Source organism: Teleopsis dalmanni, chromosome X (genome assembly GCF_002237135.1).
Source record: "Teleopsis dalmanni isolate 2A chromosome X, ASM223713v2, whole genome shotgun sequence".
In the NCBI taxonomy this organism is placed as follows: domain Eukaryota; kingdom Metazoa; phylum Arthropoda; class Insecta; order Diptera; family Diopsidae; genus Teleopsis; species Teleopsis dalmanni.
In genome coordinates, this window is record NC_051848.1 from 47,924,930 (window position 1) to 47,986,857 (window position 61,928).

The 61,928-nt window shown below is 29.7% G+C and overlaps 6 protein-coding genes across 8 annotated transcripts in view; 3 read left to right on the top strand and 3 right to left on the bottom strand.

The window, feature by feature from the left end:
* Positions 1-1,392, bottom strand: part of LOC119687585 (mucin-5AC) — a 19,075-nt gene extending 17,683 nt beyond the window's left edge. Inside the window, exon 1 of the mRNA XM_038101955.1 lies at positions 325-1,392. Within this exon, the coding sequence (XP_037957883.1) occupies positions 325-1,360 (1,036 nt within the window). The 5' untranslated portion in view covers positions 1,361-1,392. The remainder of the gene's footprint in view (positions 1-324) is intronic.
* A 4,011-nt stretch (positions 1,393-5,403) lies between these two features.
* On the top strand, positions 5,404-26,566 carry LOC119687586 (ubiquitin conjugation factor E4 A). 2 transcript variants are annotated; one of them, XM_038101957.1, is made up of 6 exons: positions 5,404-5,527; positions 22,294-23,176; positions 23,238-23,626; positions 23,688-24,753; positions 24,951-25,070; positions 25,126-26,566. In XM_038101957.1, exons 1-6 carry the CDS (start codon positions 5,513-5,515, stop codon positions 25,809-25,811), a joined length of 3,159 nt encoding a protein of 1,052 aa, XP_037957885.1. In that variant the 5' UTR covers positions 5,404-5,512; the 3' UTR covers positions 25,812-26,566. The 2 variants fall into 2 exon arrangements, with proteins under 2 accessions (XP_037957885.1, XP_037957884.1); XM_038101956.1 differs by lacking the exon at positions 5,404-5,527 and adding an exon at positions 22,079-22,146 and having other exon boundaries at positions 25,126-26,565.
* Positions 26,567-31,377: 4,811 nt separating this feature from the next.
* On the top strand, positions 31,378-32,791 carry LOC119687588 (hydroxymethylglutaryl-CoA lyase, mitochondrial). 2 transcript variants are annotated; one of them, XM_038101959.1, is made up of 3 exons: positions 31,378-31,635; positions 31,713-32,391; positions 32,451-32,791. In XM_038101959.1, the coding sequence occupies exons 1-3, from the start codon at positions 31,573-31,575 to the stop codon at positions 32,705-32,707; spliced, it is 999 nt and encodes a 332-aa protein (XP_037957887.1). In that variant the 5' UTR covers positions 31,378-31,572; the 3' UTR covers positions 32,708-32,791. The 2 variants fall into 2 exon arrangements, with proteins under 2 accessions (XP_037957887.1, XP_037957886.1); XM_038101958.1 differs by having other exon boundaries at positions 31,383-31,635; positions 31,701-32,391.
* Positions 32,792-33,638: 847 nt separating this feature from the next.
* On the bottom strand, positions 33,639-36,306 carry LOC119687589. The gene is made up of 5 exons (XM_038101960.1): positions 36,076-36,306; positions 35,515-35,954; positions 34,753-35,418; positions 34,231-34,586; positions 33,639-34,165 (listed from the first exon to the last, which is right to left on the bottom strand). The coding sequence occupies exons 1-5, from the start codon at positions 36,138-36,140 to the stop codon at positions 33,884-33,886; spliced, it is 1,809 nt and encodes a 602-aa protein (XP_037957888.1). The 5' UTR covers positions 36,141-36,306; the 3' UTR covers positions 33,639-33,883.
* Positions 36,307-41,710: 5,404 nt separating this feature from the next.
* LOC119687590 (U1 small nuclear ribonucleoprotein 70 kDa) lies at positions 41,711-46,976 on the top strand. Its single transcript, XM_038101962.1, has 2 exons — positions 41,711-41,868; positions 41,927-46,976. The coding sequence occupies exon 2, from the start codon at positions 41,980-41,982 to the stop codon at positions 43,267-43,269; it is 1,290 nt and encodes a 429-aa protein (XP_037957890.1). The 5' UTR covers positions 41,711-41,868; positions 41,927-41,979; the 3' UTR covers positions 43,270-46,976.
* Positions 46,977-53,590: 6,614 nt separating this feature from the next.
* LOC119690200 (oxygen-dependent coproporphyrinogen-III oxidase) lies at positions 53,591-55,066 on the bottom strand. Its single transcript, XM_038105210.1, has one exon. The coding sequence runs from the start codon at positions 54,772-54,774 to the stop codon at positions 53,614-53,616; it is 1,161 nt and encodes a 386-aa protein (XP_037961138.1). The 5' UTR covers positions 54,775-55,066; the 3' UTR covers positions 53,591-53,613.
* Positions 55,067-61,928: the final 6,862 nt, after the last annotated feature.

The window sequence follows — 61,928 nt, forward strand, 5'->3', positions numbered from 1 at the left end:
ATGTCAAAAACATTAATAGAACATCCTACTGCAAGTTACTCTGGCGTCTTTTATTGACTTGCCCTCATATAAGTACATTTTCTCTTTGCTCATCTATAAGAATTTTATTATTATAACAAAGTGCTTGAAAAATTGACTCCTAATTACCCAACTATGTGTATGTTTGGGATAATAAATCTGTGCTATTTTGCACAGAGTATAAGAAATTTTCAGTTTCTTACACTTTCTGGTGCACAAAAATCTATTTGAATTAAAAATTTTAGAAATATAACTCTTTTAATATTACAATGGGAAAAATTAGATTTTTTATTTAAAGTTACTTACTATGTTCCCAAGGTTTCGCCGGCTCCAAATAACCGGTTACCAATTCATTATCACTTTTTGGGAATGAAACTCGGCGAGGCATATTAGGTGATGAAGAGGCACTTAGGATTCCAGATTTTAAGATATTTGCTATATTACTTAAAGATCCAACTGCGAAAGCACTCGCAGTTCCTGCTGTAGGCGAAATAGAACTGGATACATCATAATTATTATTTGTTGTATTAAATTGTTGTGTTAGTTCGGCCTGTTGTTGTTGTTGCTGTTGACTGCGTCTTAATATTACACCAAATGTTGGCTCGCTAGAAGTATGGGCTAAATGGGGACTTTTGGAAACTGTTTCCGCTGGATTTGTTAATGTGTCTATTGGTTTTTCAGAATTTTTAATTTTTTCTTCTTCAACAACTATTATAGTTTTACTGGTGGGATTATTATCAATAATATTAACATTATCTGAATTTACATTATTAATATTATTTGAAACGGTACTAGTATCTGTTACTGATGTTGTTATTATTGTCGTTGGAATTGGTATTGGTGTTGGTGTTGGTGTTGGTGTTGCTGTTGGTGTTGGTGTTATTATTGATGTTGTTAGTTTTGGTGATCGTTCAGTTTCTATATCAGCAACATTTCCTAGAGTTGGTAACATTTTATCAGTAGCTACTGAAAAAGTTACCAACGTTGCACCGCCGCCAAGTGGTTCATCAGTTTCTGTACTAACATTGGTTTCTTTAGTTTTCAGCTCAATTTCTGAATCATTATGTTTAGATATATTTATTGTTTTATCAACAAAACTATACACATTCTGATTATCAATATCCGAAATATTTGTTGTCAATATTGTTGATGTCGTTGATATTGTTGTTGTTGTTGTTGCTGCTGTTGTTGCTGCTGTTGTTGCTGCTGTAGTTGTTGTTGTTGTTGATATTATTGAAATACTTGTTGTTGGAGCTGTTGTAAGTGAATTTGTTGCACTTTCCTCAATAGCACTTGTTAAATCAGAATTATTTTTAAATTGTTCAGTACTGTTCATATTCATCTTATATTATAATATTAAAATTGTTTTGTTTTGTACTTAAAATATATAATAAAAAAATTTTTTAATTAATATAGTTTTTGAAAATAAAGTAAACACTGTGAGAACACAACAAATATTTACACAGCCGAAATAAATGCATGAATAAAGCAATGAATAGATATGCATATGTAAAAGATATATAGAAAAAAATAAATGATATGTAAGCTATATGATATTAACAACATCCCTAGGGCATCAGTAGGTAATTAAAAAAAATTAAATAGATCGTATATAAAATAAGTAACGAAATTGGAATTTCATAAATATTAAACACACGTTGAACCCTAGAGCGAAAGCTGCATCTTAACAGTCCCGGATAATAATCAAATATGATTATTATAATTTTTAATTCGTTATTTTGTTGTTTTTTAAGTTATACAACAATAATACTACTATTTATACCTCTTTTGAGTTGAGTTCCAATATTTTAACAGAGATAATCATGTGATGTACATTCTCTTACACGACATTTCTATAGTTCTAAAAGATCTACAATGCTAAAGATATCAGTAATATTCTTTATAAAAAAAACAAAAATAAAAAAATAAACATTGGATTTTCCTTTAATAGAATCCACGACTTGGAGCTTTCTCTCTATTTATTATCATTATTAAATATCGCATTTCAATCATTATAATTCGATATTTTTACTATTTGTTTAACTTTTTTATGGATGGAAACGTTTATTATTGTTTTTGTTTATGTTATGCCATATTTGTATGGAAAGGTTATACATGCATAGGTGCATTTTGGTATAGGTTTTATTAAGTCTGCAATTGATCTGCTCATAAGTCTATATTACTATTGTTTATAAATTATAGATAGATGCTCAAATATCATAAACAAACAACATAGGTATGTGTCTGATGAAATATTTTATAGCTATATTTTATAAGCTCTATAAAATTAAACTCTATTAAATCAAATATTTTTAATAGTATTGTTACTATTACTTGGTTTGAAAAATATTTAGTATTAAATTTAATAAGCTCTACTATTATTAAACTGACTAAATTCAATTTTTTAATGGTATTGTTACTATTACTTATTTTATTTTATAAGCTCTACTATATTAAACTATTTAAATTAAATTTTGTTTTAATAGAATTGTTACTATTTCTTAGTTTATTTTATAAGCTCTACTATATTAAACTATTCAAATTAAATTTTTTTTAATAGAATTGTTACTATTACTTAATTTATTTTATAAGCTCTACTATATTAAACTGTTCAAATTAAATTTTTTTTAATAGAATTGTTACTATTTCTTAGTTTATTTTATAAGCTCTACTATATTAAACTATTCAAATTAAATTTTTTTTAATAGAATTGTTACTATTACTTAATTTATTTTATAAGCTCTACTATATTAAACTGTTCAAATTAAATTTTTTTTAATAGAATTGTTACTATTACTTAGTTTATTTTATAAGATCTATTACAGAGTTGCCCAGACCAGATAAGATCACGGGCTAATACAAATCACTGAATATATTGGAGAACCGCAGAAATAAACACATACGTTTATAATTTTTCCGAAGAAAAGTGAGAAAACATAAATAATGTTAACTTTAGTTATATTAAATCATTATTAATTTATCTTTTATAATTCTATCAATATCAGCATTATTAATATTAGTACTTTATTTTTTAAGGAATATTAAAATAATCTACAAAGAAATACATTTTTACTAAAGTCTTTGTCCATTAAGTAAATTAATTATATTATTTATTTGGGATAAAAATAAAAATAAAATAATGTGATGTTACTAAAATATAACAAAGAAAAACTTGGCTTATTGTGGTGGACTTGAAATTTGTCGCGGGCCGCACATATATTAATCGCGAGCCTCACATATATTAATCGCGAGCCGCATTAGGCTCGTAGGCCGTGCTTTGGACAGCCCTGATCTACTATATTAAACTAACTAAATTAAATCTTTTCAATTTCTGGTACTTGAAGTCTCAAAACTAGTTATTTACGAATAATTAAAAACAAGAATTATTTCCAAGATCACTGATGATTAGTATTTGGTAATACTCGAAACAACTGCATGGTCAGCCAAAAATTCAATTAATTAAAATAATATAAAATTAATTTTTGTTGTTGTAAGTCACTACTGTTCGAAGAAACCTCTTTATTAAATTTTTTTTAATGGTATTATTACAAATCGTGCCCTTTGCTTCTCATAGGATCTACAGGAACTAATGTATAATATTGTTACTATTACTTAGTTTTTATATAATGCCTTAAGATTAAAATGATTTTTAGAGATGTAACATTAGGTCACATCTTGACTATCAATAAAATGTAAAGGTTAAGTTAATTATTTAATGGTTTAATTTACTAGATCTATCTTTAGACATGGGACAATGCATAAGGTACAGCACCGAATAACAATTAGCTATGAAGAAGAGATAGCAGATATAACCGCCTCATCACATAGGTATAAATATGAATATGAATATGAGAACCCATAAAACAACTGTCTACCATTCTTCACGATTTTTTAATTATATCCTTGAGAAGCAAGAATTTGCTGAATTACGTGTTGCAAACATTTTCCATAAATTATAAATAAAAAATAAATAATAAAAAATTGGAATTGAAATTATTTAAATATTTTATTTTTCAGTAAATGAGTAAATGAATGAATATATTCGGTGTATATAAGCATAAATTGCAGTAGGAATATTCCAATGAAAATATTACAACCACCAGCAGAATGGAGTTAAATTTGCTAAGGAAAAAGATGATTTCATTTATTTTTGGCTGTTTTTTTTTCAAATTATTTTTTTACTTTTTGTTTGGCTTGTTAATGTCTTGCGTTTTAAACTAAATATTTAGTTTTTGTTGCTGCTGTTCGTTGAGTTTGGGACTCCAAATGTTTTTGATTATATTTGTGCTTTATTTTTTGTTTTTGTTTTTGTTTTTGTTTTTCTTTTTCTTTTTGTAATAAGTTTTTTGTGTATATTTTATTGTATGAAATTATACGTCTGTTCTTAAAAAAAATACTTTTTAGTTGCACGATTATATCACTTTTTACTTTTCGCCTTTACAAGACGTTTATTAACTTTATACCAATTATTCTTGTTTTGGTTGGAAATATGTGAAACGTGTGAACTTGCATTGGACTACACTTTTCTCGGATTGTAATTATTTTGATTGCATACGAATTTTTTGACGCTTTAATGTTTTTGTTTTTTTGTTTTTTGTTTTTTGATTTTTTTGTTTTTGTTTTTGTTAATAAGAAATTGTTAACTTAGTTTTTATTGTGGCAGAATAGTTTTTATAATCGCTGTTACGGGGTAAATTACATTTTGTTATTGCTTTGTGGTATATTTATTAATTTATCGTTGGGTCTAACAATGCTGCCGTTAGATATAAACTTCTTCGCCATCCGTCCACGCACATGTGAAGTAAATTTATTTATCTTTTTATTTTCCAAAAATGTGTATGTTTCTTTGCTCACTTCATATTACTGCACTTATTTAAAGTTATCTTCAAAAACAATTTTGTATAACCTTACAGTATGAAAAATAAGCGTAATGCTCTCTTAAATTTTTTACATTAATATATAGTTGTCTTATTTTGAATAATTTTTTTTTTTTTTAATTTTCGTTTTTAGATAATTTCATTCTTTACAGTTTTCTCCTTTGTTACACAATTTTGAACTTGTTCCACTTCAAAAAACTAGTACCGCATGCATTTGATTTATCTTTCCAAATTAAAAACATCTAACAATTTTATATTATAATAAACTTTTTTAGTTTCCACTTGTACATTTATTTCATGCTGAAAATATAAGGACACATGTATTTTTGGTATAATTTCCTCTTAGCCGTGTAGCAAAATCATGAGCAATAAAATGTGTAGCAGATAAGAAAAGAAACGGGAGGAACTGACAAACCGCAGAGAAAAACAAAACTGGTAAACAACAAATGAGAATATACTGGGTGCTAGGTTGGTATTTGGTATAATTCCACAGAAAAATAAAGTAGAGAGCGAACTACCTCTGCATAGAAGAGCGCAAAACAAAATCAAAACCAGCTGATTATTGTTATACTGTGTTTACACCAAAGTATGATCAAACCTATTTGGCACATTTTTGTATGGATTTGTATGAGGTGAGATACTTTTTAAGTGTAATTGTCAGTTTAAGTTTACATTGATTTATTACAATCAATAGAGTTATTGTAGTTATTAGTTATTTAAAATAAGAGTTTGAGAAATATATATTTATTAAGTGCAATAAACGAATCGTATTTGTTTTACTTAAATTTATTTTATGTACAAACCGTATTTGACACAAAACAATTAAAAATAATTAAAGTTTTGAATTATTTCGTAGTATACTTTTAGCCTAAAAAGAAATATGTATTTTAATAGCAATAAATTTAGTATTGCAAGAAATCTGCAACAATTTATTGAAATATGAGTTATTAATTGCAATTAATACAGCAGTTTGAATTGGGTTATAAGCCTATTGTTATACTATGTATTGAGCGCAAAATACAATAATTGTGGACTTATATAAAACATAATGTTGTGTTTCTCAGTTTAAAAATAAATATGTATATATAAATAAAAACAGTAATGTCTTTTTCTAAAATAATCTCTTAATCATTATCAAAAACAAAAAAAATTAAAAGCGCGTAATTTTATTTTAGTCCACAATAATCTCCGAATCAAAATTAAAAATTTTAATGAAAAAAAATTTTTAGTGAAGAATTCGTCATATATGTCACAATTTAATGTACATAAAGCTTTTTCTTTTGTAAGTATATCACAAAAGAATAACCGCTTATTTTAAAAATCACATATGAAACAACAATACTGCTAACTTATTTAGTTCAACCTTTAAGAAATCGGATAACTAATAAGCAATTCAAATCGCATAGTTGCCAAGACTAAAAATTCGTCTATTGTGAACGACTTTTGGAAGTACCTACGACAAAGAATATCTTTACAAGAACGGAAACTCCGCCCACTTCGTGAGAGTGCATTTGAAATTGTTTTTGAAAACTTATTTTTTATAACATTTCGGCACACGTATTAAATACATGTGATCTTACCACGATAACATCAAATTGCTCTCTTTTTGGGGTTGCAGTATAATAATTTGCTGCTACTTGCTAATCATATGTTAACTTTTTATGCTTCCTTATTTGGTTAATAATATTACATTACGTAAACAAAATATATATTGTAACAAGTAATATATGATAAATAAATTTATAAATTAATATATAATAATTTGAATCAATTAATTTAAATCAGTTTAGTTTGTTTAATAATGTAATATATATTCAGTAAATTAATTTTTGTTGCTATTTTCATATGAATTTTATAATATTTTAATTTATTACGTTCGGCAACAAACTTTTGTAGAAGCAAATTTTTTAATTAAATAAAAACAAACAGTTTTGAATATTTCTTATTTAGTGAGTTATATTTTCTTATATATTTTTTGAGCGTGTAAAACATTATTTCAAAAACAATTTTGATATAATAGCATTAAATACCGTTTTGATGTGAAATTAATAACAAAGATTGAAGCTACTACCAATTCACTTTTTTATACGGCAGCACTTAAGTGATCCATGATAAATTGTGTTTCTCTGCGAAGACTTAATTTTTAAATTTAGTGCCAAAAAATATGTTGATGGGGAAGGGTGTACGCGCATTCCCTTTAAATGTGTGGTACGTATTATTGCCTTGCATGCATTTCTAATTGATTAGTAACAATAAATCTGTTGATAAGGGAGGATGTGCGCGCATCCGCTCTAAATGTATGTGGTGAATAATACTTATTATTAATTTACGTACATTAGTGTGTGATCAGTAGCGAAAAATCTATTGATAAGAGTGGGTGCATGCGCATTCATTGTCGGATTTATGAGTTTTTCTTATGAAGATATATTTTTATATAAAATTTAACAATTTTTAAATTTTAATATTGAAAAATTTTAATTTTATATTATGATTATAAAATATATTTATATATAAATACTAAAGTATTTAAAAATATTAGCTAAGTTTAATTAAAAGAAGTACAAGTTGTTTACATAATTTATTATTGTTATGAAATGAAATAAACTTGATTATTTACCAGAATTAATGCAAGATTTAAACGAGATATATGCTATACATTTTTAGTTCATCTGTTTAATGAATATTATAAATATTTACATAATATAAAAATTAAAAACATATTTATTTTTTTTTGTGTTGTTTATGTATAGAATATATGAATATTTTCTTCAGAATTTAAATGATCTTAAAAACATAAATTTATTAGGGTTCATGATATGATCATTAACATGTAGCGCCTTATGTTTATGTTTTAAATATTTTAATCTCAATGTGAACATAAAATGCACACTTACTAATATTTTAAAATAAATAGTAAAATACTTTCGTTAAACTGTTTTATTAGAAATATGCATAGAAATTAAATGAAAATTAATTTTCTTTCATCATTATTGTGTGAAAATTTAAAAAAAGAACTATAACAAATTTTTTACATCCCTTGTATTTTCCTATTTCTACATTTAGTTTATTTAGCTATGTAGTTTATTCGACCAAAGTTCAAGATTTGGTATGCATTTTCCACACCACCCAAGAGGTATGCATAAAGGTGCGTTACCGAGTTTATATGTCGGTTCCCCAAGAGGCATATCCACTATTATATATTGGTTATAATTTTTTACAGATTTTTACAAATACAAAATTAACAGAATAATAATTACAATACTTTTAAAAATTAATTGCAAATTTAAATATACATAAACTAAAAGCAAAAAATTATTAAAGTAAAAACTTAATTTATATGTAAAAGTCAACTGAATATCATGTGAAAAACTAAGCTTATGAATGCGTTACACGCAAGAGCTTTTGCTTATAGTCAGGTGTATTTAGAACCCTATTAAAAAATTTTAACAGGAAATACATGCGTACCCTTATAAAAAGAGTTAAAATACTGTCTGTTTAGCAGTTTTGACAGCAAACATATGGACGTATATTTTTTAATTTTTGGTATAAAAATTGTGCTATACCTACTTTTTGGTAACTGCTATTAAAGTGTTTGCAAAATTTTAACTACTTTTTGTTAAATATTTGCGCAGTAAATTTTGTATGATTTGGCGCAACGAAATTTTATATTACTCTCAAAAAATCAAAACCAAAAAACAAAACCACACTCTTTCTTACACTCTTCATGGTAAACTTTTTGAAATATTTCGTTCTCAAAAGTACTCGAAGCATCGGAAAAAGGTGAAAAGGTGAAAAATTTCAGGGATTTCAGCTGGTGTTAGTGCACTTTTCACTAACACTTTCAAGAGCTCTACGGCAAATTGTTGTTGTGCGAAAAAACAAATTTTAGTTCACAATGGAGTTGCCGTTCTTGTAAGGTATTCTTTGACCTACGACATATCCAGTTAACCGTCAACGCATGATTTCGTTAATTATTTATATTTTGTGTCTTCATTGTTCATAACAAATACGTTACTTTTTCTATTTATTATTTTGCTGTTAAAAGGCATGCAAATTCATATTTTATTCACAATCATGTAAAAAAAACATTCTTACCAATAATTATAAAAAATTTTTATTCAACTTTAACTGTAAGTTTAATTGTAAGTTTTATAACTTGTTTTGCATATAAGCCTAACAAAATTTCCATTTTGTCCAGAGTTGCCATCGAAAGAAGTGGTTATTTTAATTGTTCTTTTACGACATGCTTACAAAAGAAAAGAGCTGTAGTCAAGGAATTATTAATCTAATGGCCCGTATAAAAAGGCATTGTCTTATTGCAGTATATGAAAGTATTAAAAAAAAATTTTAAACTGACCAGTTTAATTTGTTGCACTATATATAAAACGTATAGTTTTGTTTTTGTCAATTTAATATCATGTGCATTACAAACACGTTTTTTATATTACATACCAATTAAAACTTTAAAATAAAGTGAAAAATAATAATTCACATACCTGAAATCCACTAGAGCTAATAAAACTACTGAATGCCATCCTTAATAGATATAATAATAACTTTTTAAAATTTCCCAGATACAATTGGTGTTTGGAGCAAGTAATTTTTAACGTTCGATTTGAAAACAAACCACATATAATTTCCTTTATTTGGCGCAATATAAACACTTTCAAAATTGACTTAATTTCATTTTTACGAAATTAACGAAATTTGGCTGTCTGAACATAGTATTATGCTTCCTTAATAATTTCGTAGTATACTTTTAGTACAATAAAAAATACAACCTTGCATTTTAAAAACAATAATTTTGTATAGTATTGCAATAAATCTGCAACAACAATTCTATGGAATTTATTCACATTCGTTTTAGCTATAATAAGTGAAATTAATAAAGCAAGTACGATTTTTCTCTCAAACTTCATTTTATTACGGCAAAGCAACGTGTGAAGATGATAGTTTTTCTTTATTATCCTGTCACTTTATTAGGAGTCTTAATTGCAATCTTTATCAAATCTTTTTTAATTGAATCTAACTACAAAGGATATCAATGATCTTTAGAAGTAATTTTTACTTATAGGCCGTTTGCGAGTTCGAGTTGACCAACTTTCCCTTGCGTTTCCATTTTGCAAAATTTTAAGTAAAATTGGTGTAAAGTGTATGTATTTTATTGAGAATATAAAAAAATTTTATTTATTGAATTTTTTAATATAAAATAATTTTTATATGTGTTTTATAATAATAATAATAATGCCAACATAAAAAAATAAATTGGGAAGTAAAGAAATAATTTTTATTTTATTTTTTCCCTTTGGCAATGCCATTTTATTCAAATCACAGTTGAAAACGTCTTTTTAATATGCAATCGTTTTAATTTGCTCTTTCTGATTTTGCAAAATTACTGTACTTCAACTTTTAAGAAAACACTGAATTAAATTTTATACTACATTTGCACGAGATTTTTATTTGTAATTTTAGCTGTCAAGAATTTTTATTTAGCATTGAAAGCAACAACAATTAACAGCTATAACTATAAACATGATAGAAAGAAACGTTGTGTAAAAATATTCAAAATTTTGTGTAATGAAAGCATCATGCAGTACAGAAACAATAAGCCCAATGCTAAACCACGGCGCTTAAGAATTTTCCCCACTTGGTTCTATTATTTTCACCATCGCAATGTTACTCACCACAATAAAAGCAATTTTATGTTTCGGTTTTTTGATATTAGAAATCCTTTCAAGACAACGCATCAGAGCTGGTTTTAGCAGCTTTAATATCAAGTTATTACTTAAAAATAATAAAATTTAATATTAGAAATTGTAATTATAAATTTATTAACACATTAGAAACTTATTACAGTAGTAAAAAAGAGTTATTTGAATATTTAAAATAAAGGTTTTTGTATAATTTAACAAAATTAAACTAAAAAATATTGTAACAGATTTGTGTGACTATTTATGCTAAAATATCAACACTTGATTTTAACAAGTTTTGCAGTTCATATGATGTCATATTCAAATTCTAAAAATATATTGTGCAACTGTTTTTTTTTGTTTAAATCATTCGAACAAATCGCTTCAGCCTTTGACATCTGTTTACAAAATTTCTGTAGATGTAGGTGAAGCTCTAAATCTGTGACTTAATCAATCTATATTTTTTATGCAACAATATATAGTTATTAACCTTCATATTGCATATTTTGAATATGCATAAGACAGATTATCTCACTGAAAACATTGCTTGAAACTACAAAAATTTGTAACAAAAGAAGCATATACATTTTTACGATTCTCTTTATCGAAAAAATTCGTTGTGTAAACTCTATTACACATATGCAAAACTTTTGTTTGAATATTAATGACGACCTTACATTGTCAATCTGAAAGCAGAATTAATTTCCTGTGAATGAATACTCATGTTTGATACTTTCTTCATGTACTCGTATAAATTTTTATATATATTTATGTATATATTTTTAAAATATTTATTTATCACAATTTTGCATACTTTTAAATATTTCATTTCCACAATTATCATAAAATTTGTGAAACTTTTTAATTTTGTTTGTATTTTAGTGGCCAAGGCCTCTTCACAAATAAGTGCGTAGACAGAGAAAGTGTTGTTGTTTTACGTACATATAAACAACTATAGACCAGCAACTTGCTCGTACTTGATTATTGCGCTCCTTCTTAAAACCTACAGAATACTATTTAATAAGGTGTAAACTACAAGAAATTGGAATCCGTATGAAGAGAAGCAAAAAAATTAAAGCATTCTATTTGGCAGACAAAAGCTACATCTTAAAGAAACTTCTATAGTAAAATATAGACCCACTGAGGGCACTTAACATCGCAAAATTTTTAATTTATAGAAGTGATGCTCACAGGACAGTCTCTAGTGATATAGCTTATTTGGATCATTCTGCTTTCTTCTAAATGACCGACACTTAACTCAAGTGAACTATAAATTCATTTAATCTATACAAATCTCCAAATCTGAACGAATGCATTATACTACTCTGCCTCTTAAATCACACAATATTTGCCTCAATGTGATGGCTGTTAAAAAATCATACACATTGATTTATTCACAAAGTGCATTTTAAATTGAGTAAATCCAACAAAAACGGAAGTTCTATACTTTCACTAGAAGGTTTAAAATCCCTATCTTTCCTTTCCGTATAAGCAACGATATTTCACTTAGATTAATTACAAATGTCAACTATCTAGTTCTCATTCTTGAATTGAAATCCAACTATAGGGTCAATTTGGCTCAAAAGGTCTCCCTCTTGCAGTGTTAGGCACTGACAGTAAAACGGTAATACTATGGATAGACAATGAAGTTCTATTTAAATACAGATTCTTGTCAGATTACTGGACTGACTTGGTGCATATTAAATGAGTTTCATACTAGTCAGCAGCTTTAACTAAAGCAGAACTTTGAACATGAACGTAACCAACAAAGTACTACGGTATCGGTACTAATACACCACTGCATATAAGAAGGCGTCTATCCTCTAAGGGCTATTATTGGGACTTTGCATATAATGACGAAACTTTACGTTCACTCACGTTCACAAAGATACCTGTATAAGCCTGTTCCTTTTCCATCTTCTATTTTTAATCCATATCCTCGTTTTTAACTTCAAAATAAATTGATTTCCATATACTGAAAAAACCTTTATGCGGCACAGTTTGGAACAACGTTCTAAGACGAAATAAAATATTTAAGCCTTCTTAGGCGCACTACTGACTGATCCGGAAATACTTAACCCACCAGTTGTTGTAATTTTCCAAAACGAAATTTACAACACTTTTTACCCAACACCTGTTACCAGGCGAGGCATTCATGAGTAATAATGTGTCTAATGATCGTCGTATATATTAAGATAACAATCGTCATCATTTCTCAAAGATTCTTTTACAGACATAATAAGTAGCTACCCTTATTTTATTTCTCTTCTCAATGTTCTTTCTCCAGTTTGATATGAAATCGAGAATAACGCTAAGAGATCTGACTTTCCAAAAAAGATCCAGAGCCATTTTATCCAGCCTGTGCCAAAATGTGAATCACAATTTTTTAGTTGAGAGTGAAGTGTATCCGACAATAGTCCGAAAAAACTAATGTTACCTTCTTTGCATTCAAAGAGTTAGACTTATTTGTCAAAGAAATATAAATACCTTTTTCCTTATCTTGTTTCAAAAGTTAATTTATTGGGCCGATTTACACTATCATGAACGTAACATAAACATGAACTTGAAAACCGGTTACTTATAGATGAGAGAGGAAAGAGAGTGTGATGTGAGTTCATGAATTTCACGCAATGAAATTTGCTGCGTTTCTTCAGCTTGACACGCATACATATACAATGTTATGTTTATATTTACCTTTTAATACTGAATACTTTCAATTTCTGTGCTCTGCACTACTACATACAAGCATTTTATACGTTTACACAAAACAAAATAAATTTCACGCTCATGTGAGTTCATGATAGTGTAAACTGAATTGACAGTTCATGTTGTCGCCAAGTTCATCTCACGTTCATAATAGTGTAAATAGGCCCATTGTCTTTGTTACACAAAGTCAGATTAGACAAAAAAATAAGGTTATTGTTGGTTGTGTATAAGTATAAGTATAACACTCGACCACCACAATCCGCGCCATTATGTGCGATAAGATGGTGCAATTGGCTGTGAGTTAAGTGAGATGATGTAAATGAATTTACAGTATTTCCAACCTCTTCGCTGTTGGTTCTATATCTATAACCAAGTAACCGGACCAATAGCAAACATAGCTCAAACTTGAGCATTCCAACCTTCTTCAGTATTAAGAATGACCAATACGACCTGATATATATTGGTATATATAAATATATATTAAAGGTCTGATTCCGCAGCTAAATGAATTTCAGTATACCGTAAAATCGGGCATGCCGCCAGTTGAAAGCAACGAATCATTTCAAGCTAAACCGCTCCCAGAGTGCGCCCAAGACACTAACTAAAGCTCTATTGGGAAACAAGGCTGAAGGCTTCGACTTTTTTTATCCTTATAATCGCCCTATTCGGATCGCACTGTCTTTGGAATTTTACCCGAACACATAGCTTGTGATTTTTGCGGACAGCAGGTAAATTTATTCTTTGGTTACAATTTAGCATCGCTGCCTTTGATAAGTTTCTGGCCGATTTTGCCTCGACGACTTTAGTTTTTTAAAAGATTCTTTTTTATTTTTGTGATTGTGATGAATTCATTGTTTCTGGCCAACTTATCTTTAATAATTAACATTCAAGTTCCCATTTCCAGCTTGGGAACCTATGTTGTGGAAGTCAGTGGAGGATTAAATAGTAGCTTCTCGACTTTTGGACTGATGTCATCCACCTTACTAACCTATGATGACGAAACATCTTCGGTAACATAATCTGATCTTCTTTAGTGTATGTTTTCCGGGCTACCCATCTGACTAAAGTTAACTTAAAGACTTCAGTCAACCCAGTAGCATTAAACTTGGAAAAATAGTGGCGCAAAAAAAGATTTCAGTTGATTGTTCATTTGTCTTACATAGGAACTTCACAATAGGGAAACGACTGCTAATAATGTCACTTTAACAAATTATTATTATATTATATTATCTTTTTGAGTGTCAAAAAAAAATGTTAAAATGTGATAATCGAACCAAAGTTTGTTTGTTTTTGTTTTGAATTTAACAAGTTTTATCAACAAAAGATGGAAATAACTGAATATAAGTTTTAGTATTTTGGTTAGCTTTTATTTATCTAACATAATTACAGAAATATATACACAAAAATTTATATTAAACGAGTGAATAAAACTATTTAAAGTAGTTTACTAATATTTATTTATTTACCAGCAAATGTTGAAGTAAATGAGAGCATCTGAAAGAGCGTAACATCCCTGTCGAAATTTGATAATGCTACACAGATTTTACTCGTATATTTTATTTCAAGTAAAATTTGTGTGAATCAGCTGTTTTCGTTTGAATTTAAATTATTGTATTCTCATGTATTGTCAAATTATTGCCAATGCTCACATTGATAAGTATTTACTAAATTATCTTCCTTATAAATTGCTACATATGTATTCATATGCATACTCGTATAAGAAAAACAAAAATTAAATGAACAAGAAATTGCAATACTATTACTATTGTGTCTGTCTCTCCAAATAGCTGGTTTGCAGTTTTGGCTCTATATTAGATAATAATGACGGTATTCAGATATAGTTTGGTGATTTGTAAACCATATTTCAATTTTTTTTTCAGTGATATTATAATATTAAGAAAAATAGTTAAGGAAAAGTAAAAAACGTGAGGAAATTTGAGCTTAGCTTATATCTGCAAACATCAGCAAAAGAAATCTATTAAATTTTGTGAAGGGGGACAAGAATACCCAAAGTAAAAATAATAAAAGCAAGGGTATATAATTTGAAAATAAATCTCACTATATATTTCGTATGCAAAGCTTTCATATCCGAGCTTTCGACTACCGTTGCCTGTGTTCTGAAAAGTGCATTGTAGATATCACTTCGATGATGAAAGATGAAAGGAACCAATTGTTAGTGTTATTTTGCAAATCAAATAGAAAGTTCGAATATATTGCCTGCTAATAATAAATGACTCTTTGCGATTATTGATGGTGTTACGGAACGAAATGAGGCTGAAGTTCGAAAAGATGTATTTTGGATATATTTTCTATGATTTAGGGAAAAAAAACTCCTCCTCGTAATAGCCACTTCTACAAAACACTTTTGAGGAATTCTAAGTATTAAGTGTTATAAACTATGTCACCATGCCGCTGCATCCTTAGAGGATTGTTGTGGCAAACCCACTTTAGTTGCATAGGCGTATAGTAGTTAAAAATGCCATTATATCCTCTGGAGAGATGTTGCCTAATTCCGTTATAAGTGCATAGGCAGTTAATAAGTACCGAAGTCTGAGTCTGGCGAGACTATCACAGTGACACAGTATTGTTTCTTCTCCTTCGTGACAAAGTCTGCAGTTATCGTCCCTTGTAATACCTAGCTTCCCTTATAATACTTAGATGATACGTAGATGTTTTTTGATTCCACAATGTGCAGTGTGAAACCGTGTGATGCTTTCTGTTCAGCATTAGTAGCTCACTAGTTCTGGATTTTAATCGGTTCGGCATGAATTCTTTAATTGTAATTGTCTGCTGGCTATTAAATTATCACAATTAGTCTGAAGTGCTTTTTCTAGCCATTCATTTATTTAAGTTTGCAAAGCTCTATGAAGGACCGCAGAATGATCTTGGCTCAATATAGTATGAGACTGCCTCTTTTCTAGCTAGTTCATCGACTTTTTCGTTTCCCTGTAATTCGCTGGGTCCATATTAAGTAAACCCTGGTTCTTTCAGCAAGATCTTTGTGAAGTTAAAGACATTCCTACACTAGTTTTGAAGTCATTCGAGGTGAGCGTAGTACTAGTAGGGCTGATTTGCTGAAAATATGTATGTTTTTCCCCATGATGGGTTTCGCTTTATATTCCCTGAGACATCGTATCATTGCATGTACTTCGGCCTTAAACACTGAGTTTCTTAACTCATACATGCAAATATTTCCTCTTTTGGTACGCCATAGACTTCCGCCCCCATTCCATCCATCGTTTGGAACCATCCGTGTACCATAGATGTTAATCTCCAAGGAATGAAGGAACGTTCCGTTCCCAGTCACTTCTGTTTGCTATAAGTATATGGAACTTTTGGTGGAAGTTAAATTTAGGTGAGCAAATGTCAGTTAAATGATGTTTAGTCTTTCTTCTCTTTGCATTTTCTTACCTAGATAGGAGTTATCGAGTGATCTTGTTGATCGATTACTAGTCAACTGTACTTGACTAAAAAGGTAATTTCTTCCTTTTTGACAGGCAGGTGAAGTGGGGGAAGGCTCAATACAACATTAAGGCCTGCTGTCGGGTGGATCTCATCGCTTCACCTATCATAATGCAGGCTAGTCTCTGCTGCTTTCTTAGAATAACTATTACAGTCTTTAGCTGAGATGTCTTGTACCAGATGGATGGTCCATATGTAACAATTGGCCTAGCTATGAAGGTATACATCCAAAGGTTGATGATCTTTCGATAAATACTCTTCTCTTATATGCCTTTCCATTATCTTTTTCATAGTTTTTAGGAGAAATAGAGTTAAACCTCCTTCTTTAGGCATGTATTTGACAATTGCTTCCTTCCAATTAATGTAAATAACTCCCATTCCCTGCCCTGCTCTAAAAAAGTCAATAAGGTAGGACATAAGATTACTTATTTTTGTGGGAGCCCTTTTGAGGGAGTGCCGGAAATACTTTATCTGCTCCTCCAGGGGCTTTGAATAGAAAAATTGAGTTGATCTCTCATTCAATTTTATTCTAAGTAAAGATTTTACGAGCATTCTTCCAGTCATTGGCCCTTGGCCTTTTGACTACCAGGATGCTGGGCTGAGAGTTTGATTGATTGTAAACTGTGAAGCCCGGAAAGTGTGCTTCTATTACAATAAGAAGTTACTTTTTGCACTCATTAGTGTGAAGGCCATCTGGTCGTTTTAAAAGACCGATGGGATTGGGGTAGCTTTTCGAAACAACCCTGTGAATTTCAGCGCTACTGCTTTAGTTTTGAAACTGAGAGCAGAAGCTTCTCCATGATTCTCTTTTTGCCCTTCTAATTTTCTTATTATAAGTGGTGAGGAAGTTTTCAAAAGTATTCCAATCACCATAGGTTTAAACCATATTAAAGAGACACCGAGATTCGACTCTAAGCTTGGCTTGTTTATTGTTCCATTATTGTGCACCTCTTGCCACTTGCCAGTCTTAGATTTTACCGGCCTCATGGGCATTAATAATAGTTCTGCCTAAGGAAGCATCAGCTATTTCTAAGTCATGAATGCTACTTATCGTATGTTTGTTATCGCTCAGTTCGTCCTTAAATCGATCCCAATCTGTGATCCCTAAACACCATATATGATTTCGTTACCTTGATATTTATATCTCACTTGGATGCGACCTCTTGGATGGAGCCACCTGTGACTTAGAGTGACTGGGATTCTCTGTCGTTGGAGGCCTTTTTGTCGCTAGTATTTAAAGGAACTTCGATTTTGTTAGCTTCATTTGATCAACAGTGAGATGTACCTCTAGATATTTCTCATGGACAATAGCTCCTTTTTAGGCAGCGCCAACGTCCCTGTAACATGGAGTCAGGGTCTGCTGGTGTTCGATCAAGCTGATCATTTGCTAGACGGCTTTCAGATCCTTGGGTTGTGCGCATTGTTATTCTTCGAGATATGAGTTATTAGACTCTTTCTCTATTATTATCACTCTTTCTCTTTCTGCTTCGCAGTCTCCGGATCCAAGCTGTCTCTGATCATGGCATTAATGCGCCTTTTCTAAGTCCAGATAAAGTATTTCAACTGTTTTCTGATCTCTTTGTTGCCATCATCATCTGAGTTCACCGTGCTCTGAGTGTTGTCATTTGACGCACACCTATGGCAGTCACTTGTGTGTTTAGCACCCTAGGTGCCAGTCACCGCCAAAATGTTCCCACTTTCGTCAGCGACCGGAATAGAGCTTCTTCCTCGGATTCCATACTTTTATTATTTTTATTGTCTCATTCCATAGAGAAACATTAAAAGAGAAGAAGAACGACCCCCAAAGCAGACCCCATGCTTTGGAAATGCATTAATTAAAACACGAGAGCTCCCGGTGTCCTGAGTTTATTACTTATCGATTGGATGCGCCTCTCCCGCCAAGCCACCTTTACGTAACAGTATACCTTAGATTAAGGGCTTTCGACATACTTAGTAACTACTTATGTACACATATAGTAAAACAAAACATGCACAACCACTCAATTATACATACCCGGGAAATTTTCTATTCCCAGTCCGGCAATCATCAGTCAACCCTTGACAGAGACACGATCGTACTAAGAGGTTCCTATGAACCTGAGGGGTTTCGTACCTACTCTGATGAGTCTGACTGGAACTTAGAGAACGATCTTTGCCGCCACCTACTCCCTAAGATGCTAGGATATTAGTAAGCCATTCAAACCTTGCCAGCTTGCAAAAACATTAATCTACTAACTGCTGACAAATAGCTAACTACAAATTACTAACAACAAAACACAAATCTACTAACTGCCAATATATAGCTAACTACTTATAAATAACAACACCTACATAGACTACAAGACAACATATTCTACCTTAAGCTATTGGCAGATCTTGGTTGCACTTTGTGCTCTAATCTCAATCAATATTTCAGCCGGTACTATCAATGATATCACTGTCTGAAATTTTAATCAGAGTAACTCAAACAGTATTTAAGCCCCTACACCACGAGTATAGTACCGTGTCTACCTACTAGGCAGTGACCCCTACAAAAATAACGAGATGCCACGTACTAAACCAGCTGAGATATTTTGTTTTTTTTTGTCTTCTTATGGTTATATTATCCGTGATTATTTGTAAATACTGATTAAATTCTACCTTAACATAACCAGTTATATTTTTTCTATCTTGCTTGAGGTATGAAAAATTCTTGCTTGAGGCAAGTATTGTTTTTGGAAAGAATATTGTTGGTTGTACATTGTATGACAATTTCATATGTTATGGAGTGACCCTAAATGCTACAATGTCCTGACATGTATTTAGGGTATATATCCCACTGCTCATAGAGGCACTTAATGACTGTTTTCAAACTACGCATCGTAAAGGGCAAGATTCTAATTCCGTCGTGATTGCGTTTGCATAAATACTTTCCTTCCGGAACATTGGATATGTATTCGTAAAAACACTGCCGCTTCAGCAGAAAAATATACAGTATTAATTCAGACCTTTCTATATTCAGACTGTTTGTATCCAACCGTATGAAACAATGATACAGAAGTCAGAACCTGATACTTTGTATGCCAATTTCATGAGCAGGTAAGCATCCCTTATTACGATGGTGCAATGCTACATTCTCCCTTAACCGGAGGCTACCTACTTTCCTAACAGATCAATGAATATTAGATTTCAGTTAGTGTAAAACCACATTGGAAAAAGAAATATGCAACGCACCGATAATACAAATTTCTGTGACACGGTATATAAGCTGTAATTAAAGTGTAAGCTTTTACAAGTTTGTTTGTCCACAAATGGAAACCGTGCCAACAGTTCATATAATAGGTTTGTTATGATTATTACCTTATACAACAATATGTTGTTTAATGGGAACATGGTCCGAGTTAAACCAATTGTACGTATATAAAGAGTTGAGAACCTTGTTAACCCTCAAATCAGGAGTGTTGAAATTTGAAATTTACATTTTCTAATGAAAAAAATCAGCTCGATTTTTGCAGCGTCAACCCTTTTTTGCATTCGTCCACCCAGTACTCCCTCAGCATCGTTTGATACTGTACAGTAAGCACGGCAGATGCGTAGGTTTGACAGTCTATGTGCACTTAAAGTTACGCGTGAATACGATTTTATAGTTGCATCATGCGCCCACACAGGGGCAGCATATAGCATCGACTTTGAAATTGAGGCGTTTGACATTAAACAGAATAATGGATTGAAAGCACTTGAGACTTTATCTCCCGATTATTTGATCATGGAAAACACTGAAAATGTAAACAGTTTTATATATAATGTATGTCAAATTAATCACAACATTAAAAAGTAATTTCTATATAAAACTCTGTGTAGTGCATCGGAAAAACTAAATCACCCCTATTCAGAATACTCCCAAGGAATAGGTCTCCCACTTCCCTCGCCATTTTATCAAATAAAACTATCTTATACTGAATTGCTTCGGACACAGCTGTTTTGGGAACATCAAAAATTTCAAATTTAATTTGTTGAACTTTGGCAACTATGACACTTTTTAATGGCAAAGAGTGCGAAAATTAGCAAATCAAAGAAAAGAATTGCATATCATATGTTGATTTTAATTTAAAAATCGCATTTATAAAAGTCGTATTTATTTTTATAATTAAAAATGTCCTTAAAAGTTTATTAATTAAATTGTAATAATAGTTTATAATTGCGCAGATATTACAATAAAGAAGAAGCAATGTTTTACCTGAGCATAATTACAAAAAATTATATTAACTTATTCGAGGTACGATAGCGATTAGCAGAATCGGCCAGCTCGACTCATAATACAACATTTTTGTAGCAGTGTTAGTAGATATATATATCTTTCATGAATACATATGTTGAATGACATCACTCTTTATATGTCTAATCATATAAAACAGCTGTTAATTTCAGGGTAATTTTACTACTCCGGCAAGATTATCTAGAGTGTTATAAATTAATTTCGAGTGTTATACTATGTTCAAACAGCCAAATTTCCTTAATTTCGTAAAAATGAAATAAAGTTAATTTTGAAAGTGTTCATACTGCCCCATATTAAGGAAATCACATGTTTTTTGTTTACAAATTGAATGTTAAAAATTACATGCTCCAAACACCATTTGTATCCGGGAAATTTTAAAAGTTGATTATTATAGCTATAAAGAATGGCATTCAGTAGATTTATTAGGTTTAATGGATTTCAGGTATGTGAATTATTATTTAACACTCTATTTTGAGTTACAGTATTTTCTGTGTATTCAAATTTAAAATTTTGCGCTACCATCAAAATATTTTTCTGGTTTTATTAAAGTTACCTGTCACTGACATTTATTTTTAGAAAATGACTCTTTTTCGTTATCTCAACTTTATCTTTTACTTAAAATTTATCTTACACATAGTTGTATTTCAAATATCCCTTAATTTCAGCCTTCGTTTCAGTGTCATTTTCCTTAATTTCGTTCTAACCTTAAAACTGAATTTTGTAAAAAAAAATTAAGATTTTTATGAAAATAAGGTGAGTATGAACATAGTATTATACACTAAATATCCCTTAATTTCAGCATTCGTTTCAATGCCATTTTCCATAATTTCGTTCTAACCTTAAAACTGAATTTTATATGAAAAAAAAACAACTTAATTTCGCTGAAATAAAGATGGAATTAAGATTTTTACGAAAATAAGGTGTGTGTAAACATAGTATTATACACTAAATTGAAAATTGCAATAAAAGTGAATCTCGATTAATAAATTTACCTCAGATTTACAAACAAAAAAATATCATTATTAATCTTTGGTGCAAATTATAAACTTTGTATTAGTAAGCCATGATTGCAGGTGTACAGAGGCTATGAGTAACAAAAATTTTTTTTTGTCATATGTTCAATGGTTGCAGATTTCGTGTAAGTGTAGTTGTGGACGTTGCAAGTAATTAAAAGTACACAACGTTAGGCGTATCTGTATAAATGTGTATATTAAGAAATTTTATATAAATATGATAATATCATATATGTCATTTAAATAATTTTAAAAGCATAAAAATATTATAGCAAACTCAACAAAAAATATTTTTTGGGACTAAATTGAAAACCGAAGGTGGCAACAATGTTATCATCAGAATAAAAACAGAAAATCCAATATTACTCAGCAACAACGGTCAGATAATCATGGTTGATGAAAATCCATTCGCAGCATTAATTGAAGCTGCAAGTCCTGCAGATGGTATAAAAAAAACATTAACTGAAGAAGTTTTTTTGTTTACTTTGAGAAGAGAACTAACCGCCGCTGATCAACGTCCATTACTATCTTTGGCAAGTATATTAACACCTGATGATGGCACAGACGGAACAATATGTGAGGCGATACTGTCGCATGCACTTTTTGAGCGACTAATGATGCAGGACACGAACGAGTATTTGCTACATTTGCCAACTATATCTAGCAATAACAATCAAGTCAAAGAAGCTACCGAAAGTTGCTGTATGAAATATTTATATAGAGCTTACTGTGCCTGTAAAAATGCAAGAGAAAAATCTGACAACAAGGCAGATTGTGATAAAATTACAAATCTTATATTGACGAATGCTAGCACATGCATGCGACAACCAGTGTTATTTGCCGGACAAATATTTTCAACACAGTGGTATGACATCTTAATGAGTTCGGATGTATTAGATGAAACGTTGCACGAGTTTTTAATGAAGATAGTGCAAAGAGTTCTTAATGATGTTGACAATCTTGAAGCTATGGGCACATTTAAAGCCATGTTCTATCCTTTGCTAAGTGAATTACAAAAGAAAATTGCTGTCAGTAACCTGATCACATTTGATAAGAATATTTTTGTGGCTTTACAGTATTTTGTGCGTGAGAAGAATGCACCACATTTAGCTGAAACAATTCTCGATTTCACTACACCAAATCCGAATGCAAAAGGTGAGTTGATTTAATACTTATTTTCTAATAATACCATTACTATAAATCTCTTTTGGTTTAGGTATTGATTATGCAGATACTCTTTTTGGCCAACTATTTTCTATATCAATAATGCCAAAAAATTCTAATGGTTCGTACGAATTTTTCGGTGACAATAGCCTTGATGCAAATACTACAGATGCTTCGCTATGGGAATTAATGTGTAGACACCAAAATAGTGTTTTCGTTATTTTGAAACAACTTATACTAGTTAGTCCAGATATTAAGAAAAAAGTTTTAGTATGGTTTTCGAATTGTTTACATGCCAACGCTGGTCGTGGTCATATATGGAGTAATATTAATTTGAACTTTGATCAGTTTGCTCAACAAAATGCAAGTGACTCATTTATGACTGGACTGACAGCAGTACTACTACGTCTTTGTCTACCACTGTGTCCTCCAACACTTAAGGTAAATCTGTTACATATATACTTATGTTAAGAGTAGTATTTTGAACAATTTTTTTTTAAAGGTGCTTATTGTGGATCCTACGTACTGTGCTGTAGCTGAAAAAGAACTTCAGAATAAAAATATCAACATGCTAAAGATGTACGACGAAACTTGTTTACTGCCAGTAGAAGAAAATGAACAACGTGTAACTGCCGATAAGTATAATTTTGTTACGGAACTCTTCTATATTACACACAAAGCTTTTGAATTATCTTACCGTGCGTGTGGCGAACGATTTTTACGTATGACACGTGAACTACATACCTTACAAACAGCATTTCAGGATGTTATTACAACCGATCCTGACAGTGATATGAGTAGAAATCTTTTAAGAATGTTGCAAGATCAGTTACAACAATATCGCTGCATGCGAAATGGTCTAACAGAGCCGGAAAACGAGACACTCATTTTAAAATTTTTAGAAGCGACTGCAATCTGGTTTGTAGAAATTTCACTTATCAACAAGAACGAACATGAAGCTCTCCTGGCAAAGAAAGAATTTAGTCCTGTAAACACTAAAAATCGCGATGTGCCGACAACAATTGATTTTGTGCCACCATATCTGAAATGCATACCGGAGAACGTGCTTGATAATATAGTCTCCTATTTAAATTTCACCCGTCATTTACCTATAACATGCATATTTAAAATGTCAGTAAGTGGTCATTATGCATTTTTCAAACTAATTGTTCTTTTTATGGGCAATTCAGAATTGGTAAAAAATCCGCATTTACGTGCAAAACTAGCCGAAGGCCTGGAATGTTTACTACCTCGTAAAAGCACTGATAATTCAGATGCATTTACAACAAATATATTTGATCATCATCAGGATCATTTAAAATTGGTACGAAGTCTTTTAAATGTTTTTGTCAGCATCGAAATGACCGGCCAATCGGTACAGTTTGAGCAGAAATTCAATTATCGTCGACCCATGTATGCAATTATGGAGTTTTTGTGGACGAAACCTGATCATGTTCAGTGTTTTAAGGATTTAGCAACAGAAGCTGAAGAGAATATGGAAAATATCGAGCCGCCGTTATTTTTACGTTTTATCAATTTGCTAATTAACGATGCCATATTTTTGCTGGGTAGGTTTTATTCTTTCGAGAGATTTTTAAATTCGAGAATATTTATTTGTTTAAACTAGTATTAATTTTTATATGTATATGCGTAGTCAATGAAAATAATTATACTCAAAATGTAATACGTATGCATCGTAAATCTAAATTTATTCAAATTGAAAATTCAATGAATGTTTAACTTATTTAAGATTTATTCATTTCAGATGAGTCTCTTTCGAATCTGCAACAAATACGTCAGCTACAAGAAATGCAAGACAGTAGTGAATGGAACGCACTTTCTCAAAATGATCGACAACAACATTTATCGAATATGCACCACTTAGGTAAGCCCCTTAAATCAAAAATATATTATATTAAATTTATGCACTTGGTTTTTAGGTATGCTTGCTCGTTTTGATAACATATTGGGTCGGGACACAATTAACATACTGAAATTGTTAACAACAGAGATTAAAAGCATTTTCTGTCATAATAGTTTGGTCGATCGCATAGCTTCAATGTTAAATTACTTTTTATTAAATTTGGTCGGTCCAAATAAGGAAAAATTTAAAGTAAAAGATAAGAAGGAATTTGAGTTTTCACCGGCTGAAACTGTTATTGAAATATGCCATATCTATATTAATCTTAGTGAAAGTGATCGTTTCTGTTTAGCTATCTCTCAAGACGGCCGTTCATATAGTTCTCAACTATTTAGTTATGCTGAAAATATATTAATTCGTATTCGGGGTGGTTTGTTGATTGGTGAAATGGGTGTTTTTGCGGACAAAGTTAGCAAAATAGAGCAACAATACAAGCAGGAACAAGAATTTTTTGCTGATGCACCTGATGAATATTTGGATCCTATAATGTCAACTTTGATGACCGATCCTGTTACCCTACCTAGCTCTAAAGTGACTGTTGATCGAAGTACAATAGCTAGGCACTTACTTAGTGATCAAACTGATCCTTTTAATCGTGCGCCTTTAACTATGGATAAAGTAAAGTCCAACACCGCACTCAAGGAAGAAATTGAAAAGTGGATGGGTGCAAAGCGTTCTCAATCTACAAATAACACTAATAGTTGAGCATAACAGTCATATGGAAAATGCTAACCAAAGAATTTTTATAATTGCTTATATTATTCGTTTAGTTGTTTGTAAACTATATGTTTTTGTTATGTATTTTATATATATTTTTTTTTATGTGTAAAAGAAATTTCGCGGTAACGGTTTGTGCTAGTAATTAGTGTAGTTGCTTCTTTATTTTATATTTTAATTACCTTAATTACCAACTTCTTATATTTGGGATTTAATACATAGTTTATTAAAGTTCAAAAAATATTAAATTTTGCGTTTTTCACTGTCAAATTATTAAAAACCTTTTGTTTCCAAAAATCATATAGATTCTTTATAGTTTATATAAAAACTCACTATCATTTTTGTGCAATGAGTAAAAAAGCATAGTATGTATAATGTTTTTAAACCACTAATCATATTTCCCTTTGTATTCGGGCAAAGACCGAGTATAGAACAACAGCAACTCACACTGTCTTTCAATTGTTATAATTTTCAAATATGGAAATATTCGGTGCACTCATTGCGAATTTATGTAATGTATACTAAAAATATTACCACTAAGTCAGAAATATATTTCTGAACTACAAATTCCATTAAATTTAAAAATATTAAGTATCACAAAATTCGTCGTATATTTTATATATATTTTGAAAATTCCAATATTCAAATATAGAACCGTATATTTGTTATAGTTTTATTTAGACTTTTAAGTTCTTGCTGTTATTAGAAAAAAGGGGTATACACAAAGTAAAGATTTTGTAAATTTAAAATTTATAATTGCTACACCTTTTTAAAGGAATATGTGAATCTTAATAATGAAATTGTATTTAATTTTACAATCTGATAAATAAATGTGTTAATAACTCAAATTGTATTGAAAATTATTATATAAATGGCAAATATATACAGTAAATGTAAATTCAATATTAGCAGAAGTGTTCTTAATAAATCACCGGAAGAAAACAAAGCTCCGATTACTCCGAATAGACGAAAAGGGGGAAATATCATCAGTAAGAGTGCAATAAAAAATCGATAATTATATTAATTTTAATATATTTTAATATTTTCTGTAAAAAAAGATCAATAATAATTTCCGAAATTATTTAAATGCAAGGACATAATAGGTATCAAATTAAAAAATATGTAGCACTGATTTTACAGGACTAACTTAAGCCTCGAAACTTCAGTATGAATTAAAGCAGCAAAGTTCTAAATTTAAACATGACATCAGACAAAATTGAAACTGAAGCTTTTGCTGTGGAATCTTAATGTTCTAAATTGATTTATAAATATAGATATTTGAATGAACCATTTTTGAGACATTGGGTGATATTTTGATATTGTAAATGAATTTTTATTGTAAATGTAAAGAAGGATATCTGCAAAAGAGAATGGAAAAGAAACGTCTTTTCAAGCGAAAAAAGACAGAAGCAGAAAGAGGTGAATAGCTGAGAAGTTTGGCGACAGGAATATGGTTCGAAATCTAAATTAATTCCGAATTTGCAATCGTTGACGATGAAATAATCGTCCTGCCTCCATACCATAATGAAGTTGAAAAAGCTATAATGCGGCTCAAAAACAACAAAGCTGCAGACGCTGATGATTTATGGGTTGAGTTGTTTAAAGCTGGTAGCAAAGAGCTTTTAAAAATGCATGCTACAGCTAATTCATAATATATAGTAGGATTAGTGCATGTCCAACGACCAATCCTCAAAAAGGTAATCCTGCATTAATCGCATTTAAGGTTCTGTCAAACGTACTACGTGAAAGATCGCTAATCGTCAAGTAACTGATTGGACCTTATCATTTTGGCTTCAGATTTGACAAATCCATCCTAGACCAGATATTCATAATGCGCCAAGTCCTGGAGAATACCCAAGAAAACAAAATCGACAAACACCACCCATTTGTCGATTTCAAAGCCTTTTTTGACACTACGACTAGAAGCACTATCTACGCCAGTATGTTTGAATTTGATATCACAGCGAAACTTATACGGCAATGAAAAATGGCGTTGAGCTCCATTAGAATCGAAAAGAACCTCTTCAAGCCATTTGATACCAAACAAGGTATCAGACAGGGTGACTTCTTGTCATGTGACTGCTTTAACCTAATGGTGAAAACGATAGTTCGAGCAGCATCGGATTGACTGGTGGAGGCTACTTATCGCGGCCAACTAAAAAAGAAAGTAAATGAACCTCTCCGCTTTTTTATAAAACTATTTTTTTTTAGACACAAGATTTTTACTAAACGTTGTATGTGTAATATTGATGCTTTGTACTTTGAATTATCTATCCTCCATTTCAGAATTCTGATAAACTGTCAAAGAAGTATCTTCCTAAAAACCTATTTCTTCTGGAAACCAAAGCCGGGTATTCACAGAGAAAATACGTAATGGCGTCTTTTTAAGGCTGGTTTCCACAATTTCTGCAGTGAGAATTATAAGGGATGCGCAGTTTCTCTACGACAGCATTGTTCACGCTGTCTGTTTTGTTGAGTTTTGACAATTTCTGCAGTGAGAATTATAAGGGATGCGCAGTTTCTCTACGACAGCATTGTTCACGCTGTCTGTTTTGATGAGTTTTGAGGATCTAATATTGTTATAGACGGGTCATGTTAACCTGAAAGTTGTACATAACTTATGTGCAATAACACACCCATAAGCACATACGGCACAAATTGTCTTTTGCTATCTCTTGGATTAGGGCGCGAATTCCCATAGACATTTGTAGTTGCAGACGTAAATTATCTCATTGTCGGCGCAGACTTATTAAAGCACTAGGATCTACTCCGATTCACATGAAGCGGAAACAACTGATGAACAGCAAAATGTTCGTAGCAACAAAAAGTGCTGCACTAGAGGGGTAAGTTGGCAGCATCCGAGCCAACAGTATTACAGACGAGTACAAGCTCTTGATGAGCGAATACCGGATCTAGCCACATTGAGCAATAACCATTTGACATGCAACATGCAAGCCAACCACTTTATTGAAACTATAGGTGCATCGACGTTTGCTCGACCACGACGTCTTATTGGGGACAAATTGGAGGAAGCGGAGAAAGAGTCACAATACTTATTATAAAAGGGGTTTTGTCAGTCGTCTAAGAGTTCTTGAGCGAGTCCGTTGCATATGGTGCTAAAAAAATGACGGTACTTGTCAACCATGTGGCGATTATCGTATGTTGAATGCTCAAACAAAGCTGGATCGGTATCCGATTCCTTTTCTGCATGACGTAACCACCATCCTTCATGGCAAAAGCATTTTTTCGAAGGTTGACTTATAGAAGGCGTACCACCAGATTCCAGTGTCAGAGTGCGACACACCGTAGACGGCGAATTTCGTTTCATGACTTTTGACTTACGCAGCCCAAACACTCCAACGATTTATCAATACAACTTTGGTTGGGCTAAACTTCATCTTCGCGTACATTGACGACATACTGATTGTATCTAAAAATGCTACAGAACACCGAGTACACCTTCAAATGATTTTCGAGCAACTTCGTCTCGATTAGCTTCTACCGCCCATTTTCAAGCAACGCTGTCTGCAACCATAGCAAAATCATCTGGAAGCCAGAACACATCAATCGGCGCCGTTTTGCAGCAGATTGTAGAGGGTGAAGTACCTACGGGCAAGCGACTAAAGGTACTCGTCAGCACGAACGATCTTGGCATTCTCATCAAGGACAGAGACGGAGAAGTACTTACCGTCAAGCTTGCGTTTGTAGTTGGTACAATCTCGAAAAAGCGAATTCTTTCCATTTGAGCGGAAGAGATTACATTCACGCATTTTCAACTACTCGATTTAAAGAATGTCTCCAAATTTTATTATACGAGTATTATTAACGTTATTGTTATTATTATAGTTATATGGGCTCGAATGTCTGTGACATAGTATTTATTATAGAATTTTTGTATCTCACCCTTGCCATTGAAGGATTTCCTTAACTTTAACTATATTAGTTAAAATAACTAAAATTTAGCTTATATAGCTAATTATTAAAGATCGACATGTGACCGCTTCGATTCTTCATATTTCAAAAAAAAAGTTGTCTCCGATAATATATTAGAACTTGGCATTTCCAATAATAGAAGTCCATAATCTCTTTACATGAGGTCTGTTCCACGAGCTACTCATAGTAACTTTGAGTAAACACTGTGTATACACAAGCGCGTTCCACCAGCAAATTTTCAAGTATTTTTGTGTAAATTTTACTTCTGTTTTACTCATGTTTTACTATGAGTAGCTCGTGGAACAGACCTATGGTTATCTTCTCTTCGAGTTTCATTTAGAAACTAGACCCATCTAAAACTCGCATTGGAGAAACTTTCTTAATCATAATTATTGACTGGCTTATTTTTATCAATCTATTGTGTAGATTTCTGTCCCTAGGAAATCTAAATTTACTCGAATTCTCACACGGCCTTAATTTAGTTTTCTCGTACTGCATGGGCATCTATTGATTACAAACCTACGCACCTATTTGAAATATTTTAATTTTTTATAATTAAAAAATCGTACGTATGTTTTTTCGTGCGAAATCGTCGCATGTTGAGGTTACATTGCATGTGAATTAAAATATATTTAGCTGAACACCCGTTATGAAATTATTTATTAATTTGAAATAACAAAAGATGAATTTGGGTGCATAATTTTAATTCATTTATTTGGCCTGTTCTTTAACCAAAGAAATTAGCAACTCACAATCCATTTTCTAATAGTGACATATTTTAAAATATATTTCCATATTCCATTATAAAATAAAATTACATCTAGTTCTTTAACCAAAGAAATTAGAAAATCACAATTCATTTCCTAAAAGTGACATGTTTTCAAATAATTTCCATATTTCATTATAAAATAAAATTACATGAAAATAACACACACCTCTCAATTTCACTGTTTCTTCGATTTCGTACAAACGAATGCATTTCAAACAGAATATTTTATTTACTCATATGTTCGCACGAAGTAGAACTATTCGTCGCGCGAATAGTTATCAGCAACTATGACCACTTACATATAAATACGTACACTTGATTTGTTCGTACGATCATGCATATGAACACGCAGTCAATCGTATACACTTCGAAAGTTTCGTACTTAAAATTGAACGTGTAAGGTGCGCATAAAAAATATATACGGTATGTAACAAAACATATGTACATATTTTTATTGGAGAAACGAATGGCACTGAAATATTATTATTTATATTTATGTATTTATTATTATTTTTTATTACATATTTATAATATTATATTGTTTATTTGTTCATTGCTTCAATTTTTGCAAGAAAATGTAATCATTTGTACACATGATACGGTCTAAATGATATATGGTTAATAAATGGCTCAGCGATCATGATTGCTTAAATGATTCTAATTCAAATTGACTACATGAAAATAAATAAAATTTACGACATGCATGTACATACATATATTTTAATTTAATGGATATGCTTTTGCTAAAGATCCCAATGATAAGGTTGAATGGATTTGAATTATAACTTCTTGAAACATTATTGTATGAGGTTGGCGAATATTTGGTTTTGCCTTATTGCCTTATTTATATTTTATTTGATATAAATACGAAAACCAATACATCATATTGCATATGATTTAAATACAAAAACCTATACAGCTGGCAATCGTGCTGATTTTGCAACAGCTGTTTACGATCAATGGTTATCACACATAAAATAAATAACAGCTACTGTAGTTCTAGATCTTATTTTTATACACAATTGAGCAAGATTGTACGGAGCCATTATGCACATCTCTAAAGCCTCACTGATTGGAGTTTGCCGTCATGTCAGACGTACATTTGCCACGGTAAATATGTGATAACAAAATACTTTATATCATTGAAAAGTGAAAAAAATTGTTATATAAAAAAGCGAATCGGGCAGGTGATTGAAAACAACTCAGTAGTACGAATAGTTGAAGTCGGTCCTAGAGATGGTTTACAAAATGAGCCCAAGCTCCTGCCCGCATCAGTTAAAATAAATTTAATTGATCAACTATCTGATACTGGCTTAAAAACAATAGAGGTGACTAGTTTTGTAAGTCCACGTTGGGTACCGCAAATGGGTGACAATGCAGAAGTGTTGCAAGGAATAAAAAAAGTTGCAGGTGTAACATATCCAGTACTGACACCAAACCTTAAAGGCTTTGAAAGTGCTTTAAAAGCAGGAGCTAATGAAGTAGCAGTCTTTACTGCGGCTTCAGATAGTTTTTCGTTGAAAAATGTAAATTGTACAGCAGCCGAAAGCATTCAACGTTTTCAACCAATATTCGAGGCAGCTAAGATAGCTAATGTACGTGTTCGTGGCTATGTTTCAACTGTTGTTGGCTGCCCGTACGAAGGTGCTATTAAGCCAAACGATGTTGTTAAAGTCGCAGCTAAATTATATGAAATGGGATGTTATGAAATATCTTTGGGCGATACTATTGGTGTTGGAACACCAGGCACTATGCAAAAAATGTTGCAGGAAGTTGTAAAAGTAGTGCCCGTCGAACAATTAGCTGTTCATTGTCATGACACTTATGGCCAAGCACTATCAAATATTTTAACTTCCTTGGATTATGGTATAATTTTCAATTGAGCAATAGAAAAGCAACTTAGTAATATAACTAACTTTATTTAGGTATTAGAGTTGTGGACTCTTCTGTTTCCGGATTGGGAGGATGTCCTTATGCGCGTGGTGCTAGTGGTAATGCAGCAACCGAAGATGTAGTTTATATGTTACATGGTATGAATATCGAAACTGGTGTTGATTTGGAAAAGTTAATTGCTGTAGGCCGATACATTTGTAATGAGTTAGGCAGGCCAACAGAGTCAAAAGTGAATCGTGCTTGGAAGGGACCTGAAGCTAGAAAAAAAAGCCTAAAAAGTGAATTGTAAACCTAAATTTCTTTTACGTACCAGTAATATGCATTTATGAAAAAATTTATTTTTAACAAATATATTTATTATTGAAGCAATGTATACATACATATAACTTTTACGAATTTATTGGTTAATAATTTCTCGGATTACAAACCATTTCAGCTTTAATTCCAAAAGGTCATTAATATAATTTGTTATATCGTTACCACGAACCGTAAGTTATCATAAAAAATAAAAACCACCTTAAAACTCTTATCATTGGTATTTTAAAATAAAAGTCAAAAAATAATTAAATTTGCATTATATTATATTCACCAAAAATAATTATTATCACGTGTCTTTTATTTTTTCGCTCAGAAATAAATCTTAAAATTCTGCTTTTTATTTTAAAACGCACAAATAGTTCTTAAAATCCTTTTTATTTTAAAATGCACAAAAAACTCTTAAAAATCTGCTTATTTTAAAATGCACAAATAACTTTTATTTGTGCTTTTTAAATATAAAAACCATGAACAATTCTTATTTTTGAAAACAAAATATAACTCACACTGGCCTCTCGAATATTTTTAAAAACGAAAATATAAAATGCATTTTCCAATAAAAGCAAAGTGTAAGTTATTTTCGATGAATATAAAGCACAAATTTAATTATTATTTTTTGAGGTTTATTTTAAAACGTTCATAAATAAAACGCATGCATAATATTAAGGATAAAAGTTAATAGAATAATAACTATGTATAAGTTTTTTTTTTTTGAAACAATTACTAATTTCGGTCCCTGATCGTTACATATTGCGATATTTAATGATTTTAATCGTGAGCGTACCTAAGGATAAATTAACGTAAGAATCAATGTCACGCATTGCAATGGACCACTTGCTAAGATGTGAGACGATCTATTATAGCAAAAACAGTTGAGTTGTTATGTAAGACTCATTTTTTAAATTTGGAAATTATAGCTATTGAGCGTAACTGTTTCAATAAAACGGGGGTATTTTCCTCTCCAGTTTCTACGTAATGTCTCTTCCCCTGCCAGGTTTTAATGAGAAATAATAGATGTATAAACACTAACGCGATTATAATGTATAAAAACTTATTGTAAAAAAATATAAATAAACAAGTAAAAAAAGTATTAAGATCAACAAATATGAGAAAAAACTAATAAAAGAGAAAGGATAAGGTTAACTATAAACTATAGTATTTGGGCATCTTTTATCGTGTATAAAGATACATCTCCTGTTGTAACAGATAAATTTGCCAAACTAGCATTGATAGCGTGTGCATAGTTTTGAGACGTTCCAGCATTTGCTTTCTTAATAAATGGTGATTTAGGACTTGAATCGAAGGTTCTACCACTAATTGGCAATTTATATTTGCCATCATGTCGAAGAACAGCTGGTAACCTCGCAGTATCGATGTAATTTTTCACTTTGCTGACTTCAGGAATAGTTACTGGTGTACGCTCATCGACATACTGTTAAGAAATAATTATATAATTGTTAATATTTAAATCGAATAAAAAATATACATTCAACCTACGTGCTTTAAGTCTGAAGAGATATATGCTTTTTTAGGCAGTGCACGAGAAACTACAGGAATATTGTTAGATTCTTCCTTGGTTCCTGTACGCGAAGCAAATACAAGTTCACGATTAACTGCATTACACATATTGTTTGGTGTTTTTAAACTATGAGTGGATATGAGTGATGTAGTCCCACTTTTTTTTATATAGGTACCAATAGGACTTACGATGTGGGCAAATTGTTTATTGTTTGAGCTGCTAAGCTTGTTCACTTTAGTTTCAATACGTTTCGTATTCGGAGTCTTAAACATTTTGGACTTGGTATTTGATGCTGCAGATGTTTTGGGTGAATTGTTTGTATTTACACGATTTACTGCAAAATAAAACGAGATATTTATTAAATTCTACTCATTCCACGAACGACTATATATTATGTCAATTCAAAAAACCTTAACTAAATTAAAATTAAAATCAATTTTGAACTGACCTAGTATAAATACGACATACGCAAAATAAATTAAAATGCACAAATTAATTACCTTTTGTGAATTTGACCAAAGGAGTTTTAATTGGTTTCGGTGGCTCCACATAATTTTTCTTAGATGATATTGTAAAAGTATTTTGTCTGATTTTAAGTGGTTTTGGAGAGATTTTTGGGTTACCCAAATTTAAATTTGAGTTACTTAATGCATTTGACTTTCCATTTCGTTCTAAGAGTTCAAGTATATGATTGACTTCTTCCAAAGTATCATTAAATTCAAACGATCTTTGGAATGAAGTGTCAATAGTGCAAGAATTTTCTTTTTCTTCGATCTCATTTTCACATGGATTTTTAATGTTATCTGAATTAAAAATTATTTTCTCTAAATTGCAGGTTTCTTCTTTGACTTCTTCTTTAAACAATTCTCTATATTCTTTGTTATCATCTGAACTTCCACCATCATCTGAGAGCACAATTATGGAATCATTTAGGTCTTCCTTTTTTTCTACACCAGATGTATATTCATCTTTTACAATTGCATCAGGTTTATTTGTGGGAGGGTCTACCCATTTAGTTGAATGTGGAAAACTATGAAGACCATAATTACAGTTGGCAACTATATTTTCAGATTGATTTTGAAAAAAATTCTCCTCCGAACAACGAAGCAATATTTTTGAAGCTGACGTCTCATTATCACCTAAACGAAGGCTATTTAGGTTGCATTCTATAGTTACGAAATTTTTTTGGAACAAAAAAAAAACATGTATATAAAAAATAGTATATAGGTCAACGTTAATATAATGTTAATAGTTTCAATTACCAGTGGTCAGTGAAGAGAACTCATTGGAAACTTTATTATCATTTCCCACTACATCATCCTTTTGTTTATTTTGCAAATGTTGCAACAAGCTATTATCAGGAGTAATTACAGGAGTGTCGTTACATATATTTTCTACGCCCACAAAACTTTCATGAGTAGGGTGTTGTAAAGTTAACTTCTCATGTCCTGAACACATAGCATAATCCACAAATCTTGTACTTTTATTTTCTTTTTCTAGACCTTTATTTTTCTTTTCCTCTGAGTTTTTAAAAGTAGGCACACTCAAATCATTATTAACATCTTGATAGCCAAGCTCCTCTTTTTCACATATTTGAACAAATTGGGGCGTTTTTAATAATATATTTTTGAAATTTGAATCAAAATCTAAGCTGTATCGTTGTGAAGTATGCGCCGATTTGGTTGTTTCACATATTGGTGTGCTAAAAATACAAAACTTGTTTTACTAAAAATTAATCAAACTAAATTTTAAATTATACAATATAATATAAATAGTAATAATCAAAAACAAACAATATTTCAGCCGCTTATCATTCTGATTACCATTTCGATACTAGCAAATCTTTAATTCTAGCACGCCAATCCTCTTTTACTTGAGATTTCGACATACTCAAGACTTACTCTACTATTAATTACAAAAGTGACAAAAACTAAAAATAAATGTCCCGATAGAATTTCATATACAACGAATAAAATTTGAAACTGGACGCTTATCTATATGGAGGGATACATTACGACGTTTGTCAAATCGTGCAATTCTGACACATAAGCGTTGCCAGTTTTAATTATAATAAATGCAATTGCTTCAAGGAGTACATTTTAAAGGACAATGCTTATAGTGTTTTTAAGCAACAGCAAAATTTGCAATTGTTGGCATTTACTTCAATAAATACCTTCAAATAAATAAATAGAGACGACAATAATTGCCATGAAATTATTAACACAGATTTGCTGCAATATTACATTTATTTCTATTAAAACGCCGGCTTCTATTTGAATTTTGTAAAACTTAAACACTGAACACACTCCACGAAAGTATTAAGCAGACAAGCTATTTTTATTATATAAGGTTTGCATAGTACTAATTTTTTTTATGTAATTTGGTTTCTTTGTTTAATTCATTAGCATTTTGAAAAATATTCATAAAATCAATTATTTTTACTTCGGTATTTTTCATTTTCACTTCCTATTCTTATATTCACTTATATTTTATTTTTTTCATTACTTCCAATGAAATGCGTATTTAAAACGAAACAAAATTTGACATTTTGTTAATTGCAATCAGAGAAGACTTTACATAGAATAGAAACTTAATTGAGAACGACAAAAAAAAAACAAATACACTCTCAGAAATTGCACAAAACCACATCAAATCACACGATTATTTTCAACTTCACCATCTATATGGTGAACAAATGGTGACCTCAACTTGTTGAATAACCGTTAAGTAAAATTTTATGGATAGGGAGTGCATTTTTATGAAATGATTGCACTCTGCCAAATTTCTTGTGCGACAAATATTTAATGAATTTTGTGTTATAAGCAGTTTGTAATAACTTGTTTTTTCCAATAATAAAAGTACGTTAATAATAATGATAGTGTAAAAAATAACAAAAAATAGTGGAAAAAGAGTTGTTGCTGTGTGACTGTCCAATGAGTACCAAAAACTTTTCTTCGTCTTTGGCTCTCTTCGTACACATGAACTAGGACCTGTGTATACTTTAATATTAGTGTTCATACATGAAATAATAAGTTCAATTAATAATGTTTTTAAACAGACATGGTCACCCCCTTTTCAAAATTCAATACTCTTTTAACAAACGCAAATTACATGTTCATATGCATTATTTATTATTTATTTATATATAATAAATTTTGTCAATTTTTTATATATCACTATCTTATTAATTCTTAAACAATTGCACTTACTGTACTGTTTTTAGAACTAAGGACTGTAACAGTTATTAATTTAAAAAAATAAATCTAAAAAATCTTATCATTCGGCTTTTAAAATAAAACTTAAAAAAATAACAATTAATTTTGGTTTGTATTATATTTCTCGAAAATTGTTATTATTTGCTTATTACTTTTCCATGCACAAATAACTTGTACATTCTGCTCTTTAATTTAAATTGCAAAAATAATAATTATTTTTTAAAAATAAAAAATACAAAAATAACTATTATTTTTTCAGACAATATAAAACTCTTTATGTGCAACTTATTTTTGGAAACCCAATATAAGTTGCCAATCGGGCGTTTTATTTTTAAGGATTAGTAAAATGAAATGCTTTCAGTGTTTGGTGGTTATAGTGGATTGGAGAGTAAGAAGTGAATTACAATAATTAATAATTATTATTTGAGTTTTATTTTAAAAGGCAAATATATAAATATAAAGTATGCATTATATGAAGAATAAAAGTTGTTAGGGTGATAACTATGTAGTTAAATTTGAATTAAGACAACTTTTTGTTGTTTTTGAAAATTTTTGAAATAACTATTATTTCCGGTCCTGATTTAGAATTAACGCATAAACAGCAACTATATGAGCTTACTTAATTATAAATTGATATTTCTTTCAAATTTGAGCACTGTTGAATTTTACTTGAATTAAAATGATATAAACTTTGACAACCTGAGATATTTGCTATTATCTATAGAATGCTATACTGAGTAGGTGCTAATGTGTACTTGAAATTATTTTAAGCTATGGTGTCAAGATAACTTTACAATTACTAGTCCCACATTTGGATATATTGTAAACTATGCTGTGCTAAAGAGCAATATCTTGTAAAAAATTTAGAATGAGTTTTAACTTTTGGTACAAACTTTTTAGAATAAAACCATCCAACAGATGGACAGACTATCTTTATTTCAAATGATACCCTTCAAGGAACAGAAAGTGTTTCTTTATTAAGCGTAAATATAATAAATTCATAAAAGAAAACTTTCGTTACCTTTTTTGACAATTTTATTTTTCGTTGAAATCAAATCATTATTTATGGGCGTACAATATACATATATTAATTGGTACGTGATATATTTGTGTGTTTATGTTGTGTAAAATATTATATAAATATTATGACATCTTAAAAGTAAATAAATTATAAAACATACTTTTTGTGGACTGATACTGTAAAGTTGTTATTTTATAAATAAAATTATATTCAGACTATGAATAAAATTTTAACAACGTATCGACGTATATATATATAACAAATATGTACATATTTATATGGAACGCCACCAAAGCTACTACATTTGGCATTTCTGTAAGCCCTAAAAGGGAGTAGTAGGTTTTTCCCATCCACAAAAACGGTAAACCAAAATCGCTACCGTTAACCTACTGACGTATTCACCTTAACTTTAATAGCATTTATTGCCAGCAAACTGAAAATCATTATTCTTGAAGGTGGAATATTTTCTAATTTCCAATATAGTATTTGTAACAACTTTAACCACTGATGGATCTTTTAAATTTCAGTCAACGCTAGTTTGGATATCGAAAAAGTAATAAATTCTATGTAATTGGTGAAGTTTGATGACTAATAATCTTTAACTGCATCAAGTTTGTTTCTAGTCCACATTCAATCTGAATTGCCTAAAAGCAAACGTTGTTTACAGAGTTCAACTATGCTCTGGTTTGGATTCCTTGCATTTTAATTTATTTTCGAGAATGTTCATTTTCAGCGTTAAACAGTTATGTTTTACATATGATTGCCTAAATCATACTGAGGCAATATGTTTTGCGATGTCAGAAACATAGTAAAATCTTGATTTTCCATCACAAAAATCGAAGATTTAAACTCAACCTCTCGCAAATTTCGGTAATCATCCTTTATGGTAGTTATAATGCTCATCTTAGTGGTATATATCTTCAATAATTAATGCTTAATTAAGTGATGTTTTTATTATTAATCTTGTCGATAACCACGTTATTTATAATCTTACTCTTCAAGTATAAAAGAGCCATTTAGGCAAGAATGCTAGTTAGATTGGCACAACAATAACTTAGACTCTAAATTGAATTTAGAAAATACAAAAAGATATCACTTTTCTATATTAATATATTAATTAGAACATATTTCTATTCAAACTAAAAAGTGAAGGGTTTAATAATAAATGAATGAAACATTTATTGTGAAGGTATAAATTTTACTCAAACTAAATTAAATTTTACTAAAAATATTTTATTATAGAACAATGCCAGGTAACTCTTAGTTACCTGGCATAATTCTTTAAGGATTCTCACGAAAATTCTGAATTGCCTCTTCAATTCTTCAGTATGATTTTATGTCTTGCGTGTTCGTACAAATGTTTTGTCATGCGAACATATCACATATTCCGGTTATATTACTTGTGAATTGACAGTTCTGTTTTGTTTGTTTTCAAAACAAAATGGTTAGTGAAGATGAAATTTATTTAGCGGAAAATTCGTTATCAAGTTATTTATTAATTTTAAATAACAAAAGATGACTTTGGGTGCATGATTTTTATTTTTCAAGGTATAGAAATAGAAAGTTTGTTTATTCCTCAAACAAAGAATTTACCAAATCGTAATTCATTTCCTAAAAGTAGTATATGTTTTTAATTTCACATCCATTTATAAATTTAAAATTACGTAAAAACAACACACACCTCTCAATTTCATTATTAACGTCTTCCATTTTGCACGAACGTAGGAATTTCAAAGAAAATATTTTGTTTAATGAATTGCTCGCACAGAAGGTCCAACACGTTGCGCGAACTGCTCTTACTGCTCTTAGCAATGTATGATCACATATATTTGTCTTGTTCGTACGAACACGCAAGACAAAATTCCCATGCAATGTAACCGCAGCTTTAGGGAAACAGCTGATTCAAAGCCTGTTTAATAATTACTTCAATAATTGCAAAAAACATTTACTCCAATAAACGGCTCTAATAAAATGAAATACAAATAGCAACACATTTCATGAAATTGTCAATAAAAATTTTTTGCAATTTATTATCATTAAAACGCAGGAACCTATTTGATTTCTATAACAATTAAGCACTGAACAGACTCTATAAAAGTATTAAACAGTCTTAAATAAGAAACAAGCTATTTTTGACATTTGCTATATTTGTTCACGTTTTGCACAGATCTAATACATTTTAATTCACTACAAATTATCTTTTTAACTTTTAAGCAAACACTATCTGGTTTTATAAAATTTACGTCTATTTCTTCTTTTTCCCAATGAAATACTTTATATTTACTCTAATACTTATAAAAGTGAACTCGAAAGTATTTTTTTTTTAAACAATTTTTGTTGAAATTGCAGAATGTAAACAAAACAACAAAATTTGACGTTTCGTTAATTTCATATAATTAAAATAGTCAACTTGTCACCTGTTTTGGTTAAATGCAATATTTTTATTTATTGCAATAATTCACTGCTATTAAGCGATAAAAATGTAAGAGACATTACATATACATATATATTTGATGATATACCATACTTCAGTTGTGTATAAGAAATAATTTTTTTTTTATTGCAGAACAACTTTTTAACCTTTTTATATTTTGCCTTATCCCCCATTATGACCCAATCAAAAATAACAATCAAAATAACAATTGCTTGATTGGCTCGACTTACAATTTAATTTCATATAAAAACGCGACAATCACGATTCAACTGTAATTTACGGAAAATAAAGTTGAAGTTATATTCGTAGTTTGCAATACTACAATATATGATAGAGTTAATAATTCTTATAAAGTAAATAAAATAAGACAAAATATTGTTTTTATTTATGAGTGCATCTACAAAAAGAAATATAAAAACAATTTCATATAAAATTAAGATTTGTTATACAAATGGATCGAGTAAAAGTTATTTAAGGTGATTATTTACACTTAAAAATAAACTAACATGTTGTAATTATATTTGTTTAATTATTTACATCTTGATGTAGATATATTAACATTATTAAATTATTTTATTATTATTTTATTATTATTATTTTTTATTGTTATTTTATTATTTATTATTAGTTATTATTCTTAGTTCTTTTGTGTATGGCTTTCTTATAATTATTTATGTTACACAGTATTAACTAAATTTGATTGCAAAATGTTACAACTATAGACTTTAGTTCTTGCACTGAACGTACGAATTGCATCCGCTCAAAGGTTTACATTCTTCATTGCTTTTTGTATGTATTCGTGTACGCCATGCGTAAATCTATTTTCTTCTTGAAGTGAGTAAGACATATTCGGTAAAAGTCATGCCAAACAATTAAAAATATATATGTAACTAAAAAAATTGTGTAGCTGAGTATTCCCATATTATTTGTTTAATCAACAACTAAGGTAAGCTAAATAGAAAACTCAGCTATAGTGCGGTACAATTTTAACCTTTTCAACTTAGTTGCTTGGGGAGAAGGAACTTTTTTTGGACCTAAGAAATATAATCAATATACAATGACACAGTACTTGCCGCCAAATTTACTGGCACTTTTTGCTGCTCGTGATCCCATTCCTTATATTGCTCCAGTAGATAAATTACCACATGAAAAGAAAAGCCGTGGATATATAGGTGTTGGACAATTCCTGGATCGATTTGAAGACCCGAAAGACACTCCACCAACTAAACGAGTTGAGACACGACAGGAACGAATAGAACGACGTAGGCGTGAAAAAGCTGAACAAGTAGCATATAAATTAGAACGTGAAATCGCGCTTTGGGATCCACAGGAAATTAAAAACGCTACCGAAGATCCATTTCGCACACTATTCGTGGCACGTACTAACTATGACACATCGGAGTCAAAATTGCGGCGTGAGTTCGAGATATATGGACCCATAAAAAAGATTGTTATGGTATCGGATGTAGATACGGGTAAGCCAAAAGGTTATGCGTTCATTGAATATGAACATGAAAGGGATATGCATGCGGCATATAAGCATGCTGATGGTAAGAAAATTGAATGCAAGCGCGTACTCGTTGATGTTGAGCGCGCTCGAACGGTAAAAGGATGGTTGCCTCGGCGATTAGGTGGCGGTTTGGGAGGTACTCGCAGAGGTGGAAACGATGTTAATATAAAGCATTCTGGGCGTGAAGACAATGAACGTGAACGCGAACGTTATCGTCTTGAACGGGAGCGTGAAGATCGTGAGGGTGCTCGTACAATTGATCGTGGTGTTGGTCGTTTTGGAAATGATTCAGTTAGACGTCGTTCACGCTCTCGTGAACGTGCTAGAGAACGTGACCGCGAACGTGATAGGCCAAGAAGGTCACGTAGTAGGTCTCGTGAAAGACGAAAACGACGTGGTGGCAGCAGGGACCGAGATTATGATGATTTTGAAAAACGTGAAAGACGTGAAAAGGATCGAGATAGGGAACGTGAGCGTGAAAAGAAGAAAAAACGTTCCAAATCACGCGAGCGAGAGTCTTCACGTGAACGGCGAGAAAGAAAACGTGAAAGACGTGAAAAAGAACGTGATCGTGGTGACCGTGATACAAAGGAACGAAAACCTGATTTCCGTGATATCGATATAGTTAAAATTAAAGAGGAACCTATTGATGATGGATATCCAACATATCCAATTAATAACTATCCAACAACAGGCGTTAAACGAGAATCAATAGATGATGAGCAAGAGGAAAAATATAGGCCTCCACCTATTTTTAATATTCCACCACCACCTATACTCAATCGCACTACCGAAAACGGTCAAAATTTAAATGAAGGACAGCAGTGGTGGCGTTAATGGCAAAAAATGAGTATTGGTGTAACAATTCTAATTTTTCTAAACATACTGAATTCGTTATATTTAAAGTGGAGGGCGTGGTTTCTTTATGCTATTAAATAATAGTTGACATGAATTGTCACAACATTACATAAATAGACCAGGCCTCCTATTAATTATGAATTAAATATGTATTTTACAAGCAAAATTCAAGCAAACATAATAACTTTAATACAAATTTGTATTAAAGAATGACAACATTTATAAGTTAATTTAATGCAATTATGTTAATATTTCTTTGTTGCTAACTAACCAGACTAATTTCTTTCAAAAACTCTTAATGAAATTTTACAATTTTGTTTGCCTGCATTTTGTTTTATAAACAAACAATACTAAAATTGCATTGTATAAACTAAATACATGAATCTATAAAAAGTAAGTAAAAATAAAAAAGGATATAAATTGTGTTTACTTCCCTCAGGTAAGGGGGTAGTGGTAGCAGTGAAGCGTGTGTAGCATCCCTAAGTAAGAGACTTATTGTCCAATAATTATTTTTAAGAAAAAACCACTGCATCAACTAAAATTTAGGCAACAAATATTAGAACATTGTTCAAATTACATACAACCAGACAGGGCATTTATGGGTAAAACATGGAATAAGTATTTGTATCCCATGGTGGTTCGTGGGATTTAATTTCTAATTAAATGCATTTAACTCTAATATTTCATTATAACTTGTTTAGTACTCAGGCTTAGTAATGTGACATTTATTTTCTTTCTCTTTTTACAGTTTTAAAGAGATAATCAGTAAAACAGTTGTTTCAGGCTTATGAGAAAATGGGAAACTACCAAACGCCAAATAAATCCCGATAAATTTGTATAAACCGCCTGATCCTAAGTATTTTTTAAACTTTTAATTTTATTGAACTTTTAATCAAGTACTTAAACAAATTTAAACACTTTTCATACCACAGATGAATGGCTCGATATTATATCGGAAAAAATTGTAATTTGATCGAATATACACGCATGTATTTTATATACAATGTGAGCACAGTTTTGCTTAAAGTAAATTTTTTCAAAATAGCTAAGCCTTAGTGGATTTAAGTAGTCAATATGGAACACAGAAGATTGCACGGTTTCTATTTACTCAAAATTTTTGTTTTAAGTCGAGCAATGATTTGGTCCGAAGTATATTATCTCATGATGATAGACCTAGTGATTGTAGGTCGAATTTTTTTCATATTTTTCACGTTTATAAATGGCACGAATTGCCTATTTAATATTGTCACCTAAGCTTTCGAAACTAACTTTCAATTTTTAATAATAAATGCAGTCTTTTTTGTTATTTCTTCCTGACTATATTGTGTTGTCTTCAAAAATAAACTTATACCTTTTAACTTAATTATTTGGCGTTAATATCAATAACTATGCTTTTTAGTGGCTCACAGCCAAATTTGAAGCTCATCCTTTGACAAAAGTGGATAATGCAGTTATATTAACGAATTGCTTGCTGAAGTATTTATTTGAATAAATAAAAGTGTTCCTCTAAGTGACTCAATAAACTCATTAAAGCTGTAAAATCAATTAATATCAAGTAAATTGAAACGATTTCAAATTATGATTATTTTCGATATGGAAAGTAAATATTTTATGCGTGCTGTATGTATACATAATATCACGTATAAAATAATAAATCAAAGTAAATGCATATGTTAATCAGTTTGCCTATTCTAGGGGTTCCATCTATGTTTTTCGCTTGTCATAAATGTTTATCATTTGGAACTGGTGATGATTCCCCAAAGTTTCTTTTTTTATGTAAGTTTAAATTTGGATTTATTGGTGAAATACAGTGCGCCGAATGTACGGAAATTAAAAACCAAGACTCACAAAGGCTTACGTGATACAATAGCACTATTCACCTTGGTTTGTTACTATTAAACTAAAAACAAAATTGTATTAGTTTCAATATAGATGCGCTTGGTAATTCCGTTATTACTGGACACGTGGATAGCGTTTAGGCAAATTTTGGTAAGGCAAATTTTAATTTGTTTTATGTTAATTTCCATGTAGATTCTTTGAAACAAACAAGGAATTCAGACAGGGTAAGCTAGCAAAAAAGATGACGTGGCATTAGTGAGTACAAAAATAATATAAACTTTTTGGGAATCTATTAATTATAATATTGGTTATAATTCGAAACTTGTTATGTATGTAATCACTTATCCAGTCCAAAACAAAGATCCACATTCGTTATTGGATAGCGTCAAATTTATTCCTGTATGCAAACTGATCACCGATCGAGGAAGGTTTGTTTTAAATGTGATTCGCACATCTGGTAAATGTAACATTTTTTTTTACTTATTTTCGAATATTTTATTCATGTTAATCATGTAATATGGGTTATATGCTTTTCGCATATGTATTTATATGCAACAATAGACGTCCAATTTGACAAATGCTCAATTTAAAGAACTACAAAATTTTGCCTTGGGTGCCTGCGTAGATTAAAACCTAAAAAAAATATTAATTTAGTAAAATAAATAACTTCGAATGGTTTGAAGTCATACAATACATTTGTACCATTATTAACATTGCAGTCCAGCACGGATACAATTTTAGAAGCGTTCAAGCATAATCCAACGAACGTAGCGTCATACCACTATTTGCTCGAATAAGTATTGTGCCATTGGTCCATACCAATGTGGACTGCATGAAAAAATAAAACAATTAACAAGTAGCCGCGAAAGTTGAGCTTTTTAAACCTCGTCACGATATTATATATTCTTGGTACCGTTATGGATGCGTATGGACTAATACTTGTAAATGTTACATGGGCCAAGAAATAAGAAAAAGAAGAACGTTGCTGATAGAAAAAGTTGATACACATACTTTATAAAAATTTGAACTGAGATGATGACAATTGAGATAGATGATCGTGATAAATACGACGATATAAGCGATGCAATAAATATATGAAAAATTTTCAAGAAAAAACTTAGTCAATGAAGGTATACTCTACAGCTACCAATGACAATGATGTACTGAGCTACCAATAATAAATTTAAGCAAGTTTGTTAAGAAGATAGTGAGACAATAAAAATACCAGAAAATAATATACAAGACTTAGAGAATGGAGTATATGAAAAATGTTTAGAGAACATCAAAAAATCAACAAATCTAAGTTTTCGCAATGAATAACTGAACTGATAAAAGCTATATATTTCATTATTCATCTTAATTTTATTTAACAAATTTTGCAATTTAACAAATTATCTATGCGAGAAGTCATTCGTTAAATTGGACGTCTATTGTAGTTGAAATCCGCGTTAAATCGATATATGAAAAAGTTTAGACTCACTTTACAATACCTAAACATGGTGTTTGGCATCAAGTTTTATTTTTTAATGAATTTTGAAAAATAAACAAGATGTTTTTTTAAACTTTACTGCGATATAGTCGCTTGATTTTCCCCTAAATCGTCTATAATATAATACTTTTTTTAACAACCTTCCAACTATAGTATGTTTATATTGTTTTAAAACGGAGCCGACATAATTAAATCCAGTACTTCACTTATCGATAGTATGTCTTGAATTAAGGCGCAAAATTCTGCTTCCATTATCTTCTCTGAGCTCTTCATTTAAGAGATCGGGGGTTTCCGGCATAACTTTTGATTGTTTTTAATTGCAATTTAAGGATATAACGTATATAGAAATATTTATCATTGTGCATACAATTTATTACAACTTTAAACGTAAATAAATTGTAAATACTCAGTAAAATAAAACTTCTTTAATTTATAAACAAAACCTAAGATTTAACAAATTTATGAAATGATGTTATCAACTTTGCGATACACTACCAATGGGTTAGAGTTAGAGTTGAGTAGTGTTATCAGATATGCGTTTGCGTCTTTTAACATAAGTCTTCTGTTTAGTTCACTGTAACTGCACATTCAATTTTTCTGATTTATTAAAACCTTTTACTTAAATAATGACTTCAGTTCAGTTATGTATAGAGAATATTTCTAATTTCGAATCTTTTAAATGTCTTAAGTATCTGTTTATGCAAAACAAAAATCCTTACTTCAATTTAGAACCTCAACGCAAAAGACATAGGCCTGTCATATAAATGTATAATTTGAAATTAATAGATTAAGGCTTTAAATTAAATGTTGGAAAAATTAATTATTAGAAGACCAAACCCTTTAATTTATAATCAATATAATACCAATTGATCTTTTGATTAACATTTCTTAATATGATTTGTTGGGTTAACATATTCTTTCGTTCAACTAGAAACGAAATAGAAATATATTTGAAAAAATAGCAACAGAGTATAAAAATTTACCTAGTATTTTTTCTCTTATATATAATAAAAATCAATTTATGGTGCAATCAATTTATCAGGTTTTCTTTCCAAACACAGGATCATAATTATATTTTTTCATATACATTATAGAGCAGGTATATATAATATGGCGTTTTAAAATTTCAATATCGTGAATTATACAGCGGTTTACCCTAAAGGCTTACTTTTCTAATAAAGACACTTTAGATTTATTTTTAAATTAATTTAAATATAAAATAAGAAACTCATAATATAAGAAATATAAAATAAGAAACTTCTGAGGGTAAACGACCTCAGAAGTTTTTATTCCTTCACCGGTTGAGCTGCATATTATGATGTACTACGTAGGACCTCTCTACAGAGGTTTTAAGTTAATAATATATATTTTTGAGTTAATAATACATATATCTAATATATGTATAGACTCAGAGCTTTAAAGAAATTTATAAATGAGTGAATATGTTAGTATTCGGCAAGGAAATCCATTATAATAAAGTTGTCATTGTTACTAATTTTTTAATTTTTCTTTTTGAAAACCAAGTTCAGCATTTAATTTTGATCATTTTTGTAGTAATTTCTGTTTAAAAGCAATTGGTGCGGTACATTAAAAATGTTGAATTTAATTAGTTTTTTAAAATAAAACACATAAAGACTATACCAATAATAGTCCCTGTTCAGAATTTCTTCACTTCGGGCCAAGCTGTTTTCATTTAGCATATAACTACACATACATGTATCGTTTTTGTAATCTCGTCCATATTTTCTAGAATTAAAATCTCTATTGGATATATTTACAAAAACAACTTCCTTTTTAACACAGTGTCGATGTACTATCATTGCTTAAATAGTTCTTCGCATTAAACTTTAAGTAGTATCTACAGTGTTTTATACAAATCGTAAGTCAGTAGTGGATCTCTTGTTATAGAACTATGATGTACTTTTTATTTTTATATATCCTTCTGTCTTTTTATACTATATATAACATAGCTATCAAGTGGAATATATTTAAATCTAATTATGTCTTCATTACCTGAATAAATTATCTAGTAATATTTGCATACATTCATGTATTAGATTTTATTAGATCGAAAATTTTCATTGAATGGAAAAAAGTCATAAACTCGTAATTGCTTTAAGTATATCATGAAGTCAAATAAATCCCATGTCGGTTTTCGACAAGGGATTTTAGCTAGGAACAGCTATTTTCAGTAAGTTTTTCTTCTAGACTATATACTAATATTTGGCTTAAAGTTGAAAACTTTTACTAAAAAAACTACCAAAAAAGGACATCATTTACACTTTGCTCACACTAATCTTAAGTATTTTTAGGTACTAATCAAAATTTCAGCGCTATGCTCGAGAAGTTCAAGTACAGACAATTTCAAACATTTGGATCGAAAGATTTCAAATATTCGATCTGCTTAAATAGCAAATCTGCTTAATATTTTGTTTTGTTTTCATTCTGATTTATATATATCAGAATATGAATAACAAAAATGTTCGAGAATGATGTGGGGTTCGAATATATTTAAACAGGCATAAATGTAAATTTAGATGCATAAGGCTTCGAAAAATTCGAGTAATATATAAAGCTCTACTTCAAAAATAACGTTATTTAATTATAGGGTCAGATCTCCGACTTTTTAAAAACTTAAACTTTCAGTTAAATATATTCAATAGTTGAAATTAAACTTCTATTATAAATTAGTCGTGGGTATTGAACGTGGAGACTGATTTTTTCTGTTTTCAACTTATAACTTCTGTGAGTTGTCTTATGAGTAATTAAGTGGTTAACTATTGTATTATTTTTACATTTAAAATAAATTTGAAAACTGTTTGAGAAGTTGTGTAGAAGAGCATTTGGTTATTAAACCAGTATATGAAGGTAATTTCGAAATATTTTTTTTTTTATTTAATATGTCTTTCAGAGACAGCATAGTATTCACATGATCGGGCTCTTCATTTGAAACGTGAGACAATATATCTCCACATAGTAGAAATAGAAATTAACTGGGTAATGGCTCCTAACCGAGCGAAGCACTGAGAGCATGGTAGATATCTTGTGCTAATCTCCGCAATGTAAGTTAATTTGATTAAAATTTTTAGATTTATAGTACGTACTTTTATGTTTCTTACTTGAAGAAAACAATAAAGTATACATAGAAACAGTAAAAACATGTGTATATTTTATAAAATAATTTATAATGAATTGGAGGCTCATTATAAGATGTAATATGTTAATTGGTTTGTTTATAGCAGAGACCGTAACACTTATCATAAAAAAAATAAAAATCACATTATAAGTCTTATTATAAGTCATAAAATAATTATTAAATTCTCATAATAATCAAATAATTAATTATTATCATGTGCCATTTATTTTTTCACGCAGAAATAACTTTTAAAGTTCTGCTTTTTATTTTAAAACGCACAAATAAATAATAATATAAAAATCATTAATAACACTTATTTTTGAAAACAAAATATAACTCACACTGGCCTGCCGAATATGTTTAAAAAGGAAAATAAAAAATGTATTTTGCATGTAAGCTAGTTGTTTTTGTAATTTGATACAAAATGTATTAAAGAGTTGGTTGATTTATTTGTGCGTTTTAAAATAAAAAGCAGAGTGTAAGAGTTATTTATGCGTTAAAAAATAAAAGACACATGATAATAATTATTTTTGATGAATATAATATAAAGCAAATTTAATTATTATTTTTTGAGTTTTATTTTAAAACGTTTAAATATAAACTGCGTGCATAATATTAAGGATAAAAGTTGTTAGAATGATAACTATATATTCAAATATAAATTTAGACAACTTTTTGTTGTTGCTTTTTTTTCTTAAAAATTTTTGAAATAACTATTATTTTCGGTCCCTGGTTTCTACAGTCGATGTTTCGTAAGAAAGATTTACATTCTGGTTCATCGATGGTGTTTGTATCAATCGTTAAATTCTTTGAATAGGAAAGATTATTTGATAACAAGTCAACTTGGTAGTTTCAGTAAACAATTACAATTAAAATAATTTTTGTTGGCTTTTAATTTTTAAAGAAACAATTTTTCGAACTAAATGTGTACTGAATTCATATGTATAATTGAGATTTGGTAAACCAATTTATTGTTATTTAAATTTTATGTAAGTTGTTAAATAATATAGAGAATATAAATAACATTACTAATGTTTAACTTAAACAGAAATTGTTGAAAATATTTTAACTATAAATATTTTTGAGTTAATTTTGTAATCCATGTGTTATAGTTAATATAAATTAGCACCGTTGCTCCTATCATAATACGCGTCCATAAATGAGCTTTCTGTTTCCGTCTAGTATTTTTATTTATTATGTGTGTAACTAACTAGACTATATCCTTGATTATCCGTGGATAGAATTTTAGAACATTTCTATGGTGCTTAACAAATATTTGAAAAAATTCAAAGCCCCTAACCTCGATTTCTGTATCCGCTTATAGATATCAGTTTTTCTGATATATTATTGGAATTTTATTATACTTCTGAGAGCAGCATATTTTGTAAATATAAATTTGATTTTATATTGAATTTCAATTGTTGTTTTCAGACGCATATTAAATATTCACATATTAATATATTCAAGCATATTACATATTCACATTAATGTTGAAAAATTTTTATTGACAAATTTTGATAATTACATTCATTATTTAGATATAAAAACTAAGTAATAAACAGTGTTTTTTAAAAACACATTTTTCACTAGATTGTAATTTAAAAGCTTTATGCGATTTGTTGCAAATAACAGCAGTAATAACAATCTGTTTAGAAATACATATTTTACTGCAAATATATACTAAACTATTCGAACTATAAACACTTGCCTACAGCCTCATGATAAATATAATTATCTATATGTACATATGTTATTATTTAATTGACTAATCTGAATCATTCTATAACATGTGCTTCTTGCAAAAAGCAGATTCATAATAGTGATTATCAATAACACATTAAATACACTGATGTTCTTTATCGTGAAGTAATTATTTAGAAATCACTAGAGCAGAAACTACACATAGTGTACGTATTTTATAACCAAATGGAGTCAGAAATTTGTAAACATTTGGAACTTGCTAACCCAACACATCGCTACATACATCTATATCTCTTCATCTATTGTAAAACGATTGAATGAATATTCTAAGTATAGAAGACTAAAAAATTGTTAATATACTTTAACTCGGAATATAACAACAACAATAATAGTATTTTTTAATAAGGCTATTAAAAGAGACGAAACCAACTAATAAAAATTTGAAAATATTGTAATTTTCTAATAATAATATATGCAAACTAATAACTAAAAGACGTTCCAAAATCAAAAAGTATTGCTAGAATTGCCGGAGAATTATTTTATTTTAAACGGAAAAAGTCAAAAAATAAAGAGGGATATTTCCATTTGATACACATCATCAACCCTATATTTACGAAAATCTGTTAAGACAATGTCAAAAAAAAATAGTTTTTAAGTCGAATATTGCTAAAGTTTTGGAACATTGTGACTTTACTGAAACTGCAGAATATATACTTGTGAAAAAATTGCCTTACAGACGGTCGAATTTTGCTGTCAATTGCAGGAAAATGGAAAAAGCTATTAATTGAAGTAATTGATAAAATTTAATTATTAAACGAAATAAAGTTATATATTTTAATTACTTTATCAAAAGCTGAATATTGGTAGAGTAAACCTGGTCATGCCTGTCTCAATATATATTAGTTACATTTCAACAGTAGTAATAAATTAACATAATTAAGTCAACTCTAGTAGTAATATTCAATAAAAGATGCTTTAAATAAAAAGAAAAAATATTACCAAAACCAAGCAGTGTTTTTATTTACAGAAAATTATATAAAGCAACAACCCTAAGTTTCATCACCTCTGGAACTAATTAAATTTAAGCAACATTATAAGGTTTTTTATAAATATTCGCAGCCTACTCTACTCTAATACGCAGTTTGAATTCAACAGTTTGAGTCCTTTCGTAGGTTCCCTTAATATAATCATACTTTTTACGCACATCTTAAGGTACATCCACACCAAAGCGAACGACCGAACGAACTAGTTCGTCCACCTTTACAATGCACAAATACCAAACAGTAAGTAAACTGTTATAAAAACCTTTTCTACTCGTTAATTGATTAACTGTTATATGAACCTATTCTACTTGTTAAACAATTACCTGTTATAAGAACCTATTCTACTTGTTAAATGATAAACTGTAATAAAAACCAATTCCACTCGTTAATAAAAAACTGTTATTAAAACCTATTCTCCTCGTTAATTGATTAACTGCTATATAAACCTATTCTACTTGTTAAACGATTAATTGTTATAAAAATCTATTCTACTTGTTAAGTGACAAACTGTTATGAAAACCTATTCTACTCAATTGATTAACTGCTATATAAACCTATTCTACTTGTTAAACGATTAACTGTTATAAGAACCTATTCTACTTGTTAAGTGATAAACTGTTATAAGAACCAATTCCACTCGTTAATAAAAAACTGTTATGAAAACCTACTCTACTCGTTAAGTGGTTATGTGAAAAAAATAATATACCTATCTGTAATTATTTAAAGAAAAATGTGCTGTACATATAATTGTTATGCTTAAGTGCATTATGTGGTTGCTTATCAAAAATTAATAATGTTTAAAGTTTCTGTGTGGTTATTATTGTTGTCGTAACCCGATGAGATCTGCTGGTATTGTCCCTATTCTGTGTGTGGTCTTTCGTATTACTTAATAATGTTATCTGCCATTAATAATGACAGATAATGAAAATATTTAAATAAATTCACCACAATTTTTATCAAATAACCAAGAATTATCAAACATTTTTATTAAACAACCAAATTTCTAATCTTAAAAATATTTTCATAAAAATTTGTTTAAAAATCAATTTAATTGATTTTATAAATTAAAATAAAAATAAAATCAACATATCTGCTTGCAAACTCTTAAAGAGTAGTTATTCAGTTTTAATCCAGTCTTTTGGATTTTTCAATACATCAAGCAAACTCTGCTCTTTCGAATTAACAACAGGGTTATGCATATATTCCCATCTTGCAACTAATGGTAAAGACATCAATATGCTCTCAAAACGCGCACCAGGTGTATATAAACCAAACTTGGTACCACGATCATATATAAGATTGAACTCTACATATCTGCCACGCCTTAACAATTGCCACTGACGTTCTCTATCACCGTAATTATCATTCTTGTGCTTTCGTACAATTGGCATATAAGAAGGTATAACGGCATTGGCGCAACTATTCACGAACTTAAAGGCATCTTCCTGTGTTGGTGTGTCTATGTCATCGAAGAAAATACCACCTATTCCACGGCATTCCTTACGATGTGTTATTCGAAAATAGTCATCACACCATTTTTTGAAGCGTGGATAGTAGTTACTATCGTGCTCATCACAAGCATCTTTAAGCGTTTTATGAAAATGTGTAGCATCATTTTCGTCGAGGTAATATGGTGTAAGATCGGTTCCACCTCCAAACCACCATTGGCTTTCAGTTTTGCTATTTTCTATTTCAAAATATCTATAATTAAAATGTATTGTTGGTACCATAGGATTGCGTGGATGTATTACCGCACTAACACCAGCGGCAAAGAATGGCAAGCTCCCTTCTTGTAAATTCTTTCCTCGGGAACGCATTTGTTGAACTGCACCAGGTGGTAGCATGCCAGTTACAACAGATATATTTACGCCAGCTTTTTCAAATACTTCACCATCCTGTAACACACATGTAATTCCACCACCACCTTCTTGACGCAGCCATCGATCAACTTTAAACTTTTGCCCACCATACTCCTCCGCTTCTAATGCACGGCAAAAATCGGCTTGTATTTTTAGTATAAATAATTCCATTTTAGTTTTTATATTATTTTCCGTCTCTAATAAATGATCTACATCTGTAATGGGTTGGGCCATAAAGTTTGAACAATTCAATTTACGTTTAGGATCACTAGCCAAGTTCGCAACAGATACCGATACTATTGATGTAATACCAGTACCTATGATAAAGCCATGTACTCGGTTGGATCGTATTCGCTTTCCCAAATGGTACGCACTCATAGAAGTAATTAACTGCATAACTCGCCGTAAATTATTCATCTTTCTTATATGTTGTTAACTGTATTCGATAACTTGCTATTATTTAAATATATTCAGGTTTTTTAAAATTTTCATTCAATATTTAACTCCACAATCCTCTGCTATAAAGCTGTTATCATAGATAACACAAAATGACTAAACAAATCGCCGGCACCGAAGTGATTACAAATGTTTTAGAAAAGTTTATACTTTTAAACATTCCTCAAAAGTATGTTCAGTGCATAATATTCATGACTATATGCACGTAGATCTGTTTTTAATTGCATTACTACATTTTCAAGAAGAAATAATGACTTTTTATTTGTTTTGATATCTTTATTTAAAGATTAACAGATACTTATAAAACTAATATATTCATAACATCAAACTACAATTTTTTCCAATTGATTTTTATGAATTTTATGTTGTTTTGTTTCGTGTCTGCTTTAAAAATATTTACACCTTAATAAAATGTAAATGAAAGTGTGTTTAGTGACTTCCAATTCCAAAATATCTTAAAACTTAATAGGTCAGTTTAAGTACGTACTTCATAAAAAGTAATATGTTTTTCATATGATAGTGTACATTAAAAATTTGATTTTATAATCTATTTCTGATGCTAAAATTAAAATACTAAACACAGTTAATATAAAATAAGATTATTCCATGATATTTACTAAAGTGAATTTCTTTTTTTTCCATTTTATTTAACAAATTAAAATATGTATTTACTGAAAAGTAGTATTTCAATAGAAAGCATTATTATAGCTTGAGCTTTTGCGATGCAAATGATCTTTTTGTAGACGTGTATGTTGCTGGTGTCGTACACAGCAGCCGAGTTTTGCGTAGATCGCAACTGTATAATACAGCATCATTAAACAAATTTCCCACTTGTTCTTTTCTTTTAAGAGATTCTGCAAATCTGCGGTTCTGCAAGTAATGCATCCGTAGTCAAGGATTGTCATAGAAGACACTTTTGATCGCATAAAAACAAGATTTCGTCGACTGCTATATTTTATAGAACAACAAAGAACATCTTCAATAACAAATTTAATTATAATATATGTTGTACACAGAATGATACAGTTTATAATGAATTCTTTAAGAATGAGTATACCTACAAGGAAGCTAAAATAAATCCTCAATATTTTGAAGTGGATAACAGACGGAATTTAGTTAAGCGATATATAATTGATATTGGTGTCATAACGACTTATGGTTAACATCGAATAATATCATATTGATTCATATACAAATGCTTTATTCTACAAGTAAATTATGTATTGTTCTGTTTTAATTAAATAAAAGAATTTATTTTAATTTTTATATATTCATTTCAAATTATTTCATTTTAATAAATTATCAAACAACAATAAATATCAATATATCAATAACAATAAAACTTGAATAATTAAAGTAATAATTAAAATATTGCTTTAAATTGTTTAAACAAAAAAAAAATAAGTAATGACATTTTCATTAAAATGCATTCCACTTTTATTTTGTGTATACATTTCATATTGAACCAGATCAATTACTGGTTCACCCCATCGTTATTGTTTTGCATGTAAAATTAAGCTGATCATTGTTTGCTGAAACGAAGCTAATATTAATAGTCCAAGCGATCAACAATAGTCAGTATCAGTGTAATACAACCAATACAATTTTGTGGTAATTTCATATAGATCATTAGCTTAAATTAAATACCAAAACAAAAAATATTTAAAAATGGATACTGGGTCAAATTATACCACCATTACTGTTGAAAAGAAAATGGCAATTTTTAACAATGCTGATACTAACAATATTTGTGATTTCTTAATCTTTGAGCATAATTAATTATAACTAAAACTTTTTACTAATTTACACAATTATTCAGCAGCCGTCTAGCTACCTACGTTTTGTAAAATATTATATTTGGTTGGTTATATTATTTGAAACTATGTTCTGAACATTGAAAGTTGCATACATATAGAAAATAGAAAGATTCGAAATCTAGGTCAATAGAAGAATTTTGCAGATATTATGAAAAGACTATGTTTAATGCAGATGTCTGCACTAGCATTCAAATTGCTAAATATAAAGATATTATATTATATTATATTATATTATATTATATTATATTATATTATATTATATTATATTATATTATATTATATTATATGTAATCATATTATATCACTAGATTTTTATTATATTATACTATATTTTTTATTATATTATATTTCTATATTTCTTATTATTTTATATTTCTTTATTTTTTATTTTATTATATTTTAATATTTTTTTTTATTATATTATATTATTTATTATATTATATTATGTCATAGTACTATAGTGTTTATTATATTATATTACTATACATGTTATCATATTATATCACTAGATTTTTATTATATTATACTATATTTTTTATTATATTATATTTCTATATTTCTTATTATTTTATATTTCTTTATTTTTTATTTTATTATATTTTAATATTTTTTTTTATTATATTATATTATTTATTATATTATATTATGTCATAGTACTATAGTGTTTATTATATTATATTACTATACATGTTATCATATTATATCACTAGATTTTTATTATATTATACTATATTTTTTATTATATTATATTTCTATATTTCTTATTATTTTATATTTCTATATTTTTTATTTTATTATATTTCAATATTTTTTATTATATTATATTGCTATATTTTTTATTATATTTTATATATTATTATATTTATATATATAATTATATTATATTTATTATATCTATTATATTAATATTATATTATATATTATATTATATATTATATTATATTATATTATATTATATATTATATTATATTATATATTATATTATATTATATATTATATTATATTATATATTATATTATATATTTATTATATTATATATTATATTATATATTATATTATATATTATATTACATTTTATATTATATATTATATTACATTTTATATTATATTTTATATTATATATTATATTATTTATTATATTTGTGTACTAACGCCAGATAGTATTTTTGTTTAATATCAGCATTAATGTTTGATTATAATATATTGGTGTTTCATTATAAATCATTATATATCTAGGCTCAGTCCACTTTCTCTGAAGAACGTGGAACATGTAGCGTGTAGAAAGCAATACTGCTGAAGAATAAATGAATACAGAATAATTTAATATTTAATTTAAGTTATTTAATTTAAATATTATTATAGCTATGGTAGCCACATTACTAATTTTATTAATAACAACAAAAATAATATGAAAAAAGTTTTATTCAATTTTTCAATTTTTAAAAAAGAAAATAATGAAAATTTTTTTCAAACTCTTACTACAAAAAAATAACATAACATCGAGCATGCCAAAACTACTTAAACATTATTTATAATGAAAGAATCAATTGCTAATGTGAATGAATACATAACATGTCAAATGTACGGAATGTGTTCTTCATATATCAAATAATCAACAGAAAGTATCTCTTGATAATTATTTGAAATACTTAGATATACCATTAATTAATTAACCTTTTTGTGACAATGGTTCAAATTATTTGGTATAGGAATTTAAAAATGCTACAAATATGTGTTCAGGAACGGTTAACAATGAAACATGAATTTTCGGGTAGATGAGTCATATATAAAACTCACTACAACTAAAACTAAACGAAACAAAACTATTTTTAATAATACTATGACATTTAAAATCTACAATATTTATGACTGCTAATGATTGATATTAAACATGAACACGAAACATAAATTTATGAATTGAACAAAGTTTTAAAAAAAATTTTAATAGAAACGCATTCATTGGAACGAACAAAATTTTAACAACATCCAGTAACTCATTTACGAACGAAACGAAACGGAACGAAACGAAACGAAACGATTCAAAACGTGATCAATTTTATAGCACACGAAGCACGATGCAGTCAAACAAAACTAAGTCTGACCTGTTTTGGGAGGATGTTGGCGAAGCAGCAGTAGGAATGACTGCTGTTGCACCCTCTAGCGGCTGCTTTTGCATCATAGGGCTGGTGTGCTGTGAATGTTGAGCCGATATCAGTTGTGGCTGTTGTTGTTGTTGTTGTTGTTGATGATGATGTTGTGATGACAGTGTTAAACGATTTATCGACGTTCCATAAGCAGGATCATAGCTGCATGCAACATTTGTAGCTGTTGGCAGACTAGCAGCTGATGGAGACTTGCCATCAGGTGAACCATTATAATATTGCGGCACCGATGCATACTGATGTGTGCCAGTACCAGTAGGACTTGCACTAAACGCTATATTTGTTGGCGAAAGAGTTCTGTTGGAGATAGACATATTGCCCATGTTAACACTAGCACCATAGCAAATGCTACCAGAAGTTGGATATTGCTGTGGACTATTACCCGCATTCGCATTCATTGGTATCGGAATGGCACGACTTTGGTTAGCTGTAGCATAAATTGTAGGCGAAAACTGATCAATGGCTTCGTCATCTTCATCATTATCTTTCACATTTTCCTCATTACCAATCGCAAATCCAACAGAACCTTCTCGTTGAAAATCATCTATTGGCAACATATAACGTTCATCTCCAAGTGCAATTTTCGTAAATATATTTGTATCGGATCGTGGTTCCGGCGCTTGTACGGGCCAAGTGCTAAAATTTTCTGATTGCGAATTAAGCATGCCTGATAGTTGCAAGCTGCCCACTAGTCTATTTTCATCGTTATGTGGTAAATTCAGTATGGAAGTAATTGTCGTCGATATGTGTGGTGTGCTGAAGGCGCGTTTACGGTTGGCACCCGCTGTTATAGCTTGGGAAAGGCTCGAAACGCTTTTTTTGTAGCGGGGTATTTTGTGGTCAATGGTGAATTTGTTGAATTTCATTTCAATCAATTTTGTTTAAAAAGTCGAAAAAATAAAATAAAATAGAAAAAAATTCACCAATTAGAAAATAAATAATTTATTATATTATTTAATTTTTTTTATAAACATAATACAAACAAGGTTCAGTTTTATTTTTTAGGGTTATGTATTTAGGTGAGATGTATTTTTATCAATCCATATTGTTGGGAATTGTAGACTTAACTCAATTAAACAAGCCTACATACTTTTACATAATATAATTAATTTTATAAAGTATGTAAATATAATAAGTGTACAACTATTTTACTTAATTACTTTAAATCAAAGAACAATTGTTTATTTAATTAACAGTAACAAACGAAGTAACTGCAAATTTTACTTAAGTGCTACAAATAATAGAAGCGATATAGTTGTCATAAGAAACTATTCAAATCTTTTGCTCCTTAATTATTAACGTTAACGTAAGCTCAGTGATGTTTCAGCTACTAAACTAATGAATGGTGTTATGCGATTATAATACTAGTAGTGCAATGGATGGATGTATAGTACTTTATAAAACTGAGGGTGCATCACATTAAACATAAAAACACTCAGCTTCTTTAAATCTTAGGTTAAAGTATTTTGAAAGCCAATATTCATCACATACTGTCTCTGTCTCTGTCAAAGAATTTCAAAACATATTTTTTCATTGTATACATATCTCTATTTATTCAATATGAATTTACAACAGGCGCCAAAATGTACTTCTATTAGCGGTCATCGCCACAGAGTATCACCAAAAGGATGAAAAAATAAAGAAGAATAACTGAGATAGAAAAAAATTGTGTGGGCAATAGAAAGATAGATAAATGAGACGGATAGATGGGTAAAACAAGAGAAAGATACATGGGGAGAGATCGTGACAGAGATGGAGAGAGTGAACGAGCGAGCGAGAGAGGGAGATAGAAATAGCTAGAAGCAATAAGACATAAGTCCTAGTTGTTTTACGTGGTTAAGACCTCAGTGTTATCAACACATTTATCAGCATAATGCGCCGATAAACGAGCCATTTAGAAAATTCCGTCGACACTAATTAAAGGTATAAGTTTGCATATAACTTCCTTCTTGCTGTGAAGCATTATCCTTTTAAACCTCTACTTTGGTTCACATCATCACTTCAAAAATGGAACTTCACATTGAGCAAAAATATAAATGCTCCTCATTATATAAGTTTAGATGTTAACCATAGCCACCACGACATTTCCTTACGAAGTTATTTCAGAATTCCGGACAACCAAAATTGTGGGCACCTGCAGCAATCCCATATTTCATCTCTGGTGGGATGTCGTGAATCAAAAGTCAATTGTTACCCAATAAACTTTAGTTGCCTTTTACGACTCCATCTCAAAGAGCAATAACTTTGAAGCACGAAAACAAAAAGAAAAATAGAAAACCAGTTACCTGATTCTTAAAAAAACGGGCACGCTTAGAGCAGATCAATTAACAGTCATCACCACATAAAAAAAGGATATAGATTGAAAACTGCAACAGAAGAACTGAAACTGAAAAACAATGAGAGTGGAATGGAAAAAATTCAAAGGGAGGAGAGACTGTATTCACGGTTGCCACTTATGGTACTTTAGTACCAAAATTGGTACTTTTTTTTTTTTTTTTTTCGTTTGGTACTCATTTTCAAAAACTGGTACATTTTTGACGACCCAATTTTATTGTGGATATTTCCAATTAATTTTTTTTATAAATGCAACTTTGCACTATTTTATATTTTGTTCATTTATAACACTATAAAAAACACAGAACGAGAAAACAAAAAGGTCCAAAAAAATTTTGGACCTTTTTTTACAGAAATGGTACCTTTTTAAACCAATTTTGGTACAGAAAAAAATTTTCAAGTGGCAACCGTGACTGTATTTCTTACAGTGTGAGAAAGAATGAATATAATGTGAGAGAGAGAGGAGATATAGTGTGAGAGAGAGAAGAGTTATAGTCACGGTTGCCACTTATGGTACTTTAGTACCAAAATTGGTACTTTTTTTTTTTTTTGTTTTTCGTTTGGTACTCACGTTCAAAAAATGGTACATTTTTGACGACCCAACTTTATTGTGGATATTTCCAATTAATTTTTTTTATAAATGCAATTTTGTACTATTTTATATTTTGTTCATTTATAACACTATGAAAAACACAGAACGAGAAAACAAAAAGGTCCAAAAAAATTTTGGACCTTTTTTTACAGAAATGGTACCTTTTAAACCAATTTTGGTACAGACAAAAATTTTCAAGTGGCAACCGTG

Coding starts and splice junctions, on each gene's coding strand:
- LOC119687589 (XM_038101960.1), bottom strand. CDS start 36,140: ATGTCGAAATCTCAAGTAAAAGAGGATTGGCGTGCTAGAATTAAAGAT. Junction 35,419..35,514: donor GTTCTCTTCACTGACCACTG/GTAATTGAAACT, acceptor TCGTAACTATAG/AATGCAACCTAAATAGCCTT. Junction 34,587..34,752: donor TTTGGTCAAATTCACAAAAG/GTAATTAATTTG, acceptor TTTATTTTGCAG/TAAATCGTGTAAATACAAAC.
- LOC119690200 (XM_038105210.1), bottom strand. CDS start 54,774: ATGAATAATTTACGGCGAGTTATGCAGTTAATTACTTCTATGAGTGCG.
- LOC119687586 (XM_038101956.1), top strand. CDS start 22,123: ATGTTCAATGGTTGCAGATTTCGT. Junction 23,177..23,237: donor ACCAAATCCGAATGCAAAAG/GTGAGTTGATTT, acceptor CTTTTGGTTTAG/GTATTGATTATGCAGATACT. Junction 23,627..23,687: donor TGTGTCCTCCAACACTTAAG/GTAAATCTGTTA, acceptor TTTTTTTTAAAG/GTGCTTATTGTGGATCCTAC.
- LOC119687588 (XM_038101958.1), top strand. CDS start 31,573: ATGCACATCTCTAAAGCCTCACTGATTGGAGTTTGCCGTCATGTCAGA. Junction 31,636..31,700: donor TCAGACGTACATTTGCCACG/GTAAATATGTGA, acceptor TATATAAAAAAG/CGAATCGGGCAGGTGATTGA. Junction 32,392..32,450: donor TTTAACTTCCTTGGATTATG/GTATAATTTTCA, acceptor AACTTTATTTAG/GTATTAGAGTTGTGGACTCT.
- LOC119687590 (XM_038101962.1), top strand. CDS start 41,980: ATGACACAGTACTTGCCGCCAAATTTACTGGCACTTTTTGCTGCTCGT.